Consider the following 72089-nt stretch of genomic DNA (forward strand, 5'->3'; position numbering starts at 1 on the left):
GCTGTATAACACGCACAAACAACTACCACAATACCAAACTTACTTTTGTTTCTAAAACAATAACTACATATAAATATAAAGATTGTAATTTGTACAATATCCGTTCCATTAAATCCAAAATAATTTGATTCCGCATGAATAGAACTTGAAACCTCTTGTACCAACATACCACAGTAACTTTTGTTACAATAAACATAATTACATGTAGATATAAGTGTTGCTAGAAACATAATTACATGCACATATAAGTATTGTATTAGTGGATTATTTGATTTAATCATATGTCAAAACAAAAATTATTAACAAATTATTTTTTTTATCAATTTCTTTCTAATTTTTTTACTATAAACATGTTTATGGCAAAAAAGTCCGAGTTTCCGATCCAATTCAGCCGATTCCGTTTCCACGGTCAAAAGACCAATCCCAATTCCGATTCCAATTCCGATTTTTCCTTATATGGTTAAGATCCAACATTATGTGTCTATTTTATTTCCTTGAGGCCTCTATGTTTCTTTTTAGATACTTAAACAGAGGTCTCAATTTAAAATTTTTAATTGGAAAATAAAAGAATGGCTTTCTCAGTAAAAAAAAAAGGAGGATCTATTTTCTGGCATGAAATGTATTTTGCTAATGATATGATGCTTCTAGTTTATACTACAAATGAAAAATGGTAGATGATTCAAAGAGAATGATCATTCCCAATGTAATATAATTAAAGTGGAGATTGATCCTTATTTAACAGTTTTCTCATTTTCCCTTTTACATAATGCCACTTGAGGGTTGAGATGACCATTTCACAGATTCTTCATATTTGCATCATCAAGAGTTTGTCAGGAATTTGATCTTTAACAATCATGCATGATTACTTCACCTAAGTTTCAGAACCAAAATTGGAGGACGATAATAATTAAGGTTAACTTCAAATTTAACTTAAGTTTTAGAACCAAAATTTGAGGACGTTAATAATTAAGGTTAACTTCAAATTTAATTTCACTTTGTTGGATTTATTACTAACCTCGTTGGATTTAATGTCAACATTGAGCATATATGTAATCTAATTATGTATTGTTTACTGTCATATATGGTTGTCAATTAAAGTGATCAAATAAGGTAATAGACAATTAATATATTCATTAGGATGTGGTTCATAAATGTGTAGAACAATTTAAGCAAAAATTAAATCATTGATGGTTAGAAATTTGCAATTCAGAAAAGTATGTTTTCAGAGGTCATAAAACTGCCATTATGAAGGGTTGTGCAGTTTGCACGGATATCGATGCAGTCACACAATTTTTAATGCGTCAGCACGGTTTTTGATGCACATCACATTATATCTTTTTCAAATTGGCAGATAATCATAAATGTTATTATACATAAGGATTGGTCCCCAAGGCACAAGGTAATAAAAAAAAACACAGAAACTAAACATATGTTTTTCTTTTAAGAAAAATACAGTTCTGTGTGTCTTCTCTTCTTCTTCCACCATCAAAGAATAGAGAAGATAAATTCATTAGAAAATATGGAGATAATTTTTCAAATGCCATACCTTACTGTCTTGAAAGACTTATTCCTCGACCCAACGACAAAATGCAAGAATGACTTCTTGCCATTGAAGACTTGTCTCGTGCTCACGGAGACGGCTTGCTCTACAAGGCTTTGGATATTCCATGACAAACGACATGGAATCAGGTATTATGTTCCGCATTTCAGATTTATATTTTGGGTATCTTTGGCATAGGACGATTCTTAGGTTAAAGTGAGGAACTGTTTCTCCTTTTCCGGAGTGTAAGTGTTTGACCCCTAGATGAGATGTAATTGTTTGATCTCTAGATAAGATATAATTGTTTGGCATTTATGATTCTCCAACACACTTAAGTTTCAGAACCCAAATTTGAAGACGTTAATAATTAAGGTTAACTTCAAATTCAAGTAAAACGATCAAATTGATTAAGAACTGGTAGTTTTATATATTGTCCTTCTTTGAAAATACTGGGTGAGGATTTTAATAACTAATAAATTGGAGCATTTGAGAAAAAAAATATACAAGAACAATAATACTTGGACAGAAGAACAATAACAACATCAGTAACACGATGAAACAGAACAGACAAAGCAAACAGCTAACTTCACTACTAACGGTGAAGGCCACATAGATGAGCCACAATTTATTCTGACATATGAAAAGTAAAGGTATCACAAAAACTAATTAATATTTGTTCAAATAATAAACAGCCGTGAAATTAGAACCATAGGCATTTATCACGTTCCCAAAATATTCGGCCAAAACCAGGTTCTCAAACACAGTGGTATAATACTTTCTGGGTGAACCTGACTCGCTGCAGTTTATGGCCGTCAGATTTAGAAACCATACTCGCATCAAATAAGTTGGTGGGATCGTTTCTACTGTACCTTCCACAACCTCCTTGAAGATCAGGTGCGATTTGGTGTTGTTGTTGCTTACGTCCACCGCATACCTGAAGTTCATTATCTCAAGTAATTAAGCTTCATTCATTTGATAAAATATATAACTAGCTAGGATGAGATGCATACCTGCCAATAAATTGGACTTCTTCGTTGTTATAGTAATCGATTGTATGACGTTCTGCAAAATATTTGTCGGCCATGGTACTACCAACAAGTACAACAAACAACGAAAGGACAACTACCCATTGCGATCCCATCACCTTAATTATAAATTTCTTTCTTTTCCTTTCTGTTTCTATTATCTTCTTTTCTTTTCTTTTCTGATCTTGTCTGGTATTGGAGGTGAATGGGATATCCAACCCCAAAGTTTGTTTATATAGATGAATTTCAGATTTGACTAAGACCTTCAATAATCATCTAATTAATGCCATGTGGCATCTAGTTTGTTTATAAAGATTAATTTCTTGGATTTCACAAATTAAGTTGTTGGAAACTACACCTTGTATCAGAAAGTTTAATTAGTTAATATATCAATATTAAACTAACTTTAGCTTAGATATTTTACATTTAACTAATAGTACATCCAGATGCGGACCTGTTAGATTTAGGATTTGCTCCATTAGTTTTGATTTGCATAGGGGTGTAAACGGGTATAATAAAGGTCTGGTGGAAGCATTTTCATACCTGTCTCCATGATAATGACAATAAAAATCGTTACTCTTATCTGTACCCGATAAGTTAACAAAAGAATAAATCATACACGTACTTATTCATTTTTTCGAATACGGTACGGGTAGGGTAAACAAATAAAAAAGTGTCATTGACATCCTGATTTTTACTTTTGATAAAAAAATTTCAAAACTGGAAAAATTAATAATGAATACAACTAATTTGTATTATGAAAATTTAGTAACGTACAAAGCTATATCGTATTCTTCTATACCATTCCATTCCCTCCTATTCTTCTCCTCCCCTCCCTACATAGGGCTTTCTACCTTTCCTTGCTAGGAAAGTTCCCTGGAAATAAATATGCTATTTGTCAAAAATATTAGAATAGTATAACAAGAAACATGAACACAATTACTCCCATGAAGCTCCCTTCCTAGGGGTGCACAAAATGCTAACGACTCGAAACTCAGTTTGGAATCAATTTGGATTCAATTCGCTAATAACACGAGATGAAACTGACTCGAGTCAAAATTGACTTGAGTTTGCTGACTCGGTTGATTTATGAGTCGAATCCAAGTTACTTCTAATTTGGTTCGGAATCAGCTCGGTTGGATTCACACCAAACTCTAATATATATATATATATATATATATATATATATATTCATAATTTTTGCATCTCCAAACATTATACTTGTTTGTAATATTTGGTAATTTGATAAACTATATACTATTTCTTTTGTTTTGTTAATTTATTACACTATGTACTGTTTTGTTAGACTTTATTTGTTTGGTAATTTTTAATTATGTACTATTTTGGTATTTTAGTAATTTTTAATTATGCATTGGCTATTGTCTCATTATGTATTGTCTTTAATTGTGTATTATTTTGGTAAACTATGTACTATTTCTTTTGTTAGAATTAAATTAAATTGTCTCACTATGTATTATATTATGAGTCACGAGTCGACTCGCTTCGACTTGAGTTGCTCACGAGTTGATTCCAAATTTGAGTTTCTGACTCGAAACTAGATTAGCAACTCGGACTCAACTCGGCTCATGAGTTCATGAGTTGAATCCAAGTTGTCCTCAACTCAGACTAAACTTGGCTCATGAGCAGCCCTATCCCTAGGGGTGTACAACGGGCGGGTCGATGATATTTTATTAAAATTTGAATCCAACCCAATTACACCGGGTTAAAAAAATTATTTATTTGACCCACCCATAACCCAACCCAACCCATCTATTTTTTTATATACAGGTTATTACGGGTTATGCGGGTTAGGTAGGTTATAATTTTGATCAAAAATCTATTATATATCTTTTTACTATTTTTATTAAAATTAGGTACAAATAAAAGTGACAAACATAAATAAAATAAAAATAATTTAGCATATAACATCCATAACAAAAAAAAAACATATCCATAATATAATATCCTAAAAAAAAGGCAGCGACATATAACAATCACATATAAAATCCATGAAATAAAAAAAACATAACAATTCAAATTCAAATTAAACTTAAAACTCTTAAAGAGTAAATAGAAAGAGAAGTTCCATCTGGTTCAGGCGGCGGACTCGAGAGCCTATTCACTGCTTATTCAAACGGTTACTGTACTAACAAAAAATTCCAATTTCATCTGTGCTTACATTCCAAGAGAGGAGAACAGCAGAGCCAGTGACTTTAGTGGATTGCTCTCGGGTAGGGTACGGGTACCTCGGGTATACCCGGGACGGGTAGTCGGGTAGGGCAGGTACGGGTAGGACGGGTAGTCGGGTAGAACGGGTACGGGTATTTTTTTTTAATACCTTTTTTCTGTTTTTTGTTTTTACTTTTTTTTTCCGGTTTTTCCCCTTTTTTTTAGTTTTTTTACCTTTTTTTTCTGTTTTTTCTTTTTTTTTTCTGTTTTTTTTTCCGTTTTTTTTTTTTCTGTCTTTGTTTCCGTTTTTTTTTTCTATCATGGCCGGGTTTGATTTGACCGGTCCGGACCCGGTTTGTCTGAACCGGCGGCAAAAAAATTTGAATTTTGAATTTAAATTAAAATCGGGTAAAGGTGAAGGGGTAAACGGGTAAAGGTACATGGGTAAACGGGTAAACAGGTAAAGTTGGTCGGGTAAACGGGTGTGGGTACGGGTAAAACGGGTGCGGGTAGGCGGGTTTCGGGTACGGGTAAGACGGGTACGGGTTGGATGGATTTTTTTTCCAAATCTTTGAGTCCGGTCCGTCTCAAACCTGTACCCGTGTACCCATTTACCCGCCTATACCCAGGGACGGGTACGGGTACCTTGGGTAACGGGTACGGGTCGGATAAAACGGGTACTACCCGAGTGGGTAACAGCAAAAGTCTAAGTGATTTAGCTAATCTGGCTAGAAGAAATCGGATGTCATATTCGAGATTCACTTACCCTCTCTTTCTAGAAGATGGATGTACTGACTTCTTTTAACCAATAGAGAGCTTATTAGGATAATCTTTTTTTTAATGTACTGTCTGTAATATAAACTGCTACCGGAAAAGAAAGTGCCTACGGGCTCAAAACAAAAAAAAAAAACAAAAAAAAAAGAAAGAAAGAGAAATTATGTAAAAATGTGAGGGGAGGAGTAAATAGAAAGATAAGTTATATAAAAATGTAAAAACGTAGATTTGAGGTCGGGTCCGGATATAAACGGGTTATTAAGAGCAAACTCATGACATAACTCAGAGTAACGGGTTTGTCAAAATCCAACCCGTACCCGATCCAGTAACATCTCAACCCGGTAAAATACGGGTCGGGTCGGACGGGTCAGACGGGTCGAGTGGGTCGACAATATTTTTGTACGCCCCTACGTATCCCTTCCCTCCCTTTGTATGATTAATTCAGAATATAATTATAGAGTATTATTCATATATCTTTTACTAGGCAACACCCTCTCATATATAACTTGATTGCTAATCTATCATGCCTTAATTTCCTAACAGATACATAATTTCTTAATAACATATTTCATTTTCAACATTATTTTCTTAATATAAGATTTCCTATATATTATATTGAAGGGAAACAAATCTTCCATAATCTTCTACTTTCACCAATCTTATTATGATCTTCTGTGACTGACATCAACATGTCATGGTGTATATTCCGAAACTATTATTCCCCAGGAATAACAGGAACTAGTAATTCTGATCCCAACTGTTGGTATTTGATGAGATTCGTGCATGAATAACTTTTTAAGATTCACGCATGAAAATATTTGAACGGTTGAGGTCGTATAGCATGAACTTCCTGTTTTTCCTTGGGAATAACAGTAGATTTATGGCCAACAGGAATAACAGGAACTTCCTGTTTTCCCCTCAAAAGAGTGTTTAAAATTGATTCCTCACTGACTTCGTACTGTTCTGGACTTCGATGTTGTTAAATCATTGTAGATCTCGAAGTAATATTCGTTTTATAATAATTGTAGATATCAAGATGTTGACTTTTATTTGATATTTGCACGTAATCTTCGATAAAATTAAATAAAAAATTGTAGATCTCAGTGTATTTTGTTTTATAATAATTGTAGCAAGATAACAACATGTTGACTTTTATTTGGCATTAAAAGTTCAATCAATGGTGAATGATTATTAAAATACTAAAACGTCAATCATTTTAAATATATTTGCTTCTCTCAAATATGTTGACATCAATCTTTCTTTCAGGGCAACATTCATAGTAATTATAAAAAAGAGATGTACGGAAACAAATAGAATACCTTGTTTTCAACCAATATAGTAAGGTCGTCAGTACGGATCACAATCCAATTTTTTTGTGAATTGTGGGCATTGACAACGATCCATTTTTTTTTTTAAAACGGTTTAAAACTATAGTCTAAGTTTAAAAAAAAAAAAGATGGATCGTTATCAATGCCCACAATCCATAAAAAGTTGAATCGTGATCTATACTGATGATCTTACTATATTAGTTGAAAACGAGGTACTATATCTGTTTTCGTACATCTTTTTTTTATAATTACTATGAATAAAAAATTCTCTTTCTTTCAGTCTTTTAATTTCAATTCCGACGACTGTATTGAGTAAATTTTGAACGCTGACCCTAATCATTCAAATGAGTCTCTCAATATTTTGATTGATTTCAATCAACCTCTTAAAATTAATATGTTTTTAGATTCAATTAGATCCTTCCATCACTCAAACAGTCAATTTTCCGTAAAACTGCCTATGTATCCATGGCCTAACAACACTTAATTGAAGAATTGATCTCTGTAATTAAATAAATAAATAATACAAATTAATATTTTTCAATCCTCTCCTCATAATTCCTCTATGTTATTCTCAACATGGTATCAGAGCGACAAGATCAATAGATCGATAAAATCCGCAAATTCCTAGAGTACCAGAAAACTGGTATTCACCACACAATAGAAATTCCAACACAAAAAGCAAGATGTCTCAAACGAGGAAAAAAAAAATTGATGCTACAAATCCATCAAAACTCACAAATACTCTGCTTAATGGTAGAAATTTATCTATCGTGGGCCAGATCAGTAACTCTTACCCCTGAGTGGAAGAGAAAAACTTGAAAAACCTGTAACATTTATAGCCTTTTTTCTGGAGCCCATATCCCAGAAACATACATTTTTCAGCACATGGTTCAATTTTTGTTCTTTGATTCTTTGGGATATGAACATAAGCTATGCACCCAAATATATTTGGTGGTAGTGTTAGGATCGAGGGAATAGTTAAAAAAGAAGAAAGATTTTGTAACGGAGTTTGAAAATTTACTACCACAGAAGGCATTCGGTTGATTAGGTATACGGCGTCCATGACGGCATCATCCGAGAATCGCTGAGAAACACTGTATTCAAACAGTAGACTTCGTGCTGTTTCCAAAATATGCCGATTTTTCCGTTCTGCCACTCCATTCTGCTGTGGCGTTCCGGCACATGAGGTCTCATGAATAATACCCTCAATTGCAAAGAAATCTTTTAATATTTTGTTCACAAACTCTCCACCATTGTCACTTCTAACCATTTTTATGTTCTTTCCAAATTGAGTCTGTATCATTTTGTGAAACATTTTAAACACATTTGCAACTTCATCCTTAGTTTTAAGAAGGTAAAGCCAGGTCATTCTCGTACAATCGTCAATAAACAGCACAAACCATTTGTTTCTATTTTTTGTACTAATTGGAGCGGGGCCCCACACATCAGAATGAATTAAATCAAATGGGAAATCACCCTTACTCAAACTGCTCGGATATGAAACCCGATGACTTTTAGCTTTAATACAGGTTTAACATTCAAAATTAAAGTTAACACAATTCTCAAACAATTCAGGAAATAATTTCTTCATATAACCAAATGAAGGGTGACCTAACCGTTTGTGCCAAATTAACACTTTATTTTTACTATTAATTGGTAAACCCGAAACACTACAAGCAATGGCACCATTCATGTCTTCCAGGTGATACAACCTTCCCCTTTTTCTACCACGCCCAATAATCTCCTTCGTGAGGATATCCTGAAAGAGACAGAAATCTGGGTACATTAGTACTGCACAGTTAAGATCTTCACAAAGTTGCCCGACTGAGAGCAGTTTTGTGGAGAGAGATGGAACAGGAAGGGTGTTTGTCAGATTCATAGAAGGGGATATACACACAGTTCTAGCACCTGTTACTGGACTTGATTTTCCATTTGCATTCACAATTTCCCTTTTTCTGGGTTATGTATATTCCACTAAGTCTGTTTTTGAAAACGTCATATGATCTGACGCACCTGAGTCGATTACCCAATTTTCACAATTTCTCTCACAAGTATTAAAAACAAAACCTGAATTTGTATTATCAATACATAAAGAGTTACCTTCATTAGACTTTACTTTCTCACCATCAATCAGAAGAACTAAAGAAACATTACCACCTGAAGATAGTGCTGCCTTGCCCTTGTTTCCATCATAGGTCTGTTGCTTCCTCTTCTTTAGATTTTTGTACCAATCTGGATACCCCTTCAACTTGAAGCAGTTCTCCTTGGTGTGTTTGGCACCGCCACAGTGTGTACATGGTCCAGCAGAAGGAGGTCGTGGATGACCCTGGTTCGGCTGGTAGTGGTTCTGGTTCTGGTTCGGTTGGTAGTGGTTCTGGTTCGGTTGGTAGTGGTTCTGGTTCGGTTTTGACAGGGTCAGATTTGCTTCAATGGGTTCTCTCTCTTCCAGCCTTTTTCTTTCTCTGACCAGCATCGCCATTGGAGAGGTTGTCTCCTCTTTATTGAGCATTACACTCTGCCTTATTTCTTCTTGTCTCACTCTGGAAAACGCCTCTTCAACAGTGGTAAACGGGTCCATGCGAATTACCTCTGCCCTGACACTGTCCAGGCGGTCATCAAGGCCATCAAGAAAGAGGTATACTCTATCTTCCAGCACAATAGAGTTATAGTTCACTATATCTACCGCGTGTTCCATTGGGTTTGGACGTCTGAAATCAATTTCTTGCCAAAGTTCTTGCAACAGGTTATAGTATTCTTCAATAGGTTTACCCGACTGTTTGAGTCGAGTCACTTTTCGTTTGAGATTATATACTTGTGATTTATCAATTCCATTAGAATATGATGTTGTGACAGCTTTCCACACCTCCCTTGCACTAGGAAATCGTATGAAATTACTGATCAAGGATGGATCCATAGAGTTGATCAACCAACTTTTGACAGTAGAGTCTTCTACTTTCCACTTTCGGTAGTGTGCATCATTCTCAGTTGGAGGAAGAATGCTGCCATCGATGTAGCCGGTCTTGTCCTTGCTTGCTAGCTGCATCTCAACCACCTGAACCCACAACCCATAATTCTGCCCATTGAGTCGAACATAAATGGGTGGAATTTCGGTATCATGTGCTGGTGCCTGGTTTGGTACTGGTGGCGGTGCTACCTGCGGTGCAGGCACTGGTAGAGGTTGTGACAGGAGTTGTGTGAGTCTTTCCATAAGGGTAAGTGCATCAGGTTGGTCGGTGAGTTTCTTTAGTGAGGTAGACGGTGTCATGGTGGTCGACTAACCGGTCTAGATCAAGACCGGTTCAGGGTTAATTTGGTGTTAGTTTTCGTGGGTTGATAGAAGTAGCACCTTAGGATCTTCAACCTTGGTGCTCTGATACTATCTTAAACGAATCAATTAGAGAAGTTGACACAGGAATTTAATGTGCACACAGTTTTTCTTTTTATTCAAACTTAATTCTTACACTGAGAGAGGCCTCATTTATAGAACATAGGCAGGCCATTATTTCTTTCCTTATTTTGTAAAAGATAATAAGTAAACAATCTATGGTATAACAGAAATAAATATGTAAAAGATCCATCATCCCTTGCTAGGCGCCTCCACCAATTTCCTTCTATTTTTGGCGCCTTTTCCAGCTCACTTCCACAATTTAAACCCGATTGTATTTTTTTGCCCCCGACAAAAATTTTAAACCCGCTTCTGATCACTAACGCCTCCGCTATCTCGCTGCTCTTCCCCACCCACCGGCAATGCCTCTTCTTTAACTGGATTCATTCTTATTTGTTCTTCAGTACGGGTCAAAGACAAATAAAACTAGAATAAGTTCAATGATGTGGCATTAACAATAATTTAAAAGCAATTACAGCAATATATTACTTGTGAAACTAAGATTAAAGTTAATTTCAATTAACTTTATGATAACTGTATTAATTTCACTCTCATTTCATCTGATGGATGAAGATGTTCAAAGTGCATCTTTCGGACTTTCCAACAAAATCCCGAATCCTCTTATATATATTGGTGCGGTGCAAAACCAAAATTAATTTCTGTTGCGGGTTTAAAAAGAACTAAAATTTATCGTTAATACGTTTGCCACCAACCTAGTGACGCAGATATCACGTAAGGCAACAAAATATCTATATCTAGATCTGGACCATTCAATCAGAATGTACAAGAATAATAAATGGGGAGTGCTATACTGAGGGCAACATTTTGAAATTTTGAGAGCTGAGAGAAACTTTTTTTCTAAATACCAATTTTATCCTTATGTTCTTTCTCTCTTATCTGTCATCATTAATTATCTCATAGTCAATAAAGCAAAATATTAACAAAGAAATATATTGTAATTTTGGTAACTACTCATCAACTCTCTCTTTCTCTCCCAATTATAACAAGTACGACAAAATCCAATTATTACCCTATAAAATGAGCAGCAAGGAAGAAAATCATACAAGGCAGCTCTTTCGTTATCACTGATCAAGGTCCCTGTAGAAATTTCACCATATGAATAACTTTAATTATCCCTGGTCAAAGTCTCTATAGAAATCATACAAGGCAGCTCTTTCGTAATATTTTAATAACAAAACTGAACTGGTACCAATTAATTAGTACCACTGATAATGTCACATGTCAATACACTAGAAGGGTAAAAAGCAACAAGGAAGAAAATTTGGCAACGCACTAATACATTAAGATGATCATAGAGAGGGACAATAACAATTCGAGTTTATACCTGATAGAGGGTGAAGGGAGCTGGACTACGGTGAGTTGCGAAGTAAAGCGACTATTTTACTTCACACTCATATTTTGTGATTTTAAAGTTCAAAACGTAGATCCGAACCGTTCATCTTGTTCTCCATATTGAAATGTGCTTGGAGACCAAATTTTACATTTTTTGGAATTTTTTTACTATTTATTAAGCAATTTTGAATGCCGCTGATCTGAGGGTTCACAAAATTTTACTGTTTTTTACTGTTCACAGCAAAACAGCAGTTTTCAAAAATGCTTAATAAATAGTAAAAAAATTCCAAAAAATGTAAAATTTGGTCTCCAAGCACATTTCAATATGGATTAAACATCTAACGGTTCGGATCGGTCGTTTGGGCTTTCAAAATAAAAATACGGCGTGAAGTAGAAACGCGTTTTACTTCGCAACTCACCATAGCCTATCTCAGGGTGAAGGTATAAAGACTTCTTAATTTATAATATAGTAGAAACACCCAATTAAAATTTTCACAATAAAGATGTGCAGGGAAGGAGAAAGAGAACCATAGAGGGAAGGATTCTTGAGGATTTAGAATTAGGGAGGAAAGATTTTTGGGGTTCGATTTTTCTCACATTAGGAAAGATCTATAGGTGCTATTTTTCTCATGGAAGGAACATTTCTTTCCTTTTATTAGTTCTTTTATTAATTAGGGTCAAAATCGGTATTTGAAATGAAAAATTTCTCTCAGCTCTTAAAATCTCAAATGATGCTCTCAGTATAGCACTCTCCATAATAAATGGCCCCCCTCCAATTCAACTTGGATCAGATAATTAGTTCGGATAGAGTACATACAGGGATTCATATCCTCTCAGGTATTGCAGATGATTACTCTCACTTTACGGTTTGAGATTAAATCTCAATTGGTTTGGAATTCGTACTAACATAGGAGACAGTATTGTTGGGCTTTGAGATTCGTGCCTAGTTAAAAAGAACGGTCCAGATCTAGTAATGGTAAAAGATTCCCTTATCAGATATTGGAGAGGCTGTGAATTCGTACAACTGAATCTACATTATGCATTGACAACCCTTTAGTTAACAAAATTCAACCTAGAAGATTGGTTTGACGAAAATGCAGCGGATGAAGCTAGAAAATATACATAGCAGGGGCAAATTCAAACATAAGTCAATAACATTTATTAAATTAATTGAAAAGTCAGTACAAGTATAAAAATTAAGAGCTTTCACATGTCTGTTATATTCTAGCTATTGAAAGAAGCAAATAAAAGAAGAAAAATGAACCCTGCTTGTTTTCCCCATACCATATGTAGTTTCCTCATACGATATGATTTAAGTTTCAGGTTTTGAGTTTTTTTTTTTATGGAGATTTATAGGTTCAGATCAACTCTTTTTTTATGGAGATTGAGGGGAAGAGATGGACGCAAGCAAGAGATTCTCCCTAGAAACAGAGTCATAGACATGGTCACTGAGACTGAGCGAAGGCCTGAGCTGAGTGAAGGGTCGAATGGTTTTATGACCTCAAAAAGACGATGGAACCAAATCAGCGGATTGGATTCAATATTTCAATTTCTATTCTATAGTTCTATGGGCTTTTTCTTGGGCCCATTAAAGCGTGCCATTGTTCAATGAGGCCCATTAAAGCGTCCCTTTAACATTCCGAATTTAAATTGGATCAGTCGCAATTAACTTTAACTAGTAAAGGTTTATATTTTGATACTTCAATTTTTTTTTTTTACTTTTGTTTTAACTTTATTAATAAAAATTCATATTCATCAAAGTTGAAACAATGAAATCAAACTAAAATGCGAAATTTACAAAAAAAATATATATTATACACAAATGAAGTTAACCATGTAATTGTTGCAACCTGAATGTACCAAATTTTTTATAAATATTCAAAAAAATAATTAAATTTCAAAAACTAACTAAAGTTGTGCAGGATTTCAAAATCTACTCAAATTGCAAATTTTTTTTGCGGTAATTCAGTCTAAAACCGCAATTTTTTTTTTCGGTTTTGGAATTCCAAAAGCAGTGGTTAAAAAAAAATGCAAAAAAATTTTGCGGGTTCAATTTTTTTTTTCATTTTTCAGATTTTTTTATTTAAATAGAAATATTTATAATTTATTTATTTTTTGTATTGAAATATTAGAAATATTTAATATATTTCATTGAAAATAGATGGAATATATAATTTGATTTATTAGAAAGATTGCTACAAATAATCCGGATGAACATTTTTCATGCCAGATTTTTTGCGGCTGTAAGAAAAATTAATATATTTCTTTATGAGTTATTAGAAAAAAAAATTAAAAATGCTTAGATTCTGAGTTATTGATCCCGATTTAAAAGTCACTTCTAGGTAATACATAAAATATTGTGATCTTTCTAGGTATATTTAATTTATAAAAGGTTGTATCTATTTTGAGAATTTTTTTTAATAAAAATCATTAAATAACTTAAAATTGTTGTTTTTTTTTTCAAAAATATATACAACTTTTTAGAAATTAAATGTATTAGAAGGATGATAATATTTGCTGTATTTACTTAGAAGTGACTTTTGAACTGTGATCAATAACTGAGAATCGAAACATTTTTTTTTCCAATAAGACATAAAGAAATATATTAATTTTTCTTACAACCGCAAAAAAAATTCGGCATAAAAAAATGTTAATCCGGGTTATTTGTAGGAGTCTCTCTAATAAATCAAATTATATAGTATTCCATCTATTTTCAAAAAAATATATTAAATATTTCTAATATTTTGAATACAAAAAATAAATAAATTATAAATATTTCTATTTAAATAAAAAAAATCTGAAAAAATGAAAAAAAAAAATTGAAACCGCAAAAAAAATTTGCTTTTTTTTTTTCTTAAAACCACAATTTTTTTTTGTGGTTTCGAAATTCCAAAACCACAATTTTTTTGCAGTTTTAGACTGAATTACTGCAATTTTTTTTGCGATTTGGGTAGATTTCGAAATTCCGTGCAACTTTGGTTAGTTTTTTAAATTAATTTTTTTTTGGATATTTATAAAAAATTCGACTGGCCAGATTTAAATGAAACTAGCAAAGCCCAACAATATTAGGTTACAATAAATTACACTCATCGCATATTTAATAGGGTTTATATATATTTAGAATAATTATATTCATCTCCACACTTCTATTTCCCCTCTATCTCTACAGCTACAATTTAGAAAGATTGTATTATAGTTTCCACTAAGCATTAAACACTTCTAAAATTAGAGTGTCCACGATTAAATAAGGAATGTGATAATTATTTAAATGTTGTACTATGGTCTCAACTAATTATTTAAACAATTATAAAATTAGAGAGTCCACTTCTAAATTAGAGGTAGTACTATATATGGTTCCCACTAATTATTTATCCATATAAAAATATTTATCATGATAAACGTATACAAGGTGATTATTCAAGTATTTTTTACATATTTATAAATACTCTAGTGTATATGTATAAATACTTGAGTATAGGTATAAATATTTTCAAGTATAGGTATAAATTTGCACGACGAAATATAAATACTTGTGTGACGACGAACCCCAAAGTACTTCGTCATGTCTCATTTGAAAGAGAAAATTACGTAGAAGACGTTCGTGGCTTTACAGAGATAAATAGAAAGATAGAGGTGCAAAGACAATTATCATGATCCTATTATATAACTGCACCGACGATAATTCTTAGTGAATAAAAAAATTAGGGACAGTCAATTTTTGAGTGACAATTATTTATTTTGACTCTGGGGTTTGGACTGAAAATGATATCTGCATTATATTAATTACTTTTCAAGGAAACTATATGTGGTGCAAAAGCAAGAGCAAGAGCAAGAGTCAATATCCATCGCCTGAGGTAACAAAATATTTCTGTTTAGATCCGGACCATTCAATCAAAATTCGGGCTAATCGGATCTGAGGTGGAATGCTTGGAGCTCTTTTAATGTTCGTGCACATTCTGATCAGACGGTTTGGATCTAAACACAAATATTATGTCACCTTAATTCGGTAATATGAATTCCAAAAGCAAAGTACGTACTTGAGGTTCTACTTTTCTCATACGTTAACTAATCAAATTATCTTATCAAAACGAATCTATATGTTTTACAATTACTAATCAAACATTTTTTTTATTTGATTAGTAATTGTAAAACATATATAAAACTGGATATTTATTTTTTTTAATAACTTTTTTATTTTATTTTTCTGTGGCGATGTGAAACTAAGGTTGTCAACTTGTCAACCACAGAAAAAAAAAAGAATATGATAATTAATTAAGTGACTGTGCCGCGCGCATCTGCTAATTATTTTAACACCTTTAATTTGTAGTTTGTTTTTTGTAGTTTTGCTTCTGCATCTTCTGCTAATTAAGGAGACATCGGATTTCTTCAAACTAAAGCTAATATGAATATAATTAAAGAGTAGAACTAGGGTGTTCTTCAGTTCACCAATCCTTGGTGAACTCAAGTCTAAAACCCATTGAATCATCTTCAAACGACGAATCTGAACGTTGAAATTCACAAACCTTATGAGTAATGCGTCTACATGTGAAAATTTTAAATTTTCGAATTAATTTAGTATAAAGTTAAGCGGTCAAAATTAAAAAGTTAATAAATTAATTTTAATGCATTCATTTTTTGATGTTTTTTTAACCACTTGACTCTATGTAAAATTGTCACACCCCGGAACAAGGGGTCGTGCAGTTACGCCGTGAATATATAGATGACTATACATTCACAAGGCAATTACGGTGTAAACCTAACATAATATCGGTTTACAACATCACCACTTATCATTTAATTCGATTTAAAACCATGTTTATACAAATACATTTATAGATTATCCAAATATACTCAATAGTATATATTACTTCGTGCAATAACTATATAATTGAAAGATTAAACAATCCCAAATCAATTCCCATTTTATACCATTTCTTTTCCCCGATTTCAAATCGGTCGATCCCCATATTTCCAAATCAATATAAACCATTCCCATTAACATTTTATACACAGTTTAAAACATAAAAGAAATTCATATTAAATCGCAGCAAACGTTTAATATACAATTAGGTTTACAAAACCACTCGACACGGTCCGATAACATGGTTATACACAAATACCATACCAAAACCCTATCGACATCAAAATGGACTCAATGTGAGGCATACCCTATCACTATGCGGCTTAACCTCACTGGTCGAGCACTCGAATCCCTTCTATTCGCGTTTACCTGCAAACACATACAATCAAATAAAATTCCCCGAGGGGGATGGGGGGGGTGAGAAAACTTGTCATCCGTTTCCTCAGTGCGGAATTTAATTAGGGCTACTGGATTTGTAAGAAATCCATCACCAAAACTAAATACACTAGCAATAGGGCATCTATTTATTTATTCACCAATAATAATAAATGCACATGTACCGGGAATAGATTCAAACGGATTTCAATTCACATCTCATCAACATCAATCAACGAATTTCCAGAAAGATTTGGTTTCACAGATATTATATATATAGGTCTGGTTATGAGGTACAGATATCAACTATCGATCACCTCTGGCTTAACAGTTCTATTTTCTGGTTTCAAGTCATACAATCTCATCAATTCATCACTTAAAATATACACGGGCATATTCCGCGAATATGCAACAGAATATCACTTTTCTCAAAAAGAAATCACTGACACTTTCACTGAATCACTGAACCACAGTCTACCTAAAATTACACTGCACTTCCCTTACCCAACCGGTACTGGGTTCACTAGGGTCATTTTCCAGATGCGCATAAGGGTCCTGGATGAAAGTCTAGTAGCGAGCTAGACTTTCCACTATAATACACTGTTCACTTCACACAATCAATCCAAGTCATACTGTGGTTCCACTCACTTATTCAAAACGACAGATCAACAATCGATAAACCATACCAACATGAGAATCATAACAGTTATACAATTCAATTATACTAATATCACAATTAATGCAATGCAGCAACAAATGCTTTCAATCAGAGATTCAACATGCTATGCACAGTTTATTTAAATCAAGCAAACAACGTAAATATAATAATATGCACCGTTATTTAGTTCTACGAATAAACCCCAAAACAGATCCCGTAAACCCCCGCACCTGATCACGTAGGGTGTGCAGAGCGGATCCACTTTCGCCAAATTCGGTAACTCCGTCTATCCCGCTAAGCCGTGCTCGATAGAATCTATTCCTAGATTATAGGGCATAATAAGTCATTTGCAATAAAAGTCATAGTTTCCTATCTCCAATCGCATTTTAATACCCCTTAAATGGTCAATTCACTAAATTCGGACGTTTTACTATCTTACCCTTGCAATTCACCCCTTTTTTCTTTAGCGTTTAAGTCACATTTCTTCTCAATTGGGGTTTATATCAAATAGATAGCAATACGGAAGTCTCAATTCACTCAAACTCGTAATCACGGTCATTTACAATTCAATTCTTTCGAAAGTTGGTTCAAAACCCTAATCAATTTGGGATAATCTCACCATTCGGGTTTTAGTTGGAATTGAGACATGAAATCAATCAAATAACGCTCAAGAAGCAACAAAGACATTGATTCTCGAGTTTGGTTCAATTTGGTCGGGTTTCACCGAAACCCTAGAAAATCAAGAGACGAGAAAATAGAGCAAACGAGAAGAGGGATTACCAAACCAAGTGGAGGAAGGGGCGAGATTTGAGCTCCTCTACAATTTTCTCAAGTTTCGGCCAATTCCGCGGGAAATCAAACTCTCTCTCTCACTCTCTATCTCTCTCTCGTGTCTCTCTGTTGGGGCAGCCAAAGAGAAAAAGGGGAAAGGAGGAAGAGAAAGAAGGAGAGAGAACAGGAATTTTTGCTAAATAAACCCTCACTTTGTCGGATAAAACGTTATGACGTTTTGTTAAATCGTTATAACGATTCAGCTAGTGAAAAACGCATGAAATAGTGTATAAAACGCATAATTTGGTGTATAAAACGTTATAACGTTTTCTGAAAACGTTATAACGGTTTAATTGAGTCCAGCCTTCATAAAATCGTCGTTTTTCATCAAGTTTTACAGTGAAAAACGTTACATAACGTTTTAAAACGTTATAACGTTTTAGGAATTTTTTTTTTTTTTTTTTTTTTTACAAAAATTAGTTTCAAAATTAATTTTTTTTGTCAGTAGACACATAACTCGTAAGATAGACGAGTTTCAACAGTTCAGATTCGTCCTTTGAAACCGATCCATTGAGTTTTAGATGTGAGTTCACAAAGCACTTGTTGAACTTAACAACACCCTAGTTCTACGGAATGAAATCTGCTCCTTTTCTTGAGAAAAGGAGGACCCTCCTATTCTCCAATCCGAACCGTTTAAAATCGATCAAACGGGTTCAATTACATCTGATTTATTTATACTTTGAGATTCGTGCCATGTTAAAAAGAAATTGAAACCATTTGATTGATGTTGAACGGTTCGGATTGGAGAATAGAAGGGTCCTCCTTTTCTCAAGAAAAGGAGCAGATTGGCTTCCTAGTTCTACTATTGAGTATAAATTCATCAAGATTGTTCGTGAGTGTAACACTAGCTAAATCCATCAAAGCGACTATCAATGACGAATTCAAACCAATTTATTTAACAAATGATGTGTTTCCATATAACAAATTTGTTAAGTTTTGAACATACAGTTCAAACTGTCAATAAATAAAGATTTTAAAATTTATTTTAATGTATTCATTTTCAGTACTATATTTTATGCTTGTTAAATGAACTACAAAATTATAAGTTTGACAGGAAAAGGTAATTTGTGAAATATATCCATCGAACAGTTAAATTTCGTCATTAAATTAATAATCCAATCGATGGATTTTTGCGTTCTCAATTTTTACTGAGAATTTTTTTTAACCTCAAAATCTTTATACTAGAAGCACAGAGATTCAACCGACATTTTTTTTAATATCCAATATAAAATAGAAATTAATAATTATGCTCAAAATCTAGATTTTTTTTAAAAATGTCCAAACCGGTCATTAGATGGCCGGTTTTCAATTTTTATTCAAAACCGACCACTAGACAGCTGGTTTTGAGAATATATATGTGGGAGGAGTTGGCTGTTTTTCTCAAAATCCATTCTATCAAATTTCACACTATCTATTCTCACTTTCTATTTTTCGCCCAGATTTTTCCTTCTCTTTTCAGATTTACAAGTAAGTCCCTCTAATCTTTTAAATTTTTTTTTAGTACAAAATGGTTGTAAAATTAATATAATTTAGTTAGTAATGTACCAAAATTAGTATAATTTAGTTGAACTTGGTGTTTTTTACTTTTAGTTAGTTTTAATTAATTAATTTAGTATGATGTAGAATAATTAGCTAAATTTAGATTAATGTAGCGTAGTTTAGCTTAATTTAGAATAATTAGCATATTTGACTATTTAAGCATAGTTTATCATAATTTAGCATTTTTTACCATAATTAGCACAATTAATAGTGATTTTGTGCAATATAACGTAATTAACAAATTTTATCATATTTTAGTTTATTTTAGCATAGTTTTAGCACTTTTTAGCGAGCATATTTAAGGATATTTTAGTATATTTTAACTTATTTTTACGTATTTTAGCATACTTTTAGCGCAATTAGTATATTAAGTGACTTTTAGTGTATTTTAGCAAAATTTTATCAAATTTCAGTATATTTTAGCATATTAGCATATTTTAGCATATATATTAGTCTATTTTAGCATATTTTTTGCACAATTAGCATATTTTGTTATTTTTTTAGTCTATTTTAGCCTATTTTAGCCTATTTTACAATATTTTAGCATATTTAAGTGACTTTTAGCGTATTTTAGTGTATTTTAGCAAATTTTAGATTGTATATTTGGGGATACACCTGCTTCATTGTATATTTTAGATTCAATGCACATCACATCAAATTTAAACTGCTGAGGTACACCCGCTTCATGAATCCGTATCACCCCAGGTATCTGAGGTGCAAGCTGAAAATCAAGACCATTCTTTTAGCTTGACACAAATCATAAAGCAACTCCCTACAGTCACAGCAGCTATCAAATTGAGTTTGATCTGAATAGACTTAATCTGAACCGTTCGTTCTTTTAAACTGCACCTGATCAGGTACCTGGGCGGACACGGACTCCCCGCTTCACTGTAGATTTGGGGAAGAAATAACTGTTTGTTTTTTTAGTGTACATAGCTGTCAAATTAAGTCATTTAGAATGATTCAAAACCGGAAAAAAGAAAATTCGTCCAGGTTGGACTTTCAAGTGTATATTGACAACAAGCGCGTCTTCCCTGTTGTCGTTGTTGTAGACCGTCTGATTGATCTATCCAATGACCCTAAGAAAAAATCAACTGAGAGTATGATCTACCTCCGCACAGGAGGAAAATGGTAGATAGTTTTACAAAGATTTCTATAAACTATAATTAATAGAAAAAAAGATTTTTATGAAACCAACATAGTTATTTTTTTTTTTTTACAAAAACTATAAGAACCGAAATGTCATTTCGGTCCCCCTTTTTTTTGGGACTGAAATGACATTTCGGTCCCAGTTGTTTTCACAAATTTTGAGAAAAAAATATGTTGAAAAATTGTAAAAATACCTGGGACCGAATTGCCATTTCGGTTCCAAAAAAAATAATAATTGGGGACCAAAATGACATTTCAGTTCTTATTATTTTTGTAAAAAAAAGTAATCATGTTGGTTTCATAAAAATTATTTTTCTAATTATGGTTTATAAAAAAAAAATTCAAAATGGTATGTCTCAAGTCTATCAGACTCAAATTTGAGTTTAACGGACAACTATTATATTCAATTCATTTTAAGATGCGTGAGTGCTTAATCCGCACAAATACTAAAGCTTAAGTTCATGTTTGGTTGTGGACTAAAGTTAATGAGGCATAACTTGGTTATTCCAACTTAAGTCGATATAAATTATTCATGTTTGGTTGATATCTAAAGTTATACCTTGACTTAAATTATTTCTTGTTTGATAAGAATTTGATGGCTTAAGGTATGGTTTGATATTATAAATTATTTTGTCCTACAAAATTTGTAATACAAAAAATAAAACTATTCTTTGTATTTTTTTTCTTTTCATTTTGATTGAAAGAACTTGTACAAGAAAATGAGTTATGTATAAATTAATTCTATATCTTACAGAAGTACATTGTATTTAATGAATCTTATTTAATTAAAGTTATATGTGTACTAATTTATTTGTCAAAAATGTGTTAGGTTGATGAACAAAAAATTTATTATTTTGTAGTACAATTTAAAAAGTTATGTCATTTAAAAAATATATTGATTTTATAATTGATAAAGTTATAAGTTTCCTTATACGTAAATGAAATTTTTTTTGCTTATTTTATATTTCTTAAAAAGTGATTAAAAATAATAAAAATAATGAAAAGTTAGACCTCATATTCAATTAAAATTAAACCACCTAGAGATATAGTTTAGTTTAGGCCAATTTAGTCCGGTCTAAAGATCAGCTTATTCTGTGTTAGTCTGGCTCAATTAAACCATATTTGGTGGAATAAATGAAGCCTAAAGTCCTTATTCCACTGTTTAGTCCTTATAAGGGAACACGCTAATATTGAAGCAGATTGGACGAAAGCGCTGTCTATATATCGCAACCATATTTTTTTGTTTGAGGAAAATATCGCAACCATATTGGATCCGATGGAACACGCTAATATTAAGGGTCTGCTCCTGAGTTAGGAAGGAATGGAAAGAAAAGGGAAGGGAAGGGAAAGGAAGGGAAGAAACTGAGGAGGTTGAATTTCTAACCCTCTAAATTGAGAGGGAGCAAATTTTGATTGAATGAATAGCGGGATTCTCTCCATTTACCTCCACTTTTTTTCACCTTCTACAATTTTAGCTCGGGAGCAAGGTGAATGTTTCTCTTTCACCCCCCTCTCTTCCCCTCCTCTCCATCCACCTCCTCTACCCCAATTGGGGAGCACAACCTATTTCTTAGTTGAACCCAGTATGGCCTAGATAGAACCATGTGGAATTGAAGCCTCAAATCTCATGTTATCGATGTAGAAATGGCACTCCAAGACAGCCTCTGGTCGTGCTGCTTGCAAGAGCCTGTTTGGTACTTCATCCAGCTAGGGTTTCGGCAGAGGCACTTGAAGGATTTTCAGACTACTCACATTGTTGGATTCTTTATGTGTTTCACCTAAATACAGATCTTGAGAAAATGTGGAAAGACCCGGCTCGATCCAAGATAAAGGCTAAGGTGAAACTTCCTGATTGTTATTGTTCCATTTTTATGACTTCATCGGTATTGGTTGTAGATTCTACTGTGACAAATGGTTTCTTATGGTGGTACCAACGTGTTTTATGTTAAACATAAATTCTTAATCCAAAAAGTGAATTACTCTCTACATTCCTGTCAGATGTAATTACATGTAAAAGCCAACAACAGACAGTATCAGTACATCTTGACCTGTGCAAGTAAACGGAAATAAAAGGTTCATTGATTCATTCTAAGTTTCTAACATTGCATTTGATCAGTAGGTTATCAGGAAACATGACATACGGTGTACTTCTTTGTGGTTCTTAAAGAATAAAATATTTTACATTATTACATTAATGATAGGTTAGAGTGCCTACACTGAAAGGTGGCAAGATGGGAGTTCTTGCAACTAGGTCTTCTCAGAGACCTTGTCCTATAGGTCTTAGCGTTGCAAAGATATATGAAAGTTATGAATCAAATCCCGATGCATTGGCCAATATTGTACGTACTATAATTTACAAATTTGAGATTTTATATGGAAATAATGCTTTACACAGATAGAGGCAGTAGATGGACAAGCAATTTTGCTTTCTGGGGTTGATTTAGTTGATGGCACGTCTCTCTCTCTCTCTCTCTATATCTATCTATGCGAACTTTGTATGTTATGATAAAAAAAAAAGAACAAAGAAAAAAGCTTTCTGAAGGAAACAAATTATTTTATATTGTCATAATATCTCTTTTAGTTTGACCACTCTCTTCAATTAAATTTTGATCTGTTTGTGCAACAGCCAGTACTCGACATTAAACTGTACCTCCCATATACCAGCAAGCACTCCAACCTTGAGCCCTGATAAATCACATGACTCATCACCAGAATGTTAGCAATCTCTGGTTACTTCTTTGATCCTCAAAAGATGTTTGAATTCTGTGAGTTATCAATAGTTTAAATAGACTTGAAATTTGAAACTGAATAGTTACCACTCAAGGTAATCTTATAAAACTGGATAGTTACCACTCAAGCTAATCTTATAAAACTGGATAGTTACCACTCAAGCTAATCTTATAAAACTGGATAGTTACCAGCTACTTTGAAAATATAATACCACTCAAGATAATCTTATAAAACTGGATAGATTACATCCACTATGCTCACTATCTACCTATAATTTTATATTTGCATGGAATAAACTATACTGCAAAAATGTAAACTGAAATCATGATATCTTATTGGTGATAATTCTATGGCATCTGTGGAGAAGCATCATTGTTGTGCTTATCAGGTGGGCCAAAAGTATTACTCTTCTGGTATTCCTCTTGGCTTATGGTAGGCAAGTCTCTGTTGTCATTTGTCTCGTCAGAACTCATTTCAAGGCTCATAATGCTGATCATCTTTCTCCGTTTCTTGAAAAATGACATGATAGCAAATATTAGTAGGGAGATGGTAGTAACAACTCCTGTGATGAGAAAAAGTCCCCAGAAGCTGTAAAAGTTTAGGCTGTTGGATTTGTCGATGATGCTGCCAGTGTTGTGACAATTCTTGTCTCCAATCCATTTCTTCTCAATTCGTATTATGTCGTCTCCATCAGTTATGTTTAGAATTGCATGGGATATGTCTGGAACTAGTGGAGAACCCTTCGGGAAAGCCTATATATGTAGAACTAGAAATTAGTAAGATGAAACTGGTATTAACAATTTAAAATGTAAACTGCTTCCTTTTTCTTTTCCTATTTGTGATTTCTTCCATATTTAATCAAAGATTGTGAAGAATATTATATTGTCTGCTCTGAGAAAAAGTGTCATGTTTATATATCAAGTATTAAGAGTTTTCATTGTTTACAAGTTATTGCTTATGTAAGTACGCCATTTGAATTAGTTTGTAGCATGTAAAATTACATAAGAAATGGTATACTTACAAATCCGTATCCTGCAGTCTTAAAAATGGGTCCAACCATTGTGTAAGAATCACAATACTTGGCAAGGAATAACTTGATGTAAGGTATTGAATGAACTATTACAGACACTCCACCGTTCGTACTTCCTTTTTTGAGTGCCTCGTCAAATTCCTCGGGGTAGTAGTAACCTCTCATCTTTGATTCGTCAAAACCGATCTGTTGAAGCAAACCCTCCACAAATGAACCCTTTTTATATCCAATATAGTCACCCTTGTTTATCAGATCATGGATGTCGGTTACTGTTGGTTGAAGCTGTTGGACAGTAAGCATCGAGGTTAGACTAGCAGTGTAACTCGATGTCAATACAAGGAGAACAAAGACCCATACAATAACCACTATCTTCGATAGGAGGCTCTCTAGTTTCTCTTCTGCAATTTATTAGCTAAATTATTAGTTTATGAATAAAGAGTGATAAATAAACAGTAATAGCTAATAATATTTAAAAGACATCCTTGGATTGAAAGAAAGCCTTAAGGGATGCAAGTCGTCAGATCTTTAGTTGTTGTTGATATCGTTTATGTTTTGTATTTTCTTCCTATGATAAACTTTTTGCTGGTTTAGGTCTTTTGTTTTCAGGTTTTAAGTTCTGCTTTTTGTAAGTGGTTTGATCATCTACTTTTATGCATTGTTTAGACTCATGTATGAACTATTTGGTTTCGTAATGAAACAGGTGAGAAATTCCACTTTTGTCAAAAAAACGAAAAAAAAAACAGAGCTTTTACTTACTATATGCAAACAAGGATAGGTGCACTATGGTATGGATATGCATAGATAATGAACCCCTGAGTGAAGCTCTCATCTTTGGCTCCAAAATCAATATGGCAATGCCTGTGTAGATCAGAAACACAATGCTCACTAGCCATAGGTCTGCAGTTAATGGCTTCAAGAAAATTAATGTGTTTCTATTCACAGCTTCCTTAACCGGCACAATCATTCCTACTCCCGACTCGGTGTATGATACTGAGAAATCAGCATAGCGTGTACGGTTGTATCTTATTGTAATGTCCCCTATCACCACATCATAGTTCTGCAATCACAAATCAATTCTTTAATCAAAATATTGTTTATGTATTCATGGGATTGATTGATCAAATATATATTGGAGTTCAGAAAGTAAAAAGAAGAAACACAAGTATATATATACCTGAGTCCTATTATAATATTTGACTACTGGATATAGATCTATACACACCTGGATACATATTACCATGATGTTATATGACTGCAACATCTGAACAGTAATATCAACAAATTGTACTCATTTTACTCTTTTAAGGACAGTTATTCCTTGATGAATGAGGCTATGGTAATATGCATACTACACAGTGGTCTGCACTATGGACCAGTACTTTCATTTTAAAAGTCCAAGTAGTCAATTTGAACCATTCAACTTGATATTCATATGTAAATGTACTTGCATACCAAATTTTATATTTTTTTACTCTTTGTTTAGATAGCTAGAAAATACCATTCAAAAGCAATGATTTTCTACCTATTTAAAAAAAGTAAAAAATCTAAATAATATAAATTTGATCTGCAAGTACATTCTCATATGGAGATCATGTTTAACTGTTCGGATTGACTGTTTGAACTTAGAAAATGGAAATATAGATCCATAGCATGGCTTGATTCGTTATATGCATATTACCATAGCACACTCTTCTTTTATATATATACAAGAGAAGGAAATGAAACTGTGCATATTCCATAAAGAGATACTTACCCCGAGATAAACTTGATACACATAATCGTCATAACTCAACTTCAGCGAGCTCTCGGAAGTGTCTCCAAAAAGTTTGTACTCAAAAGGGACTGAATAAGGCAATCTCTTTATCGCTTCCTCAAACACATCGATAGCATACCCGCTTGCTATTATGGCATTTGTCACAGGATCTATCTCCACGTTCATGAATCCTGATGTCGGAGTTATTCTCACTCCTACACGCAGTTTTCTCCCGCTGACCGGGATCTCCCAACCCTTCGGCACTTTAATTGATTCCCCAGGCCAAATGATTGGGTTCAAATCTGGTAATGAAGTCGAGTAACTCTTATTAGAGTTTGTATCTACTCTTCTTGATAGTCCTTGTTTTTCTCTCCAATATCCAATTCCCCTTATCCCTGTTCCAACCACATTTATTATTTCGAATGTAGAGTACTGCAACTGCCCATCTCTCAATTCAAAATTGCCATTCAATCCTTGAAACTTGATGTTGGAAATTGCCTTGAGAAGTTGTGGTCCATTAGAGAAGACAGGCAAGTGCACACAACTCGTAAAGTTCTCTTCAAGTTTCGTACTTTGAACCCCAACCTTTTCCACTGCTAGTGCCAGTGCATTAACTGTGTCGTAGGCCCAAATGGAAAATGTACTAACTTCACAGGGTTCATCCTTGGGGTTGTCTTCATGGAATCTCTTTCTCCACCTTGTTGCAAAGTTCTCCAACTTCACTGTTTTGGGTACATAAGGTCGTACCCCGAGAGCTCCACTCATTGCTCTGACTACATTTCGATTGAAACATTCAATGACATTCACCAATCCATTTGTCATGATCCATACATATCCTTCCTCCATCATCCCTAGTTCTCTGGCCTTTAAAAATAATGTAGCACCCTTGGAAGGCGTCATGTGTACGACAAACACCCTTGTTTGCATAGTCTGTAACTTGTAGAGCTCTTCTTGGATTTGGCCATCAGTTGACGATTCACTTATTAAGCTTTGATACGGAATTCGGACATCAATCTCTTGGAGTGCATCGGCAAGGAAGGGTATTATACCTCTTCCGAATTCAGTATCTTCATAGATTAGAACTACCTCTCGCCATCCATAGGATTTGATGAGCGCAGCAATGGCATGCACTTCAGCAGCATCATTTATTGTAGTTCTTATAAAATAAGGCAAATGCATGGATGAAAGGGTGGGGCTTGTTGCTGAGAATGATATAACCGGTACCTGCGTTTTGTTACCAATTTTGGATATCATGACAGCTTGAGAGGATTTCTGAGGTCCTATGATGGCTTCAGTCTTCATGTTTTGTAGCAAGTCTAGTGCTGCATGTAGATAGTAACCTCCAATTAGGAACCTAAGTTGGATCTTCTTTTTTTTTGAAAATACTGACAGTGGAAACCTAACTTGGATCAACGATAGGTTTTAGGATGAGCAAAGTGTGGATAATTGGTATGGATGAAGTAACAAATGTCACATAAGTGAATAGATGTGATAATTTGTCAAGCTAAAGATACAGAAAAATCAGAAAAGAAAGAAAAGGAATAGAACGAGTAGGTCAAGAACTCAAGATAAAACCTCGTCAATGGGGAAAATGCACTCTTCACCCTTCATCAATCTTTGATTATGGGAAGTGTGTGTGTGGGTGAAGTGGGGGTGCTCATTGCTTAGGTGGCAGTATGTACGAGGTGCTACTCTGTGGGCATTAGGTTCAATTTGTATTCGACACAGATTTCTCTACTATTGCTATCATGCAGTCTTACTTAATTTTATACATGAAACTTCATCAAATTTTTCTTTAAAATGTTAGTAGCGCTATGATTGTATACAATTATACAATTAATGGATCTAATGGCACATTTTTTGGCATTCACTACTTAATTGTGCGATATAATTACACAAAGTATGTAGCTACAGGTAGTACATGTTAGCGTGTCGACTTAGAGCAAATTAGCATTTAGGTTTTCTACAAGGTGGTGTGGCCTATTTCATCATCTGTGCGCATAATGTCAGTACCACTTAAAAAACCTGTTTATTTATTTCTACAATAATAGTAACACTAAAAATTATCAATAAATGTTTTAATACCTGCTGATGAAGCTTGAAGGTCATCGCTGTTCGCATCTCTCCCATGTAGCCTAAGCCTGGTTCTGTAATTCTCATGCGTCATGTAGAAATCTTCTACAGCCATCGTAATGCTTGTTTGGCCAATTTTGCCTACAAGGGTTGTAGAATCAAGTATAACTCCAACATGAAATTGAGCTGGTGTGAGGTTGTTTGAAGGTTGAGATGTAGCAACTGAAAACAAGGTAGCAATATAGAAGAAAATTGTTAGCTTGATTGGACTCTCCATTTTTAGCATCAGGCTCATAGCTAGAGTACAGTATGTTCCTCCAATGCTGCTTATTTTATAACGTTTTCAGAAAGCATATACCTGATATGACTTTGACAAAGTCAAACAAAAGAAGTGAATTTAAATATGTGAACCACTCACTTGCACTCAAAATGTGTTTATACTTCTCTCAAAAACATATTTATTCTTGATGATAAGAATGTTTATAACTTGCACTTCTAGCTAGTGACTTTTTGAAAGTTGTATTTATTTAATTATTCAACAAAGTTTTTAACTAAAATTTATTTATAATCATTCAAAAAAGACAAAAATATTCACACTTTGTATACTAGATATAAATATTTACAAAGTCAGACATGAATTAATAGTTTCTACTTTTAAGTACAAACACTTTTGATATTCCAAATATATATAACGAGTGCAGAACAGAGGTGCAATAATAATTTCTCTATTAATAGTGCAAATTACAGTGATCAAATTTAACAGACTTGATAATAAAGTAATCAAATTTGTACAAACATCAATATTTTTTATATAATAAAAGATTCTCTACTATATATCTATGAAAAAAAAGAGTTGCATCAGTGACAACAACAATATAACTTTCAAGTATATCATAGTGTTCCTCATTCCAAGTTGATCTAAAGATAATGTGCAGCTAAGTTTCCTAAACGCCCCTTACTCACTCCCTCCATTTCATTACTCTCACAGATCTCCATCCGACACATAGATATTATCTCCTCTCTCGATTCTACCTTCTTGAGCGAAGAAAACAATGATAGAGAGAGGAGGGAGTGAGCTGAGCCGAACGGAACCGATTGGAGCAGAGAGCATGGTATTGTCGGAGTTCGGAGTGTAGAGGTTCTATCAATCTAGATCGAAGTGAGGGGTGGGTAGATCCGGCCACCGGACCGCAATGGTGTATAGTTCCGGCTGTTGGAGTGCGGCGGTGAGTAGATTTGACTATTGGAGCGCGGCGGTTATCGGACAGAATCGGATCCGATCGTAGAGAGGAATGGAGAATGATGTATTATGGTGTTAAAGAGTGTAAATAATTAGAATTAGATGATGAGAGTAGTTTAAATTAATTAATGAGAATAAAGGAGTTTACATCTAGTAATTAGAGTCATTTGACTCGATATAAATAGGTTTCTTTATTAATGAAATTATCAGTTGGAATTTAAAGCCACTAACTTTAAAAAAAAAAAAAGTTTGCTAAACACCTGACATGCCTAAATTAGTTGACCTGAAACATGAAGATAGTGCTATTGTGTCTAAATTATCTTGAACACATAAGAGGCAATCAAACTTCAATCCCTCGTGGTATTAGCCGGTCTTAAGATTAATTGGTCTTTGGTATAGTAATAAAGAACAAGGAAGTCACGTGTTCAAAACCGAAATAAGAAATCCTTTATGGTTATTTTTTTTATTAGAGGATCCCGTCTACTTCATCATCTTTTAGATGCTAATTTTAAGAATTGAATACGCGTCTCTATGTAAAGAGATAGGAACTAATGCCACTGTAACTAAATCCGTTGTTCATAAATCCTTTATGGTTGTTGAAATTTGCAAGATGAGATCTCCATTTTCTCTAAAAAAAGTATTAAAATTAGCTAGTCTTATCTCTTGACCAGTACTAATCAGTACTAGTCAAGTTAAATATAGTCTGTTTCAACTAATTTGACATTATCACATGCAAGCAATTAATATTGAGTGGAAGTACTGATGGGAATCTGGAATCAGTCATATATTTTTCAGTTGAAAATATGCATGATTGAAAGTCATCTCTAGAACCTGGTGGTAGTGCATGATCTTAGCTCCTATTGTCATTTTCTTGGACTGAATTTCTGGTCTCCAACAAATTTGGCACTTAGTAAAAAAAAAAATATCGGAAAGATAAGCATGTATATTAACTGTGACAACGATAATTTTTAGTAAATAAAAAAATTAGAGACCGTCAATTTTTGAGTGACAATTATTTATTTTGACTCTGGGGTTTGGACTGAAAATGTCTTGAATTCAGAACTGAAAATGATATATATCTGCATTAATTACTTTTCAAGGAAACTATGTGTGGTGCAAAAGCAAGAGTACGTCCATGCATAACGTCTGAGGTGACATAATATTTATGTTTAGATCTGGACCATTCGATTAAAATTTGGGCCAATCGGACCTGAGGTGGAATGAATGTAACCTTTTTAATATTCGTGCACATTCCCATCGGAAGATCTGAATCTAAACAAAAGTATTATGTTACCTTAGGTGATATGAATTCCAAAAACAAAGTACTTGAGGTTTTATTTCCCATAACTAACTAATTAAATTATTTTATACAAATGAATCTATCTATATATAGAGAGAGAGGAGTTAGTTATTCTACTTACATAAGCATATGAGGGTATATGGTTATAAGTCATTTTTTCGTTTTCGAAATCCAAAAAGCTGATCTGAACGTTAGATATGATCTCTATATTGAAATGTGCTTGGAGACCAAATTTTACATTTTTCTAAATTTGTTTTCTATTTATTAAGCCACTTTGAAAATCCCTAATTCAACGGTGGCTTCTGATTTTACTGTTTTGTTAAGTCACCGTTGGATCAGGGATTTTCAAAGTGACTTAATAAATAGTAAAAAAATTCAGAAAAATGTAAAATTTGGTCTCCAAGCACATTTTAATATAGAAATAACATCTAATAGTTCAGATCGACTTTTTGAATCTTGAAAACAAAAAAATGACTTATAAGTATATACCCTCATATGTTTGCTTATGTAAGTAGAGTAGGTAACCTCTAACAAAAAAATGACTTATATTAAATATTTCTAGTTTGGTCTCTTATATATATATATAAGAGACCAAACTAGAAATATTTAATAAAAGATTTTTCATTTGATTAGTAATTGTAAAACATATGTAAAAGCGGATATTCAATTTTCAGATATTAATTAATTTATTTTTTCTGGTGTGGTGTGAACCGAAGGTCATCCACAAAAAAAAAAAAAAATGAGAAGTTGTGAGTGTGCCGCATCTAATAATTTGAACATCTTTAATTTGTAGTTTGCTCTTTTGCTTCTGCATGCATCTGCTAATTTGGACACCTCTAGTTTACTCATTTGTTTAGATTCAGAAGATCTGAATATAAACAAAAATATTATGTTAAACTTGGGTGATATAAATTTCAAAAGCAAAGTACTCGACTTTTTATTTCCCATAACTAATTAATTAAATTATTTTATACAAACGAATCTAAATTAATATATATCTGAGACTAAACTAGAAATATTTCGCATAATGAATTATCTTTTCATTTTGTGTGCTGAGGGTCTCCACATATGTGTTAAAATGAAAAGATAATTAATAAGGAGATATCGGATTTTCTTATTTCAAAATAAAGTTAATATTTATCAAGATTGTTCGTGAGTTTAACACTAAATCCATCAAATCGACTATCAATGACGAATTCAAACCAATTATTTAACAAGTGATGTGTTCATAACAAATTTGTTAACTTGTTTTGGATAAAGTAAAATAGTAATTAATAAAGAAGATTTAAATGTTTATTTTAATGTGTTCATTTTTTATTATTTATTTTACTGCTTGAATATTTATTAAATGAACTAAAAGTATTACAATTTAAAATATAAAGGTATTGTTTGTGAAATATATTCATCGAACAGTTAAATTTCGTCGATAAAATTAAAATCCAATCGATGGATTTTAAAAAGTTAAAAGCTCACATACCATCCTAGTAATTAAGTATAAACTCATACTAGCTAATTTTGTTCTAAACATGATGCTCGGAAGTCATTATGTATGTAACAACCCAAAATAATATTATATATATATATATATATATATTGAGTACGGCTAACGCGCTTCCTCTAGCATATGGGCCGAAATGCTTCCGGTGGAAATTTGAAATTTCAAAATCCAAAAATTCGATCTGAACCGTTCATCTTCTTCTCCATATTAATATCTGCTTGGAGACCAAATTTTACATTTTTATGAATTTTTTTACTATTTATTAAGCCATTTTGAAAATCGCTGATCCAACGGTAGTTTCTGATTTTTACTGTTTGGTAAGCCACCGTTGGATCAGCAATTTTCAAAGTGGCTTAATAAATAGTAAAAAATTTCAAAAAAATGTAAAATTTGGTCTCCAAGCAGATATTAATATGGAGAAGAAGATGAACGGTTCAGATCGACTTTTTGGATTTTGAAATTTCAAATTTCCACCAGAAGCATTTCGGCCCATATGCTAGAGGAAGCGCGTTAGCCGTATTCTATATATATATATATATATATATATATATATATATATATATATATACTGCATGCTAATATTCTAGTTACGCTTCAAAGTGTACCTTAAAACACCCTCTTCACTGTATATATATTTTGGGATGAAAGAAACTGTTTGTTTTTTAGTCTACATACTACATAGCTGTCCAAGTCATTTAGAATGATTCAAAACCGGAAAAAAGAAAATTCTTCCAGATCGGACTTTCAAGTGTCAATATATATATTGAGAGCTAGCACCACGCATTCCCTGTTGTCGTTGTTGTAGCACCACGCTAAGAAAAATCAACTGATCGAGAGTGTGATCTACCTCCGCACAGGGGGGAAATTAAGGGTAGGCCTCATATATCTTCCCCAGATTCAAATTTGAGTTCAATAGATTTATAACTCTTTTGTCTTATTTATTTTAAGAGACGTGTACGCTTAATCTGCACAAATATTAAATCAAGAATGCACAAATATTGAAACAGATCGATGGAAACGTTGCCCATCGAATCCAAATTGCCTATACTCAGCTTATGAGAGGATTTGTTCTCACCACAAGAACTATTTCTGGCAATGACTTTTTTTGTTTTTTTTCCCTACATCAGTACTGTTTCAAATATGTGTGCAGCGACATCATCGGTAACTAGACGTCAATAATTTTCAAGCTGAATGAAGTGCGCAAAAGTCGTGAAAAAGATCTGGGAATGGTTGACTAAATGAAATGCCCCAAACAATTATTAAATTGTTTTTTAATGTAAAATAATTTATAGATTCTTTTATATTTTGTATGTAAAGTGAAAATCTACAAAGTTTTAACAATCTGGAAAGACAAATAATTAACTGAGTATTAATTTTAAAGAGCAAGTTAAAATGCACCATTGGTTTTATGCTCCAATCATACTTCACATCCTTTATATTAAAATGTGCTTGGAGATCAAATTTTATATTTTTCACAAAATTTTTTACTATTTTTTTAGATAGCTACAAAATTACTGCTTTCGATGGTTGAGAATCTTCTGAAAATAGTAATTTCGAAACTATCTGAAAAATGTAAAAAAGGTCCAAAAATGAAATAAAATGAAATAAAATTTGGTCTCCAAACATTTTAATATGAAAATATGAAGGTTCGGATCATCTGTTCGGACTTTAGAAACAGAGATAAAATCTGGAGCATAATTAAAGCACAAGAGCAATATTTCTATAGTAGAATCAACTTTTATTTTAGCAACAATGACATCTTCCTATGAGAGATTGTAAGTTTAAAATCCGAATAAAAAACTTCTTGGAAATATTATTCCACTTGGATGGTTTGATCAATAACTTAAAAGAAAATACTCTTTCTCAAGTTGGAACTTTAAAAAAAAAAAGTACTCTTTTCTCACATATATATATTCTATACAAAGAAATGAAAGACAATATAGACTCGTAATCAAATTATTTTGACGAAGGCTGATTCTAACATATATATGCTTCCCCGACAACCTGGCTTTCGGAAATCTGAGATGTTTCCATTGCAATTGTTATGTCATGAGCCCAATCAAATGCGCTTGTCCCGGAGGCAGATGACATAAAGAACTGGAGGCCCAAAAGGCCCAATTTGGCATGAATTATCACACTAGTATATGAGGTGCCTCAATTTTTCCAGGGAATAAACCCTAGATCCAGTTGAAATAAACCCTAGATCCAGTTGAAATTAATTAATCATGAATAAACTTTGTACTGTTTAAGAGAACATATTATTTTCCAGGGAAGGAGATGCAAGAGACTTGGAGGATTAGGTTAGAGAGCGGGTAGCTTCTCTGGAGAAAGGGGCTGCTGAGAGGTGGGGTCTCATCAGTGCTCAGGAAGTTTAAATAATGTCAAATTATAAATAGTTTTGATTCAAATTCACTTTTGTATGTTGGTATGACTTTTGAAATTGTTAGGCATTGAGGAAAACCGTGACTCAACAAAGGATTTTACTTTCTTTTTTTTTTCTCTAATTTTCTAATTTAACTTTTTTTTTTTTCCTTTCAAATGTGATTTTAAGTTTTTAACTGTGGTAAAACATATCCATGCATGTATGATGCCATCTGGCTACCTGCCACGTTAGAGGAACTTTTTCTTAATGTTTTGCATTTTTAGAAAGTGATCCTAAGTTTTTCAAAATTTACAAACAAGTCCAAATAAATTTCAGAAAAATAAATAAAATGACCGAATGTTACAGCATAATACCAACAAATACATATTCCTCACATAGAATAATATGTAGGAATAATGATCATCTATAAAACACAAATGAAACATTATGATACAAACACAATTCATATAATATCTTATTTTTAAGGACAATTCAATACCATAGTCTCCAATATGTATTTATGTGATGAAATTGATTACTCCTTGTCATATATTTTGAACAACATTACAATCATTTAATACACATACTAATTCGTATAATATAGTCAATTAATTTTCCATGGTAATTACTAATATGAGACCAAAGAGTATTTATTAATTTAATTATAGAGTTCTACAATTTAAGTCTTCAACTCAAATGATTCATAAATAATAAAAACTTAAGGAATAAAATAATTAATTAATTATCCAATTCATGCACAAAACTTAGAATACAACTATCAAATTATTGACTTTTAGGTGAAAACAATAACAATCTCTGCCCTTGTACTTCTTCATCTAAACACATCGTGATAAGGAATTGGATTAGATGAAATGATTTGGTCCGAATAAGAACCCGCTTCAGGTTAACGGGTTTGGGCCCGACTAGGACCCGCTTCAGGCTAACTTTGTTCGGGTCCAACTAGGACCCGTTTCATGTGGATCAGTTGGGGCCCGACTAGGAACCGCTTCATACGGATTGGTTCGGGCCCGACTAGGACATGCTATCGAAAAGGGCTGAAATGGTGGGCCCTGTGTCTTTGAACTACCACTGCTGGTGGTATTGGCTTCAACATATAGCTCGAGGACCCTATACTGAGATTCCGCATTGATAGTCATATTGTACATGTGATTCCAACTATCGTCGTCGATTATCGGGACCAGCCGGAAGTCTTGGTATCCTGGCATTGCAAGATTAATTCGGGCCATGATACTAAGGTGATACTGGTTCTCATCCAACCCTAGTCTATCGTAAATAGTCTTGGTTAAACCACCAAAACCGATTTCTGCCTTTGCACTAAACATAAACCTAGGGCCGTCACTGTACTCAGCCCCATGTTGCCCGTACCGGATTTCACCATCGAAATAAATCAATACCCCAATCATTGTGGTTCTGTTGGCCAATTGTCCTAAAATTTTTAGTTATAAATTTTAATTAATAAACTTCTTATAAATTAAAATATTAAAAAATTCAGGCAGTAAAAAAGCTTAAAAAAAATTGTTGAAGAAAGCGATTGCATGTGAAGAGGAGGTTGAAATTCAGTTAAATTTGGTTATAGTATATGGTGACACCAAGACATACTCTGTGTGTCTGCAAGGATTTTCGATTTTGGAAATGTCATGCTAGCTTTGAATTTTTGTTTTTCTTAAATGCTACAAATAAAATATTCGGAATTAAAAAGGCTAGTTGTTCAAGTAATTTATGATGTAACGATTGATAGAACTAACTATTTATAATTATTAAATGATTAATTATCAGTTGAAAGCACCTTCAGCTGGTTGTGGGTTGGGCTGCCTTTTCTTGTAGAGTAAAATAATTCTACATATTAGCATGATGAGAACAAAGCCAACTGCGACAGCAAAAAGCCCCCCGAAGCAGACTAAGTATAATCTGTTTGATTGAATGCTGATGCCGCCATTGTTTTGACAGTTCTGATCACCTATCCATTTTTTCTCAAATATGGTTTATGTCATCTCCGCTGGTTATGTTTAGGATTGCTCGTGAGATGTCTGGGACTAATGGAGAACCCTTTGAGAAAGCCTGTCCAAGAACAAGAAATTAGGAACATTAAACTATTATACATGAAATTTGAATTAGCAAACTTAAAAAATTAATAAATGCTCCCTTTTATAGTTTTATTATGAATGACAGATAAAGATTGAGCTTTTAGAGAATATAAGTTATAGATTCTGTCTACTGAGGTAAGTAAAAAGAATTTTCATATATAGATGATAATTGCTATACATTTCATAAGATATCTTTAGTTTTATAAGTATATTGTTGGGATGTTTCTAGTTACTGAAATCATTGTAATAAACAACTTACAAATCCAAGCCCTGCAGTCTTATAAATTGGTCCAACCATGGTATATGACTTGCAATTTTTTGCAAGGAAAAACTTTATGTAGGGTATTTCATGGACTATTGCAGCAACTCCACCATTTCTACTTCCTTGCTCAAGTGCTTTAGCAAATTTGTCAGGGTAGTAATCTTTGATCTTTGTTCTGTCAAAGCCGAGCTCCTGAAGCAAGCCCTCCACAAAAGAACCTCTACTATATCTAACATAGTCACCGTTCTTTATGAGATCATAGATGTCGGTTACTGTTGGTTGAAGCTGCTGTACTGTTAACATCGACGAGAGACTAGCAGTGTAGCTTGAGGTCAATATAAGCAGAACAAAGATGGACACAATAGCAACTATCTTTGATAGGACGCTCTCTAGTTCCTCTTCTACATTTATTTACAAATATGTTAGCTTGTGACAAACAAACCTGTTAAATTCGATGACCGATTGTGTACAAAAAAAATTCTATTTTAACAAAATGCCTCTTTAGGTATTGTGTGACAATTTTCTGATAAAAGAACTTACGACATACAAACAAGGATAGATGCACTATAGGTCCAACATGCCTTGATATAAATCCCGCAACAGCTGCAACATGCCTTGATATAGATCTCGCGTGCATTATAGTTCCAACATGCCTTGATATAGGTATCTCGGTGGAATGGTCATGGACCCTTTCTTTTGGCTCCATTATATATATGGTGATGCCGATGCACATGAGAAATCCAAAGCTCACCAGCCATAGATAAATAGTTAATGGCTGTACGAAAATAAATATGTTTTTATTTTCAGCTTGCTTGAATCGCACAATCATTCCTATTCCTGAATCGGTGTATGGCATTGAGAAGTCAGCATAGCGTCTACGGTTGTACGTTATTGTAATATCCCCTATAACTATGTCATAATTCTCCAAGACGAAGCAACTTCTTTAGTCAAAAGATATATATTTGGTGTTTTCAAGTATTGATCATTGATCAAAAGAAGTGGGAGAAGTACAAAATAAGGCTATAATTTCTATTATTGCAAGCATGCAACTGAGTCCTACTAAAATAATGGTGATAAGCCACAGATATATATACACATCATTGCTTGATTAAAAATGGTTGGCTAACTATAATTATCAGTAGGTACTCAAAAGGTAGTGGAAATACAGTAGAAATAGAACAAATTTAATTAGCTTTTCAAATAGATATTCTTTTCCAAAAAAAGAACACTGAACTACAGAGATGCCAAGTAAACAAGTTAAAGAAACCTCAACCATTTTCAGTGAAATTAATTATTAGCATTCGATGCTAGATTACTAATCATATTATGTGTGACAAAATAATTTTAGCTACTTCATAAGTAGGTACTTTGATACTGTAGGTGGCTTAGGTTATTTCTTATATCAGGAGTTTGACTAGGTATTTTGTACTATATATGGAGATTTCTCCTCCGGTTTATTCTTCTAACTGATTTTAAGGTTTCAGTGAAATTGGTGGGTAACCCCAACTTTAATCTAAAAATAAATAAATAATAAGGAGATACATACCCAAAGATAAACTTGATAGACCAAATCATTATTGTTGGTAAGATATCTTTTCCCTGATGTCCCTCCGAAATGTTCATATTCGAATGGGACTGCATAAGGCAATCGCTTTACAGCTGCTTCAAACACATCAACAGAGTACCCGCTTGCACTTGTTGCATTTGTTTCAGGGTCTGTCTCCACCTTGATGAACTCTGGATATGAACTCATTGTTACTCCAACACGTAATTTTGTCCCACTGACAGGGATTTCCCAACCCTTTGGGACAACAATTGTTTCCCCTGGCCAAATGACTGGTTTTAAATCTCCTGGTGATGTTGAATAATAACTCTTGTTGTTGCTTTCATCTACTTCCCTTCATAATCCTTGTTCTTCTCTCCAATATCCAACTTCTCTCATCCCCCTTCCAACAATGTTAATTAATTATTTCGAATGAAGAATACTTCAACTGTCTGTTTATTAATTCAAAGTTGCCACTCAATCCTCGAAACTTGATATTAGTGATTGCCTCAAGAAGTAGTGGTCCATTGGGAAAGACATGCAGCAGCGGAGGAGCTGTAGAGTTATCAAATTTGGTGTTTTGAACCCCTACTTTTTCTACGGCCATTGCTACTGCATAGATGGTATCGTAAGCCCATAATGCATAGATGCTAGGTTCATTAGACATTCCTTGGGGATCATCTTCATGGAATGATGGAATCTCATTTTCCATCTGGTTATGAGGTTACTCAACTCGTCAGTCTTGGGTACATACAGCCGTACACCTAGAACCCCTTTCATTGCACTGGTAACACTTTCATTTAAGGAACCGAGCATGTTTGTAACTCCATCTGTCATTATCCATACATAACCTTCATGCATCATTCCTACTTCTTTAGCCTTCAAAAATAGGTTAGAGCCCAAGGAAGATGACATGTGTACAACAAAAACCCTTGTTTGCATGGTCTGTACACTACAGCAAAATTAGTTATCTGGAACCGGATTTTGGGACGGGTCCGATCGCCGGTCACAGAAGATCCCACGAAAAACCAAAAAAAAAAAGGAAAATGTACGCAGCGGGGACGGATTGGCCCATGTCCTTCTGGGACCGGCGCCCAGAGCCTTCTGGGACCGATTTGGCCCGGTCCCAGAAGGTCCCTGAAACATTACACCGCGAAAACTCGTGAAGTATTTTATTTGGCGCGTTTTGTTTAGCTAAAAAAAAAAGAAAAAAAAAGGGAAATCGCCGCCGTGATATCGACGCACGCCGCGCGCGATCGGGTCTCTCCTGCTGGCGACGATCGGCGATCGAGAAGGCCTTCCTCCCCTGCTCGCCTCCGCTTCCTTCAGCGATTGTCTCTCCTGCTCGCGTTCCTTCAGCGATCGAGAAGGCCTTCACCTCAGTCTCCGTCTTCTGACTCTCGGTACTAATTAACTCCTCTTAAATTAATTTACCATGCATTGCATTTACCCCTTTTTGAAAATAAGCATGAGCATTGAAAATTTCGAAAATTTTTCATCTCTGAGTTGCTCGTACCAGTACCTGTCCGGTACAGAGATGCTTGTACCAGTATCAGATGGTACATGAAGTTCATCAATTTCATGAATCATTTAATTACTTCAATTTATTTAGATGTGAAATTTGAAAATAAATGGCAGTACCATCTCTGCCTCATGAGCGTGGCTTGATCTGGTCAATCCTGATAAATTAGATCCAGGTTTGTTCATGTTACAAATTAGTTGGGTTCGGATCTACTTAAATCCTCCCTTTGTCAACCATTAATGAACAACAAATGAATACTACAAACAAAACAACAGGACCCATACTGCAGCAGGGGTAATTTGGGACAAAAGGAAAACAGTAAGGGCATAATTGAAAAACATGTGGAAGCAGAGAAGAGAATACTTTTACAAGTTCCAATTGTCTCTGTCGGGAAATATCATTGTTTCCCTTATAAAAACAGCTTATAACAGATCAAGGATCATAATTATGACAATTTAGCATGATTGGGGATTGCAAATTTAAATAGCATGCTTTCTGGTTTCTGACAATTTAGCAAGGATCATAATTATGAAGTTTGATATCATTCTTTAATAAACTGATATAAAGTTAGGACTATTAATTAATGAATTGGACTTTCAAAAATTACATCTTTTAATCCTCGATTTTGTCCCTGATTTTAATCGATTTTTCTAGCTATTACACGATTTTAATCGATTTTGTCTCTGGTACAGTAAGGTGCAGCAGTTCATCTCTGGTTCTGGCTTCGCAGTGGTACAGCGGTTCATCTCTGGTACAGTAAAGCGCTCTTTTTAATTTCAGCTTCTAGGTCTTTTTACCCTTTTCGTGTACCAGTAAAGTGCACTTTTTTGTGTTTCCTTTTTATTATTGGCTGGTACCAGTAAAGTTTTTTTTATCCTTTTCCTATACCAGTAAAGTTCTTTTTAATTTCAACATTCGGTTTTGGGGGTTGAGTCTATATGTTGACTAATCTGATGCTTCTTTTAGGTTGAATGGTTCCAGAAAGGTGGTACCATGAATCTAATTCAAAAAAAAAAAACTGGAAGTTCAATATTTGAAAATAAATATATGGGATTCATAGCATTGCTTGAACCGTAGAATACAAATTACCATAGCTGCACTTAAATTATTTATAGTTATATTTTTACCTAAATACATCACAATTGACATACTAAATTCATAGTCTTAATAGTAATTGATTGGTGTGATTAATTGATTAGTTAATTGGTTTTAGGAGTTGTAAAAGTTAGGTTAATCTTGGGAAGAAAGAAGGAGAGGAGTAGGCTCGATCTTGAAGAGAGTAACTGCTTGTAATCAAGCAAGTTTTCTATCTTTTTTAATTCTATTATTAATATAGTATTATGTTATAATCCAACTAAACCGGAACTTATAGCTAGTATGCCTTTTAGGTTTATACCCGTTCAAAATTAATCCAATAGGGATTAATTTTGAATAATCCCCGTTTTGGGACTGCTCTTTGAATGCTTTGTCTCATCTAGGATGTGAAGAAATGTATGTGGATCTAGTATTTAAGAAAAATTTGGTATCATTTTCCCTTGTTGTTCCTACGAGTACGTATTGAATTACATGTCCGAAAGGATGTGTTTCTAATGCATACTCGGGGAACTAAGGGGAAATGCTGCCGAATTTTTCTTAAATACTAATCCACATATATTTCTTCACTACTGAGACATAGCATTCAAAGAGTGGGATAGGATTATACACCGGCCCTATGTAATCCCCAAAAGACTAATGAGGTTGGATCTATTAATATTTAATGTCATTATTTCATTGAAGTATCAAATAAGTAAACATGGCATAACTTTAAGCTAAGTTTTGACCTCGTGCGCATTTTATTTTATTTAGAACTAATCAAGGCAAGGCAAGGGAAGGGAAGCATCATCTCTCTCTGTCTCTCTGGTACGTACGTTTAAATTCATAGCTTATGTAGATGCCGCTTGTATGGCTGTATACAAGTCCTGTTGCATGGATGATGCAACACTTGATTTGATTTTGTTTTTCTTCCATGACTTGCTTTAGAGGGTCCGTTATCAATTAATGATATCTGGAGGGTCTAAAGTATAGATCTGGATTTTTGTTTCCTTTAAATTGAATGAACTAAGGTGTAGTTAGGATTTGAGATTTGTCAATCTAAATTAGAATGTCATGCATTAATTATTGCATTTATGTCATGTGTATACAATAGCTTATAGATATATATGTCATAATTAGGAGGAATGGAGGGTGATCGTAGTTGGATGTACGGTCCTCGTTACGTGGAAAAGAAGGCCAATCCAGTATTTGTGAATGGTGTGGAGGAATTTTTTAATTATGCGTTTGCCATTCCAAATAATGTTGATAAGCAAAATCGCATCAAGTGTCCTTGTGCCAATTGTGGATGTACTGGATGGTGGGATAGGTATACAATCGGAAAACATTTGCTGAAATCGGGTTTTAGACTTTATTATGAGACTTGGACCATGCATGGTGAGTGTGTGAACGTCGGATTAGGAGAACATAGCCAAACTGTCGTTGAAGAGACGATCATTGAAGAGAGTGTTGAGGTGGAGTGTCAAAATGATATGATTGAAATGGTTGTTGATGCTGCTGGTCCTTCTTTTGATTGGGAACAACCGAATTCGAAAGCTCAGGAGTTCTATAACATGATGAACGCTACCGAGGAGCCGCTATGGGATGGTTGTGACAAGGAGCATACAGTACTTGCTTGTGTTACCGAACTCCTTAGCATTAAATCTGACTGCGGCATAACCAAGGAGGGATTCAATCGCATCCTATCAACTATGAAGAAATGGCTTCCGAAAGAGAATAGGTTGCCTCCAAATCAATATCAATGCAAGAAATTGGTGAAAGGGTTGGGATTAAGTCATGTGAAGATTCATGCTTGTCCGAATGATTGCATGTTGTACTACGGTGATGATAATATTTCTAAAGAGAAGTGTGATGCCTGTGGACATGATCGTTTCAAACCAGACAACCATTTAAAGCCCACGAAGCGTATACCGTATAAAATTTTGCGGTATCTTCCAATCACTCCAAGGTTGCTAAGGCTGTTTTTGTCTTCGACGACCGCAGAACAAATGCGTTGGCATAAAGAAGGAAAGCGGGAAAAGGAAGGGGTCATGGTTCATCCTGCCGATGGTGAAGCCTGGAAAGAATTTAATCGTTTGAACCCAGATTTTGCAGCAGACCCTAGAAATGTGTATATTGGGTTTTCTTCAGATGGTTTCTCTCCTTTCAATATAGGGGGTCGATCTTACACCAATTGGCCGGTATTTCTAGTTGTTTATAACCTTCCTCCAGCTCTTGTGATGCGCGACAATAACACATTTCTATCCTTGTTGATACCAGGGCCCAATAGTCCCACTAGAAGCATTGACATCTACCTGCAGCCTCTTGTGGATGAGCTGAATAATTTGTGGAAGGATGGAGTGCTAGCCTACGATAAATTCAAGAAACAAAATTTCACTATGAAGGCTGCCTTAATGGGGACTATTAGTGATTATCCGGCTCTAAGTATGCTTTCAGGATGGTCGACGAAGGGAAAACTAGGTTGTCACGTATGCATGGAAGACACAAAAGCATTCCAACTTCAATATGGAGGCAAGGTCTCATTTTTTGATAATCACAGAAGGATGTTGCCCCATGATCATGAATTTCGATTTCAAAAAGATGCATTTAAGAAGGACACAATCGAGACTGACGATCCTCCTCGACGCTTGAGTGGACAAGAATTGTTCGATCAGGTCAAGTCTTTTGAACAAGTCACATTTGGCACCAAAAATAAGAAAAACATTCCTGGTTTTGGTGTGACGCACAATTGGAAGAAGAGAAGCATATTTTGGGAGTTGCCATATTGGAAAGATCACCTGGTACGGCACCATATAGATGTTATGCATCTTGAAATGAATTTTTTTTTAAATATATTCTTCACATTACTTGATGTTAAAGGGAAGACAAAGGACAATGCAAAGGCTCGTCTCGATATGGCGCAATTGTGTAATCGTCCGCTTTTGGAGCTTTACACCAACGAAGCGGGGAAATTAGTGAAACCACACGCAACCTACTGTTTGGACAAAAAACAGAGGTGTGAAATTTGCGAATGGGTCAAGAATTTGCAGTTTCCAGATGGGTATACCTCTAATTTGTCGAATATTGTGGACTCAGATGATGCTTCGTTCAATGGGATGAAAAGCCATGACTGTCACATATTCATGCAGTGGTTGTTACCGGTTGCATTTAGAGATTTCTTACCTGAGCCAATTTGGGAGGTATTAACAGAGGTTAGTAACTTTCTTAGAGATCTATGTGCTAGGGAACTGGATCCGGTTCATATTGAGGAGCTCGGGAAGAATATTATCGTGACAATGTGCAAGTTAGAGAAAATATTTCCGCCAGGCTTCTTTGACTCTATGGAACATCTAATTGTTCATCTTAGTTATGAAGCACGAGTTTGTGGTCCCGTTTCATTTCGTTGGATGTATACGTTTGAAAGGTTCATGTTCTAAACTCTCATTATATACCTTTCGATATATAATATCGTTTGGAATATATTTGACGTTAAATTTCATGTTTGATGATATTGTAGAGCCATACAGCGTCTTAAGAGAAAGGTGAATAACAAGGCATGCGTCGAGGGTTCAATTGTGGAGGCATATATCGTCGAAGAAGCTTCTAATTTTATGTCTTTATATTTTAAAGATGATGTTGCTTCACGTTTGTACCGCCTAGATTGATACGATGACGGTGGATTTGTCGATAACGATCCACGTCTTCCTATTGTGAGTTACCCTGGACGTGCAATGGGAATGATTCCCAGCAGAAATCTTACAGATAAAGAGTTAAATGTGGCACATTATTACATCATGACTAATTGTCACCCCGAATTCGACCCGTTCATTACGTGAGAATCTTTTCGTATTACAATCTACATGGTTCATTTGTTATCGAGATGCATTGCACAATTGCGATACTAAATTTGTAATATTGCAGGCGATTCGATGCTGAAATTAGAGAAATGAGACCAACAATAAGTGCCGCAAGTCTCGAGAAAGCTCGTTTGAAAGAGTTAAGTAGTTGGATGCGCAATTTGGCGCTTAGTGGTCAAATTGAAGATGAAAGGATCGCTGCAATTGCGTTTGGGCCAATCACACGACGAGTTCAGTGTTACAACATGTATGATGTGAGAGGTTTTCGATTTCACACCGAGTCCTATGGGAAAAATAGGAAAACATCAAATTACGGTGTCTGTGTTCAAGGGGACACTGGGGATGACACAGTGAGGGACTATTTCGGCATAATTGAAGAAATTATGCGAGTGGAATATAAAGGAGCGGACAACAGAGTTTTCTTGTTCAAGTGTCGTTGGTTCGACATAAGTAGGGGGATGCGGGTAGATAAGAAGCATGGATTAGTAGAGATTAATAATAAGAGGCTTCTTAAAAAGGACGAGCATTTTGTGTTTGCCTTCCAAGCAATCCAAGTGTATTACCTGCCTTACGCTTCATCGAAGCGAGAGAGAGAAGATTGGTGGGTTACTGTTAAGACAAAAGGAAAATCCAGGCCGCTTATTTTGTTCGATGGCGATGCGTTCTTTCAAGAAGATGGCACACCCACCGAATTTGAAGTGCGTGCTGAGGATGGATTGAATCAATCAAGTCTTTTCGTGGATGAGGCCGATCCTGAGGAAGTAACAGTAGAAGACTTAAGTAATGAACCGAAAAGTAAAAAAAGGTCGAGGAAAAAACAACCAATGAGGAATTAGGACAATGTTTATCTTCTGGAGAGAAAGGTGTTCGTGAATAAGCACCGAGAAGATTAAGTGCTTAGATGAAATGGTGGATGAAGTTCTGTTACAATGGCGATTCTTACATTAAATAGATTTTTTAGGTTTTTTTTGATTTTTTAAGTTTTTTTACCTTTTATTTTTGCTTTCATTCGACGGGTTTGATTTTCAGAACCTGAAACTTGTAACAATCCCTTCTATGAATAAATCACACAAGGACTGGGTCCTTGCTTTTCATAAAAAGAAAGCACTGAATCCTTATTGTGATTGTATTATTTATTTGACATTTCAATGAAATTATTTTTGTTAAAATTGTTTATAAAACTAACAGTCAAGACAAACCTTATTAAAGGTATGTCGAGCAGAAAGGGGAAGGAGAAGGAGGCATCTTCCAGTGGGACTAAGTACCCTCCGCGTGGTCGAAATAAGTACATTAAGCCGCCAGACACGCCGGAGGAGAGACCAGTGATTCGTCGAGTCGGTTATAGGTAAAATTCATTTTATTTTTTTATTTTTGTGTATGTAGGATTATCCATTTGTAGTGGTTTTAATCAATTTTGTTTGTAGAGCTTTTATTGGAGAAAAGGCAGACGTGACAAAAAATATCAACAAAATAATCTCACAATGTGCACGTTTGTACTTTCCTGAGACAACTAACAGACCCAACATAGCAGTGTGCACAAAATATGATGACTTTCCTGATAAAACTAAACTCGGGGTCCAAGCAGAATTTTTGGTAAGTAAAATCTTTTTTTTTGAAATTGGCAATCTACTGTTTTTTTTAGCTAACTAACGACTTTTTAATAATGCATGCAGAAGCACTTTCAGTTTGCCCCAGAGGAAGACATGGCTCAGGCCTGGAAGACATTCAGCAACATAGCCAACAAACTTCTCCAAAACATGCTAAACAAGTGCAAAGATGATGCGAAAGATAAGTACAGTGATAACATTCTGGAGTGGAAAGACCGAGGGGTGCCAAGCACATATGATTGGATAACGGGGGATAACTGACTCAAATTGTGCGACCATTGGTGCAGTGAAGACTTTGCTATCCGGAGCGAGAAGAATCATAAAAATAGGACCTCATCTAAAGAGGCTACCTTTGCATCCACAGGCTCAGTGAACATGCTGGTTCACAAACAAAGATTCGTAAGATGTTTTATTTCATCAAAACAATTAATTTTAATTTCAGTTTACTCGAACTAACTTTGATAATTTTATTTGTGTTGAAATGTTTGTACATAATATATGGATGAAAACAATAGCGAGCCCAGGAGGTCTGACGAGCTGTTCACGCCGACACATACCACCAAGAAGACAGGGCAACTTTGTTTCGAGAGGGCGAAAAGGGCACGGGTAATATAACATAACAATTTTTTAATAATATTAATTCATTTTGTACGTTTTTTATTTGTTTTATTTTATAAATTTTGCAGGACAAGTACAATCAGGATATGAGCGAAAAGTATGGGCCTGATGAAGCTCTTTGGCCCTCTTTTGACGAAGACATATGGTATGCCAACACTGACAATAATGCTCACGGCGACAACTACGGTCTCAGTGCTCTAGGTAAAATACACATACTTAAATTTTATAAATTTGTATTTAAAATTGTAATGTAACACTAATTATTTTTTTTGTAATGTCTTAGGCAAGACGAGATCGATGTATCGTCCAGGAGGGTCTCAGGCGTCTTTTTCACAATCGCGAGCCAAATCGCACTCGTATACTTCAGGGCCGCCTCCTCTCAGGCAAGAAGACATAAATGCGATTTCAGGTCAGGTGTTAGGCATTATTCAACCACAGCTCAACCAATTCATGGAATTCATAGAAGAGATTAGGCGTACCATGGCGGGTTCTTCATCTCATCAGGTACGGAATCCAATTTTTGGGTATGTTTGATTTAATCCAATAAGGTCATCCATAAAATTTTTAGTTATATTCTCATAAGGAGGTTCTACCTTGCACCCCGATACTCATGATGACAGCAGGGATGATCTCGGAGATGACTAGTAGATATTTGATGTTTTAGGATATTATGTCGTACTTTAAATATTTTGTTTTTATGTCGTACTTGAGATATTTCATATTTGATGTTTATGTAGTACTTTAGATGTTATGTCGTACTTGAGATGTTACATATTTGATGTTTATGTATTTTAGATGTTTTATGTCATACTTTGAGATATTTCATATTTGATGTTATGTAGTACTTTAGATGTTTCATGTTTATGTTGTTCTGTGAATTGTTTGTGAATTACTTGATATTTGATGTTAAATTCATGGTACGTACCAATTAAAACAAAAAATATATGAGTTTTCGTCACTAGGTCACGTTTCGTACTAATTAAGATTTAAGAAAAATATATGAATAGAATGGGTTTAATATTATATTTGTTTGTTACAGTTCTTACCAATTGGAAATAAAAAAAATAAATAAATAATAAAAAAAAATAATACGCTTCTGCGACCCATATGGGAACCTTCTGTGACCACTCAGTGGTCTCTGATAAGCCCTTAGCCACGTCAGCATGTCACATCAGGGACGGATTTAGTTGGTCGCTGAAGGGGTCATCTGCGACCGGTGCCATACCCTTCAGAGACCGGTGACGTCAGCAGGGCAAGTATCAGTGACGGAGCAACTGCGACCGGGTCATCTGCAACCCATTTAAGTCTTCTGGGACCGGCTCAGGTCTTCTGGGACCGGCGCTGCACCCATCTACGACCCATTTGGCCGGTCGCAAAAGTGTATTTCTGCTGTAGTGGTAATTTGTACAGTTCTTGCTTGATTTGGTCATCAGTTGACGATCTCGATATTAAGCTGCAGTAAGGGATTCGCACGTTGATATCTTCAAGGGCATCAGAAAGGAAGGGGAGAATACCCTGTCCAAAGTCAGTAGCTTCATAGATTGGAACTACCTCTCGCCATCCATAGGCTTCGATGAGAGAGGTAATAGTTTTTTACCTGAGCTGCATCATTTGTGGCTGTCCTTATGAAGTAGGGCAATTGCATGGAGGAAAGAGTGGGGCTGGTAGCTGAGAAAGAAATTACTGGCACCTGACTTTTGTTGCCGATTTCAGAGATAATGGCAGCTTGTGAGGACTGTTGAGGTCCAATGACGACTTCAGTATTATTGTTTTGTACCAAGTCTAGTACTGCAAGAAGATTAAAGCTTTTAAGATTCCAATTTTATAGGGGGTTAAAAACAAAACAAAAGAGATCTACTGTAAGTTTGTTGATAAAGGAGTAGACTTTTATTGGGATTGGTTCAAGTGAACACACCCAAAGACGATAGGATAATTCTGTGTTGACAATGCACAAAAATGCATTATTTGACCCAGTGGTTGATCTAAAAGTTAGCTAAGGGGTGATTGATTTTTTTTAATAATGTATATTGGCATTTAATTGATTTTTCTTTTTTCTTTTTAAGTTTTCTATATAGTTTAGCTTTTCTCATTAAATATTAATTGATTCAATTGCTGATTTTTAAAATCTTTATATAATTATGATATATAAATGTTATTATAAAAATTATCATTAATGTAGTGAAATTTTTCACATAGTATTAAATAATTTACTGTAAATATAAATTTACAGATTATTAAAAATTGCAAAAAATACATTTCTTTATGCTAAAAATATTAATTTATTCTTATAATTATTAAAATAGACACCGGAGGAACACTTTGATAGAATTATATATTAAAGAAATTTTATAATTATATACACTATTTAAAATTGAATAACTACATAAAAAATTTCATTTTTTTGTAATCAAACAAATTAACTTCCGACCACCCCATATTATAATTTCAATTTTTTTGTAAAAAATATAAGACTATGACGGCTATTTGATAATACACAAACACATAATTATTTAAAAGTAATATGTACACTAAGACAACTAAGACAATACAAACTTGTTCCCATAAAATATCTATGACATGTTTATATTTTCTCCTCGAAATATGTTACTTCTATCCCTCAAAAAAAAAAACATGTGCAGAATCTTTTTTTTGTTGGTTCACAAATTGAAAAGACCTTTTTTTTTTTTGGTTCACTAGTTTTCTTGAAAAATTGCCGCTTTTTATTTTGTTTTCCACTTTACAACATATTTGGACTTTTACTCTCGAACCGAACCGGATATGGTTTTAGGTCCGTTTTTTTTTTGTTTAACCGCTGGTCAGGCCGGTCAGGTCGATCTGGTTTTAATTACAATGTACTTGGTTGATTGATTGTGATCCATAGCATGTTATTAACTTACAATTTGGGATTTTGCACAATAACTGAAAACCGCATTAGATGATTTTCAATGTCTTACCTCACCACTTCGGTGGATTCTGGATACAAGGCGCAAAAAAACAAAAATGAGATGTCATCGGTGAGAAGTGATCATATATAGTCTATCTACAATCGCTCCAGATCTGTAGCACTACTTCTATCTCACACTCAATCTATCTCCTTGCACCACTGCTTTTATCTCACGCTCGATTTGGAACACCCTCATGCATGTTGTTCTCAGCTCCCACATAAAATTCAGCAAAGGACGTGAAATCTTACGAGAAGATTCATTAGTGTCACTAATATTAGAGCATAGAAAAGATTCATCAGTGTCACTAATACTAGATGCATCTTCTAGCTAGTGTCACTGATAAATCTTCTCGTAAGATTTCACCTTGTGCCGCTCGAGCACGCACGACTGGAGAAAGTATTTTATCTAAGAGGAAACAAAGAGGACATCTGGGGTTGTTCTATTTTTATTTTTATCCAATATTTTAAATATTTTAATAATAATAATCAGGGTCTGATCAGAATTTTAAAAATGCCCAAAATGTGGAAAAAATCCACGGCCCCCATTTTTTATTCCGACCCGCGGAATAAATCCACGGTTCCGATTTTTTATTCCAAACCACGAAATAAATACAAGGTCCGAATAAAAAATCAGAACCATGGATTTATTCCACGACCCGGGGTTTAAATTCTATCCACAGTTCGACACGGATCTTGAAGCACACCCAACATGGATCTTGAAGCAGTCCCCCTCTCTCTTTGTCCGTGAAACACCCGCCTCTCTTCCTCTCTTGCTCCGCTTCCTTCCCCTCCGTTCCAAAACCCGCCCTCTCTTTTGCTCACTGACCCGCAGCCCCCACCGAAACCCCACCCGCCTCCCTTTCTCATGCTCTGCCTCCTTCCCCTCCATTCCAAAACCCTAACCCACCCTCTCTCTTGCTCACTGACCCACAGCCCCCACCAAAAAATCAGTCTCTCTCGTCACTTCTTGGAGAAGGAAGAAAGGCACCCGAGCTCTCTTCCCCGTGCGTTGGGGCCACTTTCGCTGCCTTCCTTGTGATTTTCCTCTCTCTCGGGTAAATGTAAACCCCTCTCTTGAATTTTTCGTGTTTGATTGAATTGATTAGTTATCAAGTCGGGTTGTTGATTTTCCCGACTCGATCGAATTGATGATATCTTATGTGACTTATGTCGTTCGATCTATTTTGAGAAACCGTAGAACTTGAATTGATTAATTATCGAGTGCGGGTTGTTGATTTTCCCGACTCGATCGAATTATATAATATGGAGGGGTTATTGGTAAATTTAAATAGAGAGGTTATTGGTAAAATTAGATAATATGGAGAGGTGTATTGTGAATAAACTTGAATTGTGTAAATTAGTAAAGTAGGGGGGCCTCTATGCAAATTAATTAAGTAGGAGGGCCTCTATGCAAATTTTGAGTTATAATTCGGCCTTAGGAAATGCATTTTTGAATTGGACTATTAAAGTGTTGAAATTTGCCTTGAATTAATTGTTATATTGGAAATAAAATGTAAATTTAAAATAGAAAATTGAGCTTATAACTTTTGGGCTCGGTTGTAAATTAAAGTGGAAATGATGAAATATTATACCGAGTGCATGATAAGCTTTTGAATATGATTAGTATGTCATATCTATTTTATAAAATCTACACTCTATATACTTAACATATGTCAAATCATTTTCTAGACCCCCTGTTTTTCAATTGCAATAGTCATCAATTCAGGTTGAACCGCCACATTCGACCAGATTTGCATTTATTTTTGTACTGATTATGTGAACACTCAACCTGTGTCAAACTAGGTTTGTCCTTGCCCTTTTGCGTGAACAGATTTTTGTTTTCTTTTAAATTGTGTCAACAGAAATTTAAAATCTTGTGGTTATAGATGTAAAAGACTAACTATAATGAAGACAAATTATACATTTATGTGCAACTACAACCCCTTGTGCTCCAATATTTATGCATGTGATTTGACAGATATGTTTCTCTTATTATCCATTTTTTTTTAAATTAACTAACATTTTGATGTATGCTTATTTTGTGATTTCTATACATACAAATTATATGTTATTTTGAAAATTCTAGCAATTTAACAAATATGAATACATAAGTAAAAAAAAATGTATATGCATTTTTAAATATTTAATTGTATAAATACATATATAATTTAAAGCTTATAAAAAATTAAAAATACAAGCAAGTTTAAAATGTTTGGAGCTTCTTGTGCATGCATGGATATGCCGAGATTTTTATTTTTACCTAATTATTAAAATATTTTAATAAAAATAATTACAGTTTGAGGCGCTGCTGCGACGCTGGTGTGGCGCTGGTGTATATTATATATACATATATACATATACATATACATATACATATCAGTGTTTTAAATAGCGCGCTATAGCGCCGCTATAGCGTTTTCCGACCAAAAAAGCTATGGCGCTATGCCCAAATAGCGCCACTATAGCGCGCTATTCCGCGCTATAGCGCCGCTATTTGAGCATAGCGCAATTTTTTTAACCCGTACGCTATTTCGCGATAAACGCTATTTAAACCATTGATACATATACATATACATATACATATACATATACATATATTATAAAAAAATATATTTTTCCGTAATTAACGTATTTTAGCATTTTTTTACTCCAATTAGCTTATTTTAAGCTAATTTGAGTATATTTTTGCTGTTTTAGCCTATTTTATCTGAATAACATTTTTTTTCATATTAGCGTAATTTAGCATATTTTTAACTGAATGAGTGTATTTTATCATATTTGAGTATAGTTTTGTTTTTTTAGCATATTTGACCTGAAATAACATATTTTTTCTGTAATTAACGTATTTTAGCATATTTTTACTGCAATTAGCGTATTTTAAGCCAATTTGAGTATATTTTTACTGTTTTAGCTTATTTTATCCGAATAATATTTTTTTCATATTAGCGTAATTTAGCATATTTTTAACTGAATGAGCATATTTTATCATATTTGAGTATAGTTTTGCTTTTTTTAGCATATTTTATCCAAATAACATATTTTTTTCATAATTAATGTATTTTAGTATTTTTTTAACCGCAATTAGCGTAAATTCGCACATTTTTACTGCAATGAGCATTTTGTAGCCAATTATTTCATGTCTTAATTGTTTTTTCAATGCAGGATGGCTAGGGGACGACCTAGGAGACCACCACCAGCCCCCCTGTTGATGAGCCCATTCCTGAGAACAGCAAGTACCATTTCAGTCCTTTATTATGGATGACTCACGATGAGCACCGAGTCTCAGTGGCATCCCGAGAGGTACTTGATTACTTTCTTTGCCTTTGTTTTTCTTAAGATTAAATTTTCTTGAGTTCTTGTAGTTTCAGTTTTTATGTTGCTTACTTTTTTTCAATGCATAATGAGGACATTTTAGATGTCATGGCATTACAAAATGAAGTACTACCCGTCATTGATGGACCCGTACCTGCAAGTACTGGGGTTGAAGCAATTGGTCGATATTATGGAGATGCAGAGTAAGACCTTTAATGGGTCTCTCATTGTAGGACTACTAGAGCAATGGCGCCCAGAGACGCACACGTTTCACTTACTATTCGGAGAGATGATAGTGACTCTCTAGGACGTCAGTGCCCTATGGGGTTTGCCCATCCAAGGCGTGTCTATTGGTGGCATATCTAACCCGATGAGCACACGATTAATGCCAGGCTTGAAGAGTTGTTGGGAGCGGAGCCGGATATACGAGAAAATGGTGGGAGGTCGAAGTATTGCAAGAGTTGCTGTGAACTATGTTTGCGGCAAAAATTGATTATGCTTCCACGCTAGGCAAAGTTCAGAGGTACTCATACAAACTATTCTAAACACATTTACTTTGTACCCTATTTCATGTGCAAAAATGAGTTACTTTGTAATTTCGACATTACAGATACACACAGGACTTCGTGATGGACCTATTTGGTTCTGTCATGTTCGCTGATTCGAGTGGTGATACCATCCCGATGATGTATCTAGAGCTGCTGCGAGACCTTCAGTCATCAAGAAAGTATAACTGGGGTGGGGCTGTCCTAGCATATCTTTACTCGAACTTGTGCCAGAGTTGCAAGGTCAGTATGTTTTTTGCTGTCTTATTTTAGTTATTTAACTTGTTATGCACTTGTTGTCTTATTTTAATTGTTGAACTTGTCCCCAGCCTGATGTTTAGTATTTTTCAAATTACAGCCAAAAAGTAAGGGCATATACGTGCCGGTACTGCTATTGCAGCATTGGTCATGGTCATGGCTACCGGTGGGGGTACCTGTACCGAATGCCTTGCCAAAATAGGGAGACCCCAACGGTGCAGATTGCCCGGCATTTGGCAAGAAATGGTACGAAAAGCATGAGTTCATTAACCAGCCTCATGGAAGGCCAATAGGTATCAGGGTAGTCCAAAGTCAGATACAGAGACTGGCTGAGACACAGGTGATCTGGACTCCGTACCAGGAGATGTACAATGCAGGTGATCTGCCACAGATTGTAGCGAATGATGCAGAGATGTGGTTCTACAGGGGTCCGCTGGTTTACTTCTGGATAGTGGAGCACCACTATCCAGACCGGGTGCTCTGTCAGTTTGGATATGATCCACTCATCCCCATAGATCTAGACATCTCGAGATATGTGATTAGGAGTCTACACGGGTACGGGTAAGTTATGTTCTTTTATCATTTAGTTCGTAATATCAGTTCTTGCCTTTAAATTGCAACTAACATATTAATTATAGGACGGCCCATGCTAATTATCTCGATCATAATTGGAGTTCGCATTATTCGAATTTTTATGGGAGGGCAGCGAATATGAGTGCCAACTTGTGGCAAATACCGGTGCATGGGATGCAGTTCCAAGGACATGCGATTTTCTGTGATGTTACAACGTTTGTCTTGAAGATCTTCGAAAAACGTGGCTACATAGCCTTTGGACATGCGATGTATCTAGAGGGAGATTGAAGATTTTCTGCGGGCTTATCAGTGTATCTAGAGGGAGATTACGATGATTTTCTGCGCTACATAGCCTTTGGCTACATATGAGCACCTTTCCAATCGTTTGTCTTGAAAAACGTGGCTACATAGCCTTTGGACATATGATGTTGCACTTGGTTGCCCCCTACATTGAGAGCCACGGCCACGAGGCAAAGCTAGTCACCATGCTATGAGACGTAAGAAAGGAAATTGATTGGCGCATAGTACAAGCAGACGAGCTCGACGAGCCATATGTTAGAGCTAGTGAGATGCCACCGAAGCCCTCAAAGCAGACAAGGTGGGACTACCATCGTTGGGTACTGATCATGTCCGGCTGGCACGCCTTCCGAAATAAGCATGGACGTCCAGTTCTTCCCTCAGTATGTCATTTTTTATTTTATGACAAATTAGTTAAAATTTTCTCATTCCGTAAATTAACTTAGTCAAAATTTGTTGGTATCCTTGCAGGGTCCTGCATACATGCCGCCACCGCCTGAGCCACATGAGTCTTAGAGATCCAGCCTGTGCATGAGTCTCCGGAGATCCAGCCTATGCATGAGTTTCTGGAGATACAGCCTATGCTTGAGTCTCCTGATTTCCATATCAACGTCGATTATTTTGCTTATCCTTCGTCTACAGCCGCCTCCCCACGTCAGCCATATCCAACGAGGGCTCATGATTGGAAGGCCTCTCGTAGCGGGACTCAGCCTGACTATGCATCCCAGCTTGCGAATTCCCTATTCCATATCCTATTGCCACCACCAGTTACCCACGCAGTCGAGCTCACAGATCCATGGAGTAGAGCACTCATGATGAGCGCACGGGCCGAGCCCGAGGAGAAGGTTACACCAGCTCTCAGAACGCAGGATGGTGAACTACAGTGGAGTGACTGGTGTGAAAGGAATTACAGTAGAGAAAATAGGGGTCGAGCACCTCACCGATATAGCCCTTCGGAATTCATTTGAGATAGAGTTTATTTATAGTTCTTGTTTTAGTGTAGTTTAGTTTCATTATGTTTTATTATGTTTGAGTTTTATTTTATATTTATTATTTTTGTTTGAGTTTAGTTTCGTTATGTTTTATTTATGCTTTGTGTTTAGTTTTATAGTTTTATTTTTAGTGTAGTTTAGTTTTTTTATGTTTTATTATACTTTGGGTTGAGCTATGTTATAAATAACACAATAAAATCAAGAACAACAATACGACAAGCTTTAAAAATAACAAATAAAGAACACAATAAAATTAAGAACAACAATAAGACAAGCTTTAACAACAATATTTGGATATGTTTTGCTATGTTTACCAGAGGTACAAATAAAGTTCATACAAACTTCTAACTTAACAATTCAAACTAATTTAAATTTCAAACAAACTGATCAACATAATCTCCAAATACAAACTGAACTAAATTCCTAATGAACTGAACAACATACTATTTCTTACAATGAGCCTTGAAGGTACATGAAACAAAGTCATCGTCCGAGGTTGACGAATTTGGGTCAGTAACAACAAACGATGTGCTAGCCTTAGTCTTAGTCTTAGTCTTAACCTTAGGCGTCTCTACATTAATTTTTTTCCTCGATCCATTGCCATAGGGGTTTTCTACAAAATCATCATTAGATATGTCATTCTGGTTAAAAAATTCATCTATCTGCACATATTTCGGACAACCCTTTCTAAACTTCCCGCAAATGCCCATGCTATTTTTCTTTTCCTCGATTTTGCCTCAATTATTACTGTCCATCCTTCTCGTCTACAATTTATTTAAAAAATAATAATTAAAAAAATGCAACATAATAAAATAAATTTTATACAAACCTCAAAATGAAAATTGTTCACAAAATAAAGTTCCCAACACATTGAAATAGACCGCATGTTAAGTTCTACGACTCCGAAGAAAATGTAATCCCATTAATCATCTAGATCTCCATGATGATGTGCTCCTTCTAGCTGGTTGCACTTCTTCTTCTTGCTGTGTGCTGTACCAGATGGTACTGCGCCACTTGTGCTCCTTCTAGCTGGTTACAGTGCTTCTTCTTGACGGTGTGCTGTACAAGATGGTCCTGCACCAGATGTGCTCATTCTGCGCTGGGTAGTACTTGAAGGCCCTTGCATCCCAACTGCCTCTCCTCCTGCTAGTCTTTCTCCCATTGCCTCCATAAATATCATATTTGCACTTTCACAGTCAGCTGTACGGCTTCTGGCTGTGCTTCGCCGCAACCCTTGCGATCCACTTGCCTCTGCCATAACTCGCTCATTTTCGGTTGCATTTGCTGGGTTATGAGCATATGTATCCCAAATATGTTACTTATTAAGCTGTTCAATATTGGAATGAAATATAATCAGGGTTGAATGTTACATACCTCGACTTTGCCTGTCAGTAGTGGAACGACGAGGACGGTGGCCCTATCGCCTACCTTACATTTCATCCATGGTCATTACCTGATGGATGTGTTTTCTCCTACCACATCGTATCCAATTTTTGTTTGGCTCAATTTTAGGGGTAGTGGTCGTAGGCCAATCTTCAGGATTGCCATAAGGAACAAACAGGGCATTCCAAGTACTCAGAAGGTAATCCACCCTATACCAGTCAACAAATAGGTCGAGTGACCAGTTATTATGGCGACAAACCGCTAACACGTGAGCGCACAGAATTCCAATTAATTGGATACCTCGGCATGTACATTTCACTGCTTTGTTGGGCCCGAATGTCACTGGAACCTCCGGTGAAGAATGGACATAGTTCCATCCTGCATTTGGACTACTGGAGCATATTCATTTGGGCCCGTGACTTCGTACTTACCTTCGTCGTGCGAGTATGGGATGACATTCATTTTTGTAGCTTTCTCCTACTGTTTGGCAAGCTTAACATGTACCCGTTTGGAGAAAGGTTTTTCTTCATTACTTTGCTCCAAACGCTGCCTGTCACTGCTGAACAAAACACCTATTGCACTTGTAAAATGTCTCCTCCACAAGTGCAGCCACGGGCAATATTCGGCTGTCCTTGAAGACAGTGTTCAGGGACTCGGAGCCATTTGTTGTCATGATACCAAATCGGTATCCTCCATCGTAGGTCTGGAAAATTTTATCAAATTTTGATTCCTCCATGACATCATTAGGACGTACTTTGCCCACTCTCCTCAAAAAAGCATTACACCTCAGATTTTGCTGCAACAGAACAAAGTAAATTAGACAAATACATCTAAAAGAAACAAAAATGATATAAATTAGACAATATTAGACATACCATGGCAAAATCTTTGAACATCTCTTTTGGCCTTCTTGGCTTCTTCTTTCTAGCTCCTTGTTTGAACTTAGTTCCATACCATGGGTCCTTCCCACACGCCTGGACCAGGTTATCAGCAACGTGTTGGATACAATACCTGTGCACAAAATTATCCCTATCCCATCTGTACTCAGGTTTCAATGTAGCTTTGACCCCCTTGTGTTGGTTTGATATAACACATACGAATCTATTAACACCAATCACATTGATCCTAAGTCAATGTAAGAAAAAATCTCAATTTTATTCATTCTCCTTATGCACATTGCAAATGTTAGAGGTAGCAATTGGTTCTCGACATCATAGTCGCAAGCCATCAAAAGTCTTCCCTTATACCGCCCAGAAAGGAAGGCTGTATCTATACTTATAACCGGCCTCAAGTAATTAAATGTGGTAATGCATGGTCCGTAAGCCCATGCCACATACCTGAATTCCTGAACACCTTGCTTGACCAGTCCTGTATTTTTATCGATGCTCGGATTGGTCTGAATTGGTACCTCGAGCCGGGACTCTTGTCAACTATCCCGATAAGCAATAGCTTCATAAAATTGTACGACTCCTCCCAACTCCCAAATTACCGGGCTACTGCAATCTCATGACCTCTCCAAAGTTTGTTGTACTTCGGGGTTATACTACCAAACCTAACCCTCACGCAGTGTGCCACACTCCAGATGCTCATAGTGGTGTCTTCCTTAATGCTAGGCTTGATGATATCTGCGATGATTGATGCTATGAGTTGTGAATGATCAGTCCTGGTGTACTCAGACGTGCATGTGTGAGGCGTGTCTTGCTTAGTTATCATCCATGTATCTCCTTGATTTGTTGCTCCTGCCTTCAGTTTAAAACGACAACCCGGAGTGCTGCATCTAATTTCCAGCCGAGATGTGTCACTTCTCTTCGTATATGTCTCCTGGTTCTTGTCAACATGGTACTCTCTGATCTTTTTCGTCAGTTGCTTCTTATTTGTGAAGTATTGGCCTTTTACGAGCTCACTCTTGTATTCAATCCGATGACCATAGTAAGAAACATCTGCTTTTCGGAAAGCAGATGTGTCATTGAAGTTTACGAACGGGTGAGTCTCTAAACGGCCACTTAACGACATATCTCTATTTTTCCTCACAGTAAGCTGTGTGTATTCTTCTGCATCTTCATCATCTTCCTCATCATTGTCCTAGTCTCCTTCCCCCTATTCATCTCCAATTTGCAGATTTTCATCCTGAACTTCCAGCCCCTGATTCTCTGTGAATTATGCATGAAAAAACTTCACCGGACCTCACAACCTGCGCGATCAGGCCTCTCAATGCCCCGTCATCTCCCAACGTGATTCTGACATACTTTCTTGCATAGATCATTCAAGCCTGAATTTGTAATTCCCAGCGATTCCTATTATACCCACTCACTTCATAAATAACCGATTGCAACTGTCAAATGAGAAATTTTCATCAACCCAGTACGTATTTACTGGAGGTTTGGAGTAACGTCCCCAATCTGGTCAAAAATGAATTTCCCTCCAAAGTGTACTGAAATTCCAATAGGCATGGGCAATAAACTACATTTGTAAATGGTAAATATTTTGTCATTTTACTGATTTCAATTGTGAACAGTTTAAGAACAGTAGTGGGCATTATATAAACAGTAGTGAACAGTAATGAACAGTACATATGAATAGTAAATACATATATGAATATTATATGAACAGTAAAGACGTATATGAATAGTAAATACGTAAATGAACAGTTGCCAAAAAAAATTTACCTGATTTAGACGCTGAACAGTATCCTTCCTCTTTCTCTCCTTTCTTCTTCTCTTCCTCTCTCCTTCTCTCTTCCTCTCCTTCTCTCTCCTTCTCCTTCTGTCACGATCAAGCAAAAAAAACACCTATATAGCAAAAAAAAACAACAAAAAGAAAACTCCTGGCCATGGAATTTTTCCACGGTTTTGAATTTTTATTCGGGCCATGGATTTATTCTGCGGTTCCGAATAAAAATTCAGAACCATGAAATTTTTCCGTGTTTTGAACATTTTTAAAATTTTTCCCAAACACTGGTTATTTTTATTAAAATATTTTAATAATTGAGTAAAAATAAAAATCTCAGAATTTGAATCCTATAATTGTTGCCCCCTATTCTGCATTTTTCCTTTTTTTTCAGGATAGATCAGATAAAAATGTTACTCTAGGGACAAGGTCATCATCAATTGTCACCAATTCAGAGGTAGACCCATTTGCAGCATTCCACAGGTAAACAGTATTGTTAAATGCAATTGATGACATGTTAGCACTTCTCTAGTGGAGCAGATTAAGGTAGTAGTCATCTATTATATCTGGTGCATCCAATGTCCTCTCGGCTAACTGCATAATTGAGAAAGAATAAGCATGTCACAATTTCAAAAATAAGTAATAAAAACAAAATTGACAAAATAATGTATATGTTTTATACCAGAACAAGAATAACAAGGTATATCAAAAAAATAAATGCACATACAGTACCGTCTATTTTAAAAAAATTAAGGGCCACAACCACTAATAAATCTCAACAAATCTATAATAAGCATGTCATAATTCCAAAAAAATAATAATAAAAGAAACAAATTGACAAAAATTTGTACCGTCTATTTTATATATACTAGAACAATAACGAACAAGGTATATCAAAAAAAAAATTCATGTAAACCATACACAAACCTGAATTGTGGGGTACAACACGCAATCTGAACAAATCCTAACCAAGATAAACATTGTACTAATTAAATTGTGGAGCACAACCATAAATAAATCCCAACAAATCTTGTAATAAGCCTGTCATAATTCCAAAAAAAATACCAGAACAAGAATGAACAAGATGTATCAAAAAAAAAATTCACATACACAATTCACATCAACAACTCCTCACCAAGCTAACATTGTACTAATTAAATTTGTTGAAATAGACACCTAATTGGTAAAAGTTACAGATCTGGCTTTTATGTGACAAAGGACCCTAAAAGGATATCAGTCTTAATCGTAGCCCTAGCAAAAAATAAAATAAAATAACATCCAAGAAACTAAACCCAAGAACAAGGAACAACATAATATACTTGAGTGGAAGAAGAGATGTCTGGCAACAGATCGAAAGGTGTAGGAGGGTTGTTAAGGATAGAGAGGATGTGTGTTCTTCCTTGCAACATGGTGATAACTAGAAGCATTCGGTATTCCTCTTTTGTAGCACTCTAGTGGTGTATCCAGATAGCAACATAATAGGGCATTTACAACCCTAATACAACACTCCAATAGATGGTATCTATAGCACTCTAGTAGGGACTCTATATAGTAAGATAATAAGGCATTTACAACCCTGAGACAACACTCCAGTTGATGGTGCTTGTAGCACTCTAGTAGTGTCTCTCTATCTAACAAGATAAACGGGCATTTACAACCCTAATACAACACTCCAATTGAAGGTGTTCGGAGCACTCAAGTAGTGTTTCTAGAACACTCCAATTGAAGGTGTTCGGAGCACTCAAGTAGTATCTCTAGATGGCAAGATAGTAGCGTATTTACAACCCTAATAAAAGACTCCAATTGAAGGTGTTTGGAACACTCTACCGGTGACTCTATTTAGCAAGATAATGGGGCATTTACTACCCTAATACAACACCACAATTGATGGTGTTTGTAGCACTATAGTAGTGACTCTATATAGCAAGATAATAGGGGATTTACAACCCAAATACAACACTCCAATTGATGGTGTTTGTCACACTCTAGTAGTGACTCTATATAGCAAAATATTAGGGCATTTACAACTCTAAGAACACACCAATTGAAGATTTTTGGAGTACTCCAATAGTGTCTCCAGATGACAAGATAATAGTGGTTTTGCAACCCTAATACAACACTCCAATTAAAGGTATTTGTAGAACACTCGTAGTGACTCTAAATAGGAAGATGATAGGGCTTTTACAACCCTAATATAACACCCCGATTGATGGTGTTTGTGGCACTCTAGTAGTAACTCTCTATAGCAAGATAATAGGGAATTTAAAACCCTAATACAACACTCCAATTGATGGTGTGTCTAGCCCTCTAGTAGTGACTCTATATTGTAAGATAATAAGGCATTTACAACCCTAAAAAACACTCCAATTGATGGTGTTCGTAGCACGCTAGTCGTGTCTCTATCTAGCAAGACAATAGGGCATTTACAACCCTAATGCAACACTCCAATTGAAGGTGTTTGGAGCACTCTGGTAGTGACTCTATATAGCATGCAAATATGGCATTTATAACCCTAATACAACACTCCAATTAATGGTGTGTGTAGCACTCTAGTAGTGACTCTATATTGGAAGCAAATATAGCATTTACGGTCCTAAAACAACACTCCATTTGATAGTGTGTGTAGCACTCTTGTACTGACTCTATATAGTAAGATAATAGGGCATTTATAACCCTAAAACAACACTCCCGTTGACCGTGTTTGTAGCACTCCAGTAGTGTCTCTAGATGGCAAAATAATAAGGCATTTACTACCCTAAAACAACACTCCAATTGATGGTGTTTGTACCACGCTAGTCGTGTCTCTATATAGCAAAATAATTGGGCATTTACAACTTTAATGCAACACTCCCATTGAAGGTGTTTCGAGCACTCCAGTAGTGTCTTCAGATGGCAAGATAATATGGCATTTACAGCTCTAATAAAGCACTCCAATTGCAGCAATTTGGAGCATTCTAGAAATGTCTCTAGATGGCAAGATACAACCCTAATTAAAAACTCCAATTGAAGGTGATTGGTGCACTCTACCCGTGACTCTATATAGTAAGATAATAAGGTATTTACAACCCTAATACAACACTCCAATTGATGGTGTTTGTAGCACTCTAGTAGTGACTCTATATTTTATGATAATAAGGCATTTATAGCCCGAATACAACTCTCCAATTGATGGTGTTTGTAGCACTCTAGTAGTGACGCTATATAGCAAGATAATAGGGCATTTACAGCCCTAATACAACACTCCAATAGAAGGTGTTTGGAGTACTCCAGTAGTATCCAGATGACAAGATAATGGTTTTACAACCCTAAAACAACACTCAAATTAAAGATATTTGTAGAACGCTCGTAGTGACTCTACACAGGAAGATAATAGGGCTTTTACAACCCTAATATAACACTCCGATTGATGGTGTTTGTAGAACTCTAGTAGTAACTCTCTATAGCAAGATAATAGGGGATTTAGAATCCTAATACAACACTCCAATTGATGATGTGTGTAGCCTCTAGTAGTGACTCTATATTGTAAGATAATAAGGCATTGACAACCCTAAAACAACACTCCACTTGACTGTGTTTGTAGCACACCAGTAGTGTCTCTCTGTATATAGCAAGATAATAGGGCATTTACAACCCTAATACAACACTCCAATTGAAGGTGTTCGGAGCACTCTAGTGGTGACTCTATACAGCAAGATAATAGGACATTTACAACCCTAATTAATCCAACACTCCAATTGATGGTGTGTAGCCCTCTAGTAGTGACTCTATATTATAAGATAACAGTACATTTACAACCCTAGTACGACACTTCAATTGATGGTGTTTGTAGCACTCTAGTAGCAACTCTATATAGCAAGATAATAGAGAATTTACAACCCTAATACAACACTCCAATTGAAGGTGCTTGGAGGACTCTAATAGTGTCTTGAAATAGCAAGATAATAGTGGTTTTACCACCCTAATACAACACTCCAATTAAAGGTATTTGGAGCACATACGTAGTGACTCTATATAGGAAGATAATAGGGCATTTGTAACCCTAATATAACACTCCAATTGAAGATGTTTGGATGACTCCAATAGTGTCTCGAAATAGCAAGATAATAGTGGTTTTACAACCCTAATACAACACTTCAATTAAAGGTATTTGGAGCACACTCGTGGTGACTCTATATGGGAAGATAATAGATCATTTACAACCCTAATACAACACTCCAATTGAAGGTGTTTGGAGCACTCTAATATTGTCCCCAGATGGAAAGATAATAGTGGTTTTACAACCCTAATACAACACTCCATTTAAAGGTATTTGGAGCACACTCATGGTGACTCTATATAGGAAGATAATAGGCCATTTACAACTCTAATATAACACACCAATTGAAAGTGATTGTACCACTCTAGTAGTGACTCTATATAACAACATAATTGGGCATTACCCTAATACAACACTCCAATTGATAGTGTGTGTAGCACTCTAGTAGTGACCCTATATAGTAAGATAATAAGGCATTTTCAACCCTAAAACAGCACTCCAGATGACTCTATTTGTAGCACGCCTGTAGTGTCATATAGCAAGATAATAGGGCATCTACACCCCTAATACAACACTCCAATTGAAGGTGTTCGGAGCACACTAGTAGTGTCTCTGTATAGCAAGATAAGTGGGCATTCAAAACCCTAATGCAACACTCCAATTGAAGGTGTTTGGAGGACTCCTGTAGTGACACTATATAGCAAGATAATAGGGCATTTACAACCCTAATACAACACTCCAATTGAAGGTGTTCGGAGCACTCTAGTGGTGACTCTATACAGCAAGATAATAGGGCATTTACAACCCTAATTAATCCAACACTCCAATTGATGGTGTGTGTAGCCCTCTAGTAGTGACTCTATATTATAAGATAACAGTACATTTACAACCCTAGTACGACACTTCAATTGATGGTGTTTGTAGCACTCTAATAGCAACTCTATATAGCAAGATAATAGAGAATTTACAACCCTAATACAACACTCCAATTGAAGGTGCTTGGAGGACTCTAATAGTGTCTTGAAATAGCAAGATAATAGTGGTTTTACCACCCTAATACAACACTCCAATTAAAGGTATTTGGAGCACATACGTAGTGACTCTATATAGGAAGATAATAGGGCATTTGTAACCCTAATATAACACTCCAATTGAAGGTGTTTGGATGACTCCAATAGTGTCTCGAAATAGCAAGATAATAGTGGTTTTACAACCCTAATACAACACTTCAATTAAAGGTATTTGGAGCACACTCGTGGTGACTCTATATGGGAAGATAATAGATCATTTACAACCCTAATACAACACTCCAATTGAAGGTGTTTGGAGCACTCTAATATTGTCCCCAGATGGAAAGATAATAGTGGTTTTACAACCCTAATACAACACTCCATTTAAAGGTATTTGGAGCACACTCATGGTGACTCTATATAGGAAGATAATAGGCCATTTACAACTCTAATATAACACACCAATTGAAAGTGATTGTACCACTCTAGTAGTGACTCTATATAACAACATAATTGGGCATTACCCTAATACAACACTCCAATTGATAGTGTGTGTAGCACTCTAGTAGTGACCCTATATAGTAAGATAATAAGGCATTTTCAACCCTAAAACAGCACTCCAGATGACTCTATTTGTAGCACGCCTGTAGTGTCATATAGCAAGATAATAGGGCATCTACACCCCTAATACAACACTCCAATTGAAGGTGTTCGGAGCACACTAGTAGTGTCTCTGTATAGCAAGATAAGTGGGCATTCAAAACCCTAATGCAACACTCCAATTGAAGGTGTTTGGAGGACTCCTGTAGTGACACTATATAGCAAGATAATAGGGCATTTACAACCCTAATACAACACTCCAATTGAAGGTGTTCGGAGCACTCTAGTGGTGACTCTATACAGCAAGATAATAGGGCATTTACAACCCTAATTAATCCAACACTCCAATTGATGGTGTGTGTAGCCCTCTAGTAGTGACTCTATATTATAAGATAACAGTACATTTACAACCCTAGTACGACACTTCAATTGATGGTGTTTGTAGCACTCTAATAGCAACTCTATATAGCAAGATAATAGAGAATTTACAACCCTAATACAACACTCCAATTGAAGGTGCTTGGAGGACTCTAATAGTGTCTTGAAATAGCAAGATAATAGTGGTTTTACCACCCTAATACAACACTCCAATTAAAGGTATTTGGAGCACATACGTAGTGACTCTATATAGGAAGATAATAGGGCATTTGTAACCCTAATATAACACTCCAATTGAAGGTGTTTGGATGACTCCAATAGTGTCTCGAAATAGCAAGATAATAGTGGTTTTACAACCCTAATACAACACTTCAATTAAAGGTATTTGGAGCACACTCGTGGTGACTCTATATAGGAAGATAATAGATCATTTACAACCCTAATACAACACTCCAATTGAAGGTGTTTGGAGCACTCTAATATTGTCCCCAGATGGAAAGATAATAGTGGTTTTACAACCCTAATACAACACTCCATTTAAAGGTATTTGGAGCACACTCATGGTGACTCTATATAGGAAGATAATAGGCCATTTACAACTCTAATATAACACACCAATTGAAAGTGATTGTACCACTCTAGTAGTGACTATATATAACAACATAATTGGGCATTACCCTAATACAACACTCCAATTGATAGTGTGTGTAGCACTCTAGTAGTGACCCTATATAGTAAGATAATAAGGCATTTTCAACCCTAAAACAGCACTCCAGATGACTCTATTTGTAGCACGCCTGTAGTGTCATATAGCAAGATAATAGGGCATTTACAACCCTAATACAACACTCCAATTGAAGGTGTTCGGAGCACACTAGTAGTGTCTCTTGATGGCATGATAATAAGACATTTACAACCCCAAAACAACACTCCAATTGATGGTGTTTGTAGCACACTAGTCGTGTCTCTGTATAGCAAGATAAGTGGGCATTCAAAACCCTAATGCAACACTCCAATTGAAGGTGTTTGGAGGACTCCTGTAGTGACACTATATAGCAAGATAATAGGGCATTTACAACCCTAATACAACACTCCAATTGAAGGTGTTCGGAGCACTCTAGTGGTGACTCTATACAGCAAGATAATAGGGCATTTACAACCCTAATTAATCCAACACTCCAATTGATGGTGTGTGTAGCCCTCTAGTAGTGACTCTATATTATAAGATAACAGTACATTTACAACCCTAGTACGACACTTCAATTGATGGTGTTTGTAGCACTCTAATAGCAACTCTATATAGCAAGATAATAGAGAATTTACAACCCTAATACAACACTCCAATTGAAGGTGCTTGGAGGACTCTAATAGTGTCTTGAAATAGCAAGATAATAGTGGTTTTACCACCCTAATACAACACTCCAATTAAAGGTATTTGGAGCACATACGTAGTGACTCTATATAGGAAGATAATAGGGCATTTGTAACCCTAATATAACACTCCAATTGAAGGTGTTTGGATGACTCCAATAGTGTCTCGAAATAGCAAGATAATAGTGGTTTTACAACCCTAATACAACACTTCAATTAAAGGTATTTGGAGCACACTCGTGGTGACTCTATATAGGAAGATAATAGATCATTTACAACCCTAATACAACACTCCAATTGAAGGTGTTTGGAGCACTCTAATATTGTCCCCAGATGGAAAGATAATAGTGGTTTTACAACCCTAATACAACACTCCATTTAAAGGTATTTGGAGCACACTCATGGTGACTCTATATAGGAAGATAATAGGCCATTTACAACTCTAATATAACACACCAATTGAAAGTGATTGTACCACTCTAGTAGTGACTATATATAACAACATAATTGGGCATTACCCTAATACAACACTCCAATTGATAGTGTGTGTAGCACTCTAGTAGTGACCCTATATAGTAAGATAATAAGGCATTTTCAACCCTAAAACAGCACTCCAGATGACTCTATTTGTAGCACGCCTGTAGTGTCATATAGCAAGATAATAGGGCATTTACAACCCTAATACAACACTCCAATTGAAGGTGTTCGGAGCACACTAGTAGTGTCTCTTGATGGCATGATAATAAGACATTTACAACCCCAAAACAACACTCCAATTGATGGTGTTTGTAGCACACTAGTCGTGTCTCTGTATAGCAAGATAAGTGGGCATTCAAAACCCTAATGCAACACTCCAATTGAAGGTGTTTGGAGGACTCCTGTAGTGACACTATATAGCAAGATAATAGGGCATTTACAACCCTAATACAACACTCCAATTGAAGGTGTTTGGAGCACTCTAATATTGTTCCCAGATGGAAAGATAATAGTGGTTTTACAACCCTAATACAACACTCCATTTAAAGGTATTTGGAGCACACTCGTGGTGACTCTATATAAAAAGATAATAGGTCATTTACAACCCTAATATAACACTCCATTTCAAAGTGATTGTAGCACTCTAGTAGTGACTCTATATAACAACATAATTAGGCATTTATCGCCCTAATACAACACTCCAATTGATAGTGTGTGTAGCACTCTAGTAGTGACTCTATATAGTATGATAATAAGGCATTTTCAACCCTAAAACAGCACTCCAGTTGACTCTATTTGTAGCACTCCAGTAGTGTCTCTATATAGGAAGATAATAGATCATTTACAACCCTAATACAACACTTCAATTCAAGGTGTTCAGAACACACTCGTAGTGTCTATATATAGCAAGATAATAGGGCATTTACAACCGTAATACAACATTCCAATTGAAGGTGTTCGAAGCACACTAGTGTCTTTAGATGGCAAGGTAATAACGCATTTACAACCCTAATACAACACTCCAATTGGTGGTGTGCGTAGCACTCTAGTAGTGATTGTAGCACTACTATATAACACTCTATTTGAAAGTGATTGTAGCACTCTAGTAGTGACTTTATATAACAACATAATTGGGCATTTATGGCCCTAATACAACACTCTAATTGATGGTGATTGTAGGACTCTAGTAGTGACTATATATAGCAAGATAATAGGGCATTTACAATCCTAATACAACACTCCAGTTTATGGTGTTTGTAGCACTCTAGTAGTGACTCCATACAGTAAGACAATAAGGCATTTACTACCCTAAAACAATGCTCTAGTTGATTGTGTTTGGAGCACTCTAGTGGTGACTCTATATAGCAAGATAATAGGGTACTTACAACCCTAATACAACACTCTAATTGATGGTGTTCATAGCACTCTAGTAGTTACTCTATATAGAAAGATAATAGGGCCTTTACAACCGTAATACAACATTCCAATTGAAGGTGTTCGAAGCACACAAGTAGTGTCTTTAGATGGCAAGATAATAGCGCATTTACAACCCTAATACAACACTCCAATTAGTGGTGTGCGTAGCACTCTAGTAGTGATTCTATATAGGAAGATAATAGGCCATTTACAACCCTAATATAACACTCTATTTGAAAGTGATTGTAGCACTCTAGTAGTGACTTTATATAACAACATAATTGGGCATTTATGGCCCTAATACAACACTCCAATTGATGGTGATTGTAGGACTCTAGTAGTGACTATATATAGCAATATAATAGGGCATTTACAGCCCTAATACAACACTCCAGTTGATGGTGTTTGTAGCACTCTAGTAGTGACTCCATATAGTAAGACAATAAGGCATTTACAACCCTAAAACAATGCTCTAGTTGATTGTGTTTGGAGCACTCTAGTGGTGACTCTATATAGCAAGATAATAGGGCACTTACAACCCTAATACAACACTCTAATTGATGGTGTTCATAGCACTCTAGTAGTTACTCTATATAGAAAGATAATAGGGCATTTACAACCTTAATAGAATACTCCAATTGATGGAGTTTGTAGCACTATAGTAGTGACTCCATATAGTACGACAATAAGGCATTTACAACCCTAAAACAATGCTCCAGTTGATTGTGTTGGGAGCACTCTAGTGGTCACTCTATATAGCAAGATAAAAGGTCATTTACAACCCTAATACAATACTCAAATTAATGGTGTTTGTAGCACTCTAGTATGGACACTATATGGCAAGACAATAAGGCATTTACAACGGTACAACGACACTCCAGTTGATTGTGTTTGGAGCAGTCTTGTGGTGACTCTATACAACAAGATAATATGGCAATTACAACCCTAATACTACACTCCAATAGATGGTGTCTATAGCACTCTAGTAGGGACTCTATATAGTAAGATAATAAGGCATTTACAACCCTAAGACAACACTCCAATTGATGGTGTTTGTAGCGCTCTAGTAAAGACTCTATATAGCAAGACAATAAGGCATTTACAACCCTAAAACGACACTCCAGTTGATTGTGTTTGGAGCAGTCCAGTGGTGACTCTATACAGCAAGATAATATGGCATTTACAACCCTAATACAACACTCCAATAGATGGTGTCTACAGCACTCTAGTAGGGACTCTATATAGTAAGATAATAAGACATTTACAACCCTAATACAACACTCCAATTGAAGGTGTTCGGAGCACTCTAGTGGTGACTCTATACAGCAAGATAATAGGGCATTTACAACCCTAATACAACACTCCAATTGAAGGTGTTCGGAGCACTCTAGTGGTGACTCTATACAGCAAGATAATAGGGCATTTACAACCCTAATACAACACTCCAATTGAAGGTATTCGGAGCACTCTAGTGGTGACTCTATACAGCAAGATAATAGGGCATTTACAACCCTAATACAACACTCCAATTGAAGGTGTTCGGAGCACTCTAGTGGTGACTCTATACAGCAAGATAATAGGGCATTTACAACCCAAATACAACACTCCAATTGATGGTGTTTGCCACACTCTAGTAGTGACTGTATATAGCAAAATAATAAGGCATTTACAACCACAATTGAACACACCAATTGAATGTTTTTGGAGTACTCCAATAGTGTCTCTAGATGACAAGATAATATTGGTTTTGCAACCCTAATACAACACTCCAATTAAAGGTATTTGTAGAACACTCGTAGCGACTCTAAATAGGAAGATGATAGGGCTTTTACAACCCTAATATAACACCCCGATTGATGGTGTTTGTGGCACTCTAGTAGTAACTCTCTATATAGCAAAATAATAGGGGATTTAAAACCCTAATACAACACTCCAATTGATGGTTTGTCTAGCCCTCTAGTAGTGACTCTATATTGTAAGATAATAAGGCATTTACAACCCTAAAAAACACTCCAATTGATGGTGTTTGTAGCACGCTAGTCGTGTCTCTATCTAGCAAGATAATAGGGGATTTACAACCCTAATGCAACACTCCAATTGAAGGTGTTTGGAGCACTCTGGTTGTGACTCTATATAGCATGCAAATATGGCATTTACAACCCTAATACAACACTCCAATTAATGGTGTGTGTAGCACTCTAGTAGTGACTCTATATTGGAAGCAAATATAGCATTTACGGTCCTAATACAACACTTCATTTGATAGTGTGTATAA

At 35.3% G+C, this 72089-nt stretch overlaps 3 protein-coding genes and 1 long non-coding RNA gene across 4 annotated transcripts; 2 read left to right on the forward strand and 2 right to left on the reverse strand.

Moving 5' to 3' along the window:
* Positions 1–22709: 22709 nt before the first annotated feature.
* Positions 22710–23420, forward strand: LOC144545796 (uncharacterized). Its single transcript, XR_013508588.1, has 3 exons — positions 22710–22825; positions 23194–23291; positions 23393–23420. It is a non-coding gene; the product is annotated as an uncharacterized LOC144545796 (long non-coding RNA).
* Positions 23421–23880: 460 nt separating this feature from the next.
* On the reverse strand, positions 23881–28902 carry LOC144545777 (glutamate receptor 2.8-like). Its single transcript, XM_078294340.1, has 5 exons — positions 28586–28902; positions 26501–27822; positions 25504–25804; positions 24739–25145; positions 23881–24469 (listed from the first exon to the last, which is right to left on the reverse strand). Exons 1-5 carry the CDS (start codon positions 28866–28868, stop codon positions 24065–24067), a joined length of 2718 nt encoding a protein of 905 aa, XP_078150466.1. The 5' UTR covers positions 28869–28902; the 3' UTR covers positions 23881–24064.
* An 8063-nt stretch (positions 28903–36965) lies between these two features.
* LOC144545699 (glutamate receptor 2.8-like) lies at positions 36966–39093 on the reverse strand. The gene is made up of 4 exons (XM_078294248.1): positions 38887–39093; positions 37881–38115; positions 37338–37741; positions 36966–37052 (listed from the first exon to the last, which is right to left on the reverse strand). Exons 1-4 carry the CDS (start codon positions 39091–39093, stop codon positions 36966–36968), a joined length of 933 nt encoding a protein of 310 aa, XP_078150374.1.
* A 2520-nt stretch (positions 39094–41613) lies between these two features.
* Positions 41614–46504, forward strand: LOC144545785 (uncharacterized). Its single transcript, XM_078294354.1, has 3 exons — positions 41614–44897; positions 44991–45305; positions 45395–46504. The coding sequence occupies exons 1-2, from the start codon at positions 42622–42624 to the stop codon at positions 45136–45138; spliced, it is 2424 nt and encodes an 807-aa protein (XP_078150480.1). The 5' UTR covers positions 41614–42621; the 3' UTR covers positions 45139–45305; positions 45395–46504.
* Positions 46505–72089: the final 25585 nt, after the last annotated feature.

This window comes from Carex rostrata, chromosome 28, assembly GCF_964058835.1.
Source record: "Carex rostrata chromosome 28, lpCarRost1.2, whole genome shotgun sequence".
NCBI lineage: Eukaryota > Viridiplantae > Streptophyta > Magnoliopsida > Poales > Cyperaceae > Carex > Carex rostrata.

What these genes read in the sequence shown, in the direction of transcription:
- LOC144545777 (XM_078294340.1), bottom strand. Translation starts at nt 28,868, where the DNA reads ATGAGCCTGATGCTAAAAATGGAGAGTCCAATCAAGCTAACAATTTTC. An exon ending in CCTTCAAGCTTCATCAGCAG is followed by an intron (nt 27,823 to 28,585) that starts GTATTAAAACAT and finishes ATCTACATGCAG; the next exon opens with CACTAGACTTGCTACAAAAC. An exon ending in AGACTGCAGGATACGGATTT is followed by an intron (nt 24,470 to 24,738) that starts GTAAGTATACCA and finishes CTACATATATAG; the next exon opens with GCTTTCCCGAAGGGTTCTCC.
- LOC144545699 (XM_078294248.1), bottom strand. Translation starts at nt 39,093, where the DNA reads ATGAGTTCATATCCAGAGTTCATCAAGGTGGAGACAGACCCTGAAACA. An exon ending in TCTATCAAGTTTATCTTTGG is followed by an intron (nt 38,116 to 38,886) that starts GTATGTATCTCC and finishes ATTTTCGTACAG; the next exon opens with CCATTAACTATTTATCTATG. An exon ending in TCTATCCTTGTTTGTATGTC is followed by an intron (nt 37,742 to 37,880) that starts GTAAGTTCTTTT and finishes AAATAAATGTAG; the next exon opens with AAGAGGAACTAGAGAGCGTC.
- LOC144545785 (XM_078294354.1), top strand. Translation starts at nt 42,622, where the DNA reads ATGGAGGGTGATCGTAGTTGGATGTACGGTCCTCGTTACGTGGAAAAG. An exon ending in TGGATGTATACGTTTGAAAG is followed by an intron (nt 44,898 to 44,990) that starts GTTCATGTTCTA and finishes ATGATATTGTAG; the next exon opens with AGCCATACAGCGTCTTAAGA.